This window comes from Coffea eugenioides, chromosome 2 (genome assembly GCF_003713205.1).
Source record: "Coffea eugenioides isolate CCC68of chromosome 2, Ceug_1.0, whole genome shotgun sequence".
In the NCBI taxonomy this organism is placed as follows: domain Eukaryota; kingdom Viridiplantae; phylum Streptophyta; class Magnoliopsida; order Gentianales; family Rubiaceae; genus Coffea; species Coffea eugenioides.
Window position 1 is genome coordinate 26,133,873 of NC_040036.1, and position 71,281 is coordinate 26,205,153.

Here is a 71,281-nt window from a genome sequence, read left to right on the forward strand (position 1 = left end):
CAGATGGATGTAAAGACCGCGTTCCTTAACGGGACATTGCATGAGGATGTGTATATGACACAACCTGAAGGCTTTACATCTCCAAATCCTAGTCAAATATGTAAGCTACAAAAGTCTATTTATGGACTTAAGCAAGCATCTAGGAGTTGGAATATCCGATTCGATGAGACGATCAAAGAGTTTGGATTTCTCAAGAATCCGGATGAACCTTGTGTGTATAAGAAAGTTAGTGGGAGTTCAATTGTTTTCCTTATTTTATATGTAGATGACATATTAATAATGGGAAACAATATACCGATGTTACAATCGGTAAAGGGTTGGTTGTCGAAGAACTTTTTCATGAAAGATTTAGGAGAAGCGGCCTATATATTAGGCATTAAGATCTATAGAGATAGATCTAAAAGGCTACTGGGTCTTTCACAATCTACATACATAGAGAAAGTGCTAAAAAGGTTTAGCATGGATCAGTCTAAGAGGGGTAATTTACCTATGACTCATGGTATAAGCCTTTCTAAAAACATGTGTCCAAAGACACAAGTTGAGACTGATAAGATGCACAATGTTCCATATGCTTCAGCAATTGGATCAATTATGTATGCTATGTTATGTACAAGACCTGATGTCTCATATGCTCTGAGTGTCACAAGCAGATTTCAAGCTAATCCAGGTGAGAGTCATTGGATAGCAGTTAAGAACATTTTTAAGTACTTAAGAAGGACCAAAGAATTGTTCTTAATATATGGAAAAGGTGAGTTAGAGCTCAAAGGCTATACTGATGCGAGTTTTCAATCAGATAAGGATGATTGTAAATCACAGTCAGGCTTCATTTTTACTCTTAATGGAGGTGCTGTCTGTTGGAAGAGTTCCAAACAAGACACCACAGCAGATTCTACAACAGAGGCCGAGTACATTGCGGCCGCGGAAGCAGCTAAGGAAGCAGTTTGGATCAAGAAGTTCGTAACTGAACTTGGTGTGGTTCCAACCATTGTTGATCCGGTCACTTTGTACTGTGATAACAATGGAGCTATAGCTCAAGCCAAGGAACCTAGGTCTCATCAGCGATCCAAACATGTGCTTAGGAGATTTCACTTGATTAGAGAAATCGTTGCTAGGAATGATATAAAGATAGAGAGAGTCTCCACAGAGGATAACATAGCTGATCCTCTTACTAAAGTTCTTCCTCAAAAGAAGCATGATAGTCATGTATTATCTTATGGGATGAAAAACATGGATAATGTGTTTTAGTGCAAGTGGGAGATTGTTGGAATGTATGCCCTAAAACAATGTATTTGTTTTTATTTTATACATTCCTTATTATATGTTTTGTATTTTAATAACTTCTTATTTATCTGTTAAATATTAGATACAACCGATAAGTCCTTATAATATTACTAATGTGATGATAGTCACAAGAGTTGGTGACTATGAGATATCAATCGCATTTATAGTAATATTATTAAAATTCCCTAGTTTTTGTACTAATGAAATAGGACATCTTTAGTACGGTAAAACTAGTACACAGTTAGCCTCTAATTAATGTAATTAGTGGTTGTTCTCATCAACTATGGTATGAAGATACTTAGGCTAATGTGTAGATGATTTGAAAAGTACAAATGCATTGGAGTGATCCGTTTAGAGATCCCGTTAGGATATCTATCTAGTGCCATTGGTGTATCTCTAGTGAAAAATTGTGTAAGTGATCCTACGACTTGAGATCACCATAGAATCTTGAGTGGGAATCACTACATTTTGACTCTAATTACTTGTTACTCTTTGAGAGTGGCTTAAAGTGTAGAAGTTGGATGTAGTGTGAAGCACGTAAAGAAAATGGGTGATCAAGATAGGATTTACCACTCTGATAGAAGGAGTTGATATCCGGATGGCCACTAGTGAGAAATTAACCCTAAAGTCATTGAAGAATGTCTTCAATTTAACCTAATTAAGGGTAAATTTCGGGAACTAGAAAATTTAATTAGTCATCAGGGAATTGGCACCTATTCCTTATTCCTGACTAATTGGATATCTTTGGTAAAAGGATAATAATTACACGGTAATTTTTCACGGAAAGGTTAGGTCAAGTTCCCTTGACTAATTCCGAATAATTGGGTAATCACGATGTGTTGCTAGACACCGCTCGTGATTTATAATTATGGATTAATTATTTATTATAAGTTATGACAAAATAAAGTCGTTTATTCTATCTAATTATTAAACCATAATTATTACCAATGCATTCGGGACCTATTGGGTCACACGCAATAGAGATTTAATCCTGGATTGAAACTATGTGAATTATCGGGGTTTAATTTTAAAAGAAAATTAATCCCAGGCCTTTTTTGCAGATAAGAGTAAATGGTTATCTCTTATCTATCAGATAATGATAGATAGAGTCTTGTGTGATGAGAAGTCTTGTGGTTTTGATTTTGAATTAGACAAGAAGACTTATCATTCTATATCATCATACATCTCGCTGATCATAGAGGTCTCTGGTTTTTTCCCAATGGTTTTTGGGGACTGAGAGAAAGATACTAAAGAAAAAGGGTTTTGTGATTGTCACGAAACAGAGTGAAAAATATACGTTTGAAAAGAGGAAAAAGGCTAGCACCTTTTTCTCTTCAATACATAGTTCGTGAGACGATCCGGGGTTGCTCTAGCGTGGATATCAGTAGAGGCAGGACGATTGGACTGCTCAAGGGCTGACCATCCTCAAACAGCGCTGCAGGGAGACGCCGCTTGGATTAAGGTAATCCTAAAACCCTACTTCTAGTACATCATACGTAAAATCTAGGGTGATTCCTGGATGGTTTTAGGGAAAAATTTTTATTTTTCCGCTGCGTAGTGTCCCTAAAACCCAACAGTGGTATCAGAGCCATCCCTAAGAATTTTACGTATGATTTAGGCAATTTTGGATTCATGGATTAATAGGATTAATATTCCTAATTGGATTTAATTGAATATGCGGAATTATTGGAGAATTGTTTTTCTTTTTGTTTTTTAAAAAAAAAAAAAAGAAAAAAAAGGAAAGGTTTTCTTACGAAGCTTTTGAAGCTACGTACGTCTGCTCTTATGGAAGCTCGGATGGAGCTATTATGTTTTTTTTTCCTTTCCGTGGATTTGCCTCGCTTGTGGATGTAAGTTTATCATCTGCAAAAGTTGCAAGATGATCATTGAAAAAAAAAAAAAAAAACGATATAGCAGGTTTGCATCTACAAACCTGCGGCTGCTGCGATGTTGCGGCTGCAAGGGCTGCCGCCAGTTGCAGCTGCCATGAGAGACCATGGTGGTTTTTCCATGGTGGCAGTAGGAGATGCACGCCTGGTGGTGGTTGCTGGGTAACAGAGCTATGAGCTCTCTGGGACAAAAGCGCAGCAGATTTGCTGCGGACATCGGCCAGGGCACAGCAGCCTCCTCACGGTTGCTGCCCATGACCTCCGATGGCTGCTACCAGGAGCCGCTGCCACTGGTGGTCAGTGGAGACTCCAGTGGTGGTGGCTGTTGCGGTGGTAGCTCCGCTGTCCAGCAAACAGGCGACCAAAAGCAGCAGCAGGCCATGGGAGCCGCAAGGTCATGCGAGTGATTGCTGCCAGCGATCTTCCAAGGGCTGCCGCTTGCTGCCGCTGCTATGTGAGGCCATGGGAGGCTTCCTTGGTGGTGGTGGAAAGTTGCTATAGCTCTTGGTGGTTGCTAGGTAAGCAAACCAAGAGCTTTTAAGGCATGAGAATGCATCAAAACTGCTGCAAATTGCAGCAGCAACCTATGCAAGGAAAAGTTGCAGCAGGTTGCTGCTGTAGCTGAGCTCCATTGTTGCGACCACCTGGGAGCTACTGCTGGGAGCCGTTGCCACTGGTGATAAGTGCAGAACCCAGTAATGGTGACAGTAGAAATGGTGGCCAGTGGTGGTAGCCAGTGATTCTAGAAAACGATTGCAAGAGTGGTTTAGGAAACTAAAATATTTTTTTCTAAAACTTGAAGTTTTGAACTTTTGGCAATCTTCTGAATTAAATCCCATTTTAATTGTTAAAATGTATTATGGAATCATTTATTTCATATATTATTAGGTTGGGAATTAATTTAGAACTAATCTGATTAATTTGAATTATTTTCCCATTCTTTCCTCAAATTAGTTGAGGATAAAGTTGACCTAATAAAATTTAATTGTACCAATATTTCTTGCGTATGCATGGACCCAAAATTTGTTTGGGACCTTAGGAATTAAATCCAATTAATCCATGAATTGAGATTGCTTATTTTACATGCTTTTCTTTTATTTAAAGTTGTTTAAATCGTGAAAATGCATGGTGGATGGTTGTGGATATAGTGCGCAATATGATTGTGGTTTTTTGGAAGGTTACAATCATTCTAGGTTTGAATGGTTGTAATTAATTTTAAAATAGGGCCTGCGTGTCCTGCCTTTCTTATTTTCTAATTGTAATTTCTTTTCTCATCTAAATTCCCCCCGAATGTAACTCGGGGTTTCTTCTATACTATTTGTAATGTACAATAGATAGGAATAGATGATAGGAATTTATATTATTTATATAGAAATTGTTACTTTGAAAAGAAGAAAGGAGGCATACTACAACGAAGGGGTTCGTCGCGGTATTAAAGATTTTTAGAATCATGCTAATTTCCCTGATGGCCGGGGAAATTAGTTTAGGAATATCCACAACCATCCACGATTTAAATTCATGTGTATAAGTTTGATATGGTTATATGCATGTTTATTGATGAGACCAAATGAGCAATTTTTCCAAATTTTTTAATTATAAAATACTTTTGGAAAAAGAGACAAATCCCTCAATGATAATATTAAATCAATAAAATGCCTTCCATCATTATAGTAAGAAACTAGAGTAGTTATTAAGTGCTAGCTTGTTGGGATTCACCCAAGGCTGCCTTACTTACTACGTGTTTTTACTATGAGAAATGTTCTCAAGAATGATGGGTTTGATTTAACTAAAATTATGATTTGTTGGGATTCACTCAAAATCATTAATTTTAGAGGCAAATGTTGGGTTGATCCATAGAGATTTAATGTCAAGAGTTGACACCCAACTGATCTAGGAATTACAATAAGTTGTAATTGGTAAAAGTACCTACCTTTCATAATTATTTTCGATTTGTTGGGACACACTCAAGGTCGAAATAAATTTAAGATAGGATCCTAGCCACTATGGAATTTTAGAAATTCCTGATTCAATTTTAGAGGGTAATTGATTTGAAAAATTAGTGGAAATAAAATCATAATTTTGAAGTTTTATGATTTTATTAAACAAAACATTTTTCTAACAAATTCTATCTTTCATTTTGTTGTAGAATGAGTAACAATTTGAGCCTTCGCACTATTCTTACTGATTGCAAACTCAACGACACGAACTTTCTTGATTGGCATCGTAACGTCCTTATCGTTCTCACTCATGAGAAAATTGAGTATGTACTTGATGGTCCAATGCCTCAAGAGCCTGAACCTACTGCACCTGCTGCTGTTAGAAATACTTATAAGAAACATAAGGATGACAATAGGGAAGCTTCATGTATCATGATAGCTTCCATGACTCCTCAGCTTCAGCAGCAGCACATGAACATGGGGGCGTATGATATTGTACAACACCTGAGAGAGTTGTTTGAACAACAATCAAGGACGGTTAGATATGATACCTCTAAAGAATTGTTCAGGTGCAAGATGGCAGAGGGAGCACCTGTTGCTCCGCATGTCTTAAAAATAATTGGGCTAATTGAAAAATTGGCCGAATTAGGTTTTAAGATGGATCAGGAGCTGAATGTTGATTTAGTGCTCCAATCTCTGCCAGATTCTTTCTCACAGTTTGTTATGAACTATCAGATGAACAATCTGCAGCACACTTTGCCTCAATTGTTGAATGTGCTGAAAACTGCTGAGAAAGAAATCAAAAAGGGAAAAGGCTCTAATGGTGTGCTTGTCGTTACTTCATCTAAGAAGAGGAAGATGCAAGAAAAGGGATTTAAGAAATCCAAGAACAAGCCCACCCAAAAGCCCAAAAAGGCAAAGGCGGACCAGTCCAAAGCAACTTGCTTCCATTGTAATCAAACTGGACATTGGAAAAGGAACTGCAAGTCATACTTGGAGAGCCTGAAGCAAAAGAAGCTTGCTGAAGCTTCATCATCAGGTACATATATGATTGAGATTAATGTGTCTACTTCCAAATCAGACTCTTGGGTATTAGATACCGGATGTGGTTCTCACATTTGCACATCTATGCAGGGTCTAAGGGACAGTAGAAAGCTGGGAAAAGGAGAAGTCATCCTACGTGTGGGCAATGGAGCAAAAGTTGTTGCTTTAGCTGTAGGGACTTATTATATCACTTTACCTAGTGGATTGATTTTAGAATTATCGAATTGTTATTGTGTTCCAGCACTTACTACAAACATCATTTCTATTTCTTGTTTGGATTTAAATGGGTGTCGGATAATCCAGGAGAATAAATGTTGTTCTTTTTCTAAAAATGGTGTGTTTTATGGTTCTGGAAGTTGGAATAACGGTTTATATATTCTAGATCTTGATCATCAAATTCTCAATGTGAGTGGAAAAAGAATGAAAACAGATAAACTAAATAAAACCTACCTCTGGCACTGTAGGCTTGGTCATGTAAATGAAAAACGCATCTCCAAGTTATACCAACACGGATACTTGGATTCATTTGATTATGAATCATATGATACATGCGAAGCTTGTTTACTTGGCAAAATGACCAAAATGCCCTTTACTGGAAAAGGGGAACGAGCCAGTGATTTACTTGGGCTAGTACACACTGATGTATGCGGCCCAATGTCGATCACTGCTAGAGGAGGTTTTTCATACTTCATCACCTTCACAGATGACCATTCAAGATATGGTTACGTGTATTTAATGAAATACAAATCTGAATCCTTTGAAAAGTTTAAGGAATTCAAGAATGAAGTAGAAAAACAAACCAATAAAAGTATTAAGATACTACGATCTGATCGTGGTGGAGAATACTTAAATGACGAGTTTGGAGTTTATTTAAAGGATAATGGAATAGTTCCACAATGGACTCCTCCAGGTACACCACAGTTAAATGGTGTATCTGAAAGGAGAAACCGAACCTTATTGGATATGGTTCGTTCTATGATGAGCCACTCAAGTGCCCCAAAATCGTTTTGGGGATTTGCATTAGATGCAGCCTCTTACACTCTTAATAGAGTACCCACTAAAGTTGTCGACTCCACACCATATGAGATATGGAAAGGAAAGAAACCAAATCTGTCTTATATGAAGGTTTGGGGCTGCCCAACTTATGTGAAGAGGGCAGAGTCAGACAAGCTTGAACCTAGATCTGACAAATGTTTGTTTGTAGGGTATCCAAGAGAGTCTATAGGATACTATTTCTACAATCCAATTGAGCAAAAAGTGTTTGTCTCAAAACATGCTATTTTTCTAGAGAAAGAATATATTCTAGAAAGAAGCAGTGGGAGTAGAATAGATCTTGAAGAAATTCAGGATCATCCAACAAACATTGAACGATCTCATGAAGAACAGCTTCAACCACATAATGATGGGGTAGATACTGAAGCTGTTAATACACAAGGGCTTCGTAGGTCAGTAAGAACACGCTCAACTCCCAAGAGATACCAATTTCTTGTGAGCCATAGCAATGATGTTCTAGTCATTCAAGATGACGAACCTACTACCTACCAAGAGGCAATGAGTAATCCAGACTCCTCTAAATGGTTAGAAGCCATGAATTCCGAAATAAATTCCATGTATGACAATAAGGTGTGGACCTTAGTTGATCCACCTGAAGGGATAAAACCTGTAGGGTGTAAATGGATCTTCAAGAAGAAGACTGACATGGATGGTAATGTGGTTACCTATAAAGCTAGACTGGTAGCCAAAGGCTACAAGCAGAAAGAGGGAATCGATTACGATGAAACTTTCTCACCAGTAGCTATGCTTAAATCCATTCGGATATTGCTTGCCATAGCAGCATATCATGACTATGAGATTTGGCAGATGGATGTAAAGACCGCGTTCCTTAACGGGACATTGCATGAGGATGTGTATATGACACAACCTGAAGGCTTTACATCTCCAAATCCTAGTCAAATATGTAAGCTACAAAAGTCTATTTATGGACTTAAGCAAGCATCTAGGAGTTGGAATATCCGATTCGATGAGACGATCAAAGAGTTTGGATTTCTCAAGAATCCGGATGAACCTTGTGTGTATAAGAAAGTTAGTGGGAGTTCAATTGTTTTCCTTATTTTATATGTAGATGACATATTAATAATGGGAAACAATATACCGATGTTACAATCGGTAAAGGGTTGGTTGTCGAAGAACTTTTCCATGAAAGATTTAGGAGAAGCGGCCTATATATTAGGCATTAAGATCTATAGAGATAGATCTAAAAGGCTACTGGGTCTTTCACAATCTACATACATAGAGAAAGTGCTAAAAAGATTTAGCATGGATCAGTCTAAGAGGGGTAATTTACCTATGACTAATGGTATAAGCCTTTCTAAAAACATGTGTCCAAAGACACAAGTTGAGACTGATAAGATGCACAATGTTCCATATGCTTCAGCAATTGGATCAATTATGTATGCTATGTTATGTACAAGACCTGATGTCTCCTATGCTCTGAGTGTCACAAGCAGATTTCAAGCTAATCCAGGTGAGGGTCATTGGATAGCCGTTAAGAACATTCTTAAGTACTTAAGAAGGACCAAAGATTTGTTCTTAATATATGGAAAGGGTGAGTTAGAGCTCAAAGGCTATACTGATGCGAGTTTTCAATCAGATAAGGATGATTGTAAATCACAGTCAGGCTTCATTTTTACTCTTAATGGAGGTGCTGTCTGTTGGAAGAGTTCCAAACAAGACACCACAGCAGATTCTACAACAGAGGCTGAGTACATTGCGGCCGCGGAAGCAGCTAAGGAAGCAGTTTGGATCAAGAAGTTCGTAACTGAACTTGGTGTGGTTCCAACCATTGTTGATCCGGTCACTTTGTACTGTGATAACAATGGAGCTATAGCTCAAGCCAAGGAACCTAGGTCTCATCAGCGATCCAAACATGTGCTTAGGAGATTTCACTTGATTAGAGAAATCGTTGCTAGGAATGATGTAAAGATAGAGAGAGTCTCCACAGAGGATAACATAGCTGATCCTCTTACTAAAGTTCTTCCTCAAAAGAAGCATGATAGTCATGTATTATCTTATGGGATGAAAAACATGGATAATGTGTTTTAGTGCAAGTGGGAGATTGTTGGAATGTATGCCCTAAAACAATGTATTTGTTTTTATTTTATACATTCCTTATTATATGTTTTGTATTTTAATAACTTCTTATTTATCTGTTAAATATTAGATACAACCGATAAGTCCTTATAATATTACTAATGTGATGATAGTCACAAGAGTTGGTGACTATGAGATATCAATCGCATTTATAGTAATATTATTAAAATTCCCTAGTTTTTGTACTAATGAAATAGGACATCTTTAGTACGGTAAAACTAGTACACAGTTAGCCTCTAATTAATGTAATTAGTGGTTGTTCTCATCAACTATGGTATGAAGATACTTAGGCTAATGTGTAGATGATTTGAAAAGTACAAATGCATTGGAGTGATCCGTTTAGAGATCCCGTTAGGATATCTATCTAGTGCCATTGGTGTATCTCTAGTGAAAAATTGTGTAAGTGATCCTACGACTTGAGATCACCATAGAATCTTGAGTGGGAATCACTACATTTTGACTCTAATTACTTGTTACTCTTTGAGAGTGGCTTAAAGTGTAGAAGTTGGATGTAGTGTGAAGCACGTAAAGAAAATGGGTGATCAAGATAGGATTTACCACTCTGATAGAAGGAGTTGATATCCGGATGGCCACTAGTGAGAAATTAACCCTAAAGTCGACTGTTAGGTAAATTGAAGAATGTCTTCAATTTAACCTAATTAAGGGTAAATTTCGGGAACTAGAAAATTTAATTAGTCATCAGGGAATTGGCACCTATTCCTTATTCCTGACTAATTGGATATCTTTGGTAAAAGGATAATAATTACACGGTAATTTTTCACGGAAAGGTTAGGTCAAGTTCCCTTGACTAATTCCGAATAATTGGGTAATCACGATGTGTTGCTAGACACCGCTCGTGATTTATAATTATGGATTAATTATTTATTATAAGTTATGACAAAATAAAGTCGTTTATTCTATCTAATTATTAAACCATAATTATTACCAATGCATTCGGGACCTATTGGGTCACACGCAATAGAGATTTAATCCTGGATTGAAACTATGTGAATTATCGGGGTTTAATTTTAAAAGAAAATTAATCCCAGGCCTTTTTTGCAGATAAGAGTAAATGGTTATCTCTTATCTATCAGATAATGATAGATAGAGTCTTGTGTGATGAGAAGTCTTGTGGTTTTGATTTTGAATTAGACAAGAAGACTTATCATTCTATATCATCATACATCTCGCTGATCATAGAGGTCTCTGGTTTTTTCCCAATGGTTTTTGGGGACTGAGAGAAAGATACTAAAGAAAAAGGGTTTTGTGATTGTCACGAAACAGAGTGAAAAATATACGTTTGAAAAGAGGAAAAAGGCTAGCACCTTTTTCTCTTCAATACATAGTTCGTGAGACGATCCGGGGTTGCTCTAGCGTGGATATCAGTAGAGGCAGGACGATTGGACTGCTCAAGGGCTGACCATCCTCAAACAGCGCTGCAGGGAGACGCCGCTTGGATTAAGGTAATCCTAAAACCCTACTTCTAGTACATCATACGTAAAATCTAGGGTGATTCCTGGATGGTTTTAGGGAAAAATTTTTATTTTTCCGCTGCGTAGTGTCCCTAAAACCCAACACTATCATCCCAAAATTGATCTCGAGTTAAAAATATTCCAAATCCCAATATCAAATGGGAAAAATCAAAATCTTCAACCTACGAAATAATTCAACAAAACATACACAGTAGACATCAGCAATCAATCTAGCCAATAGGCAAAGTACAGTTGTATCAAATCGCCAATTAATTATTGAGGATCAAAATTTACACGACTAAGAGGCATAGCGAATTGATATGCGAGCTAAACTTCAATATTTCTAATGCATGTTAAAATACACGGGTATGGTCAACTAATGTGATTTTAGGTTGGTATTTATATTAGTCGACTGGGGCCTTTTCTAATAGCGTGCACATATATATATGTATATATATATATATATTGCGTGCCCAGGCACTTAATTACTAATTGGTCCAGACAGTAACAGCAACCCAACAAGGGAGGTTTATCCCAGACAAAAGAAAAAGAAAGGATATTTATCCAAGAAAGAAGGGGGGAAAAACGGCTATGAGGGGAGAATTTCTTTTTCGCTAGTGCTAAGGGGACACAAGCGCACACACTGTATGTGCAATTTAGAGATGTATAATGGTTTGTGTGAATCAATTTTATACAACAAATTGATTTTTTTTTAAACAAAAGCAAGGACCAGACCTTAACCACTAACAAATCTAGACGTAGTTACTCCTAGAACATCCACTCCAATGATCTCTTGATATTCTTTGAACGAAATGATAACTATTGTCCTTGTGGTAATTACAATGGTTAAAATTGATTATATTGATGAATATGTAGTTAGATGTTTAAAGTAAAAATTGCTTATAGGTGTGTTATATAACTAAAGTAAAATTAGTTTTTGTAAAGATAACAAAAATAGAAATTTATGAAATGACAATAAATATCTATGCCAAATCTAAATGCTTAGTACCGATAACCACAAATTCTTATAGCACTTCGTTTGTACGTAGATTAGTTTCTAATGGTTCTTAGGATTTTCAATTCTTTAAAATCAGGCAGTTGTACAATTTTATTTTATTTTTTGGTCAAGATTCTGGTTGCAAATAAGATAGTTTGATTAAGTTTTTGTTGCTTTCGTACACCAATTTGGTTACAGTAACTATCATAAAAATCACATTTTAATGGGGTAAAGAAAATAATTTTATTTATGCCGCAAACCAAGATGTGATGATGATGGGAAGGAAAGGACAGTATGCTGTGGTGGACGGTGCTGATGATAGCATGCATTAATAAACTAAACAATCAGCATGTGTATAAACACTACAAGCCACCCCATGCAGTACATTTCATCGCCGTTTCCCGTCTCAAAATCGGCAAAACCAGCAGAAGTCCATAAGCATGACAGCCGCAAGACCCAGAACTAGACCGCCCGCAGAGAATCCGCCATACCCCTTTCAAGAATTTCCTGTTCCTCCCAATGCCACTCAGCCGACGTGTCTCTGCAAAACGACTTACATGTGGGAACTAGCTGCGATAACGATCCAACTGCAAAAGCTTGGAGACAAAATGACCAGAGGAGACGTGCAATTGAAAGAGATGATGGAATGGATATCACAGTAAGGAGGTTAGGTGCTTATAAAACCTTCTTTGTGAAGCATACAGAAAACAGCGCAACTAGAGTATTTGGAAATTCCATCCGAGCATAGCTGGAGGGTTTGGTGTCGATCATCCCGTCTTGGACGTCTAGACCTATAGAATCGGGCAGCTTGATGTTCTTGTCATCAGACGTGAAGCTAATCCTCCTCCTCCTGCTCAAGCTCAGTAGAGAGGTAATTTTTTCGAGAACATATGGTATCTTTAAGAATCATAAATCTAACTAGGATAGTTGCATTTTTTAAGAGAAGTGCCGAAAGTTCAGATCTTTTTCTGCATAAATCGATAAAGCTTCTACCTTTTAAGTTGAATACAAAATCATTTGTTTCCTGCGAGACCGAACGATGATGATGGAGTTCTCTTGTTTGCTATATAATAAGATAATGATGCCTAACTTAATTGGTATTAAAGCTAATGATGCCTGACTTCTATTGATATTTTTGCTGAGGATTTGATGTTAAAAAGAAGTGGTGCTATGGATATTATTCGACCACTATTTGTGGATGCATGCTGTTATTGAGTTTTGGTTCCTATCTTTTCAGTTCCTGTTTCTTTCTTGTTTTTCTGGGCTTCTGTGCATTGGTCTTAATGAATTTTTTCCTTGGAGGAGAGTCGGTCATTATTGAGATAGTGAAATTGATCCAACTTTTGCAAACTACTAGATTTATGATATTTGACATTTTTGGAAATAAATAATTACTTGCAAAATACTAGTCCAAGCATGGTTCACCATGGTGGATCGCGATCACGTCATGATAGTAGTTGTTCCACATTCGTCACGGCATATCAATTGGATATCAAGTGATACACACATTATAGCACATAAAAAATTTCAAAAGTTTTGAAAAAATTATTAAAAATAGAAAATATCATAAAAGGCACAATCTGAAAAAATATCTGAATTGACTTCGAGTGGACTCAGATATTTTAACCGATTCCATGCATCACGGATTCAAATCGGCAAATATATATCGAATCAGAGCGAGTCGTCGGAGATATAAAATTATCCATGATTCGGAGATCGGTATCATAACGGTCCCCTCCATTCTGTGACTCAGCTGAGTCGTATCGAACAAGGCCGAGATTGCTAATCATGAGTCCAAGCCAAATTTAGGTAATTAAGTAGGGCTTGTGTGGATTTTCTCCTCAATCTTGAGTGAATGGAGTTGAGCCATAACATCCCACTACATGCCTTCTCAGCTAGGCTGTGATGCTAAGGGGAATGGTCATTACAAGTACGCAATGGTCAGAATTAAGACGTACAGTACCAAGACACCTGGTTTCATTAGAGTTCATTGAATCTTGAAATACATTTCTGTAACAGGCTTGAAAATCATTATCCTGTTACTAGACTAGATTATAGAGTATGTGTTGCCTGGTTCATACTGTTTTACTAGAATGCTTTGACAGGCCAGTCTACACTTTACTTTGGAGTGCTCTGTTTCTTGGACAAATACAAAAATTAAGCTTTCTTTAGTGCATGTTCTAAGTAGGGCTGCAAACGAATCGAACCGCTCACGAGCGGCTCAAGTCAAATTCGATTCGAGCTCAATCAATATCAAGCTCAAGCTCGAGTCAAATTCGAGATCGAACTCGAGCTCAAAATATTAAACTCGTTACTTGCGAGCCGGCTCACGAGCTCAAGTGTGTGTGTGTGTGTATATATATAAATATATATATAATAGTAAAATTACATATATATCCTTGATATTTTATTATTTATTAAGAAAAATATTTATTTTATTTTTTTTTAAAATAATTATTTTTAATTTTTTCGAGCTCGAGTTTTAAATTGTCAACTCGTCGAGTTCGAACTCGAGTTCGAGTTTAATAAAACTAAGTCAAGACTCGACTCGATTAGGCCAAAACTCGACTCGACTCGGCTCATTTACGGCCCTAGTTCTAAGCAACTTAACTTTAGTTTGTCATTTGATGCTAGTCCTTTGATAAGTGAACCAGACAGTTTATACTCTTGAATTGCTATATAGGTTGGTTAATCTGAGCCTCTGTTTTACTTTTACGTCTTTAAGTCCTAAGCTGCAATGGTGGGTAGCGTGTTAGCCTCCTCATTGCTGGGCCGTGACATCTAAAAATAGCACGCTTCTGCCGATAGATTAGAGCAGGCCAATGCCCACTAATACAGATTTTTTGTTACCTGAACTGGATAGTGGATACTCATGTGGTCATATTGGGGCCCTGGATTGTTCATGTCTAAAAATAACAAAGATAAAAGATTGAGTCAAATGTCTTCGATATTCTTTTTTTTTGTTTTATTTTTATAGCAAAATCAATCCTTGCAATATTCTTTTTTTTTTTTTTGTAAGAAAAGGCAACAATAATAATCATAAGTTTGTTGGACTTGAATTTTATTCCATCAACTGTTATTGGGATAAAACCCAAGCTCAGCAAAGTTAACAAGAGTGTTCTTTTTTTTTTTTGCAGTATTCATGTTCTAGTGAGTCGTGTCCCAAATTGAATGCGTTACAGATTCTCAATAACTTGGCTTTCTAGTATATCGCAAATTAATATTTACTTCCCTTTATTTTTCTTTATACGTAATCTGTTATCGAGAAAAATATAAAGAGAGAACATGAGTAACTAGTGACAATTAATAGCAGTTATTCAAATTTTGTGAGTAATCAATTATTTTTCTACAAAATCCGATAAATTTTTCACAAGCCAAAAAATGGAGGAAAGTGCAGAAAAATGCAAAAAAAAAAAATCAACATTCCTCTAACAAAATATATATAAAGGAAAAAATGTCTGAGTTTCCTTCAATTGTTCATACTATTCCCTGCAAACAAACATTACCTTGGGTAATACTAAATTTTTCTTGGTGTTTTTTTCTTATATATCACCGTCATTCTATTCTATTGAGTTGTATTGCGATAGGTTCAGATTCCTTGTTGATCGAAGAGAATATGCGGTTGAACAAATGCCGAAGGAAGAGCTTAAACAGAGATCTCAATTGGTAAATGTTCTTCTTCTTCTTTTTTTCAGAAAGATATTTTATTAACATATATTATATTCTACAATCCCTTTGGGTTTAATATCCTCGAGTTAAATTCATCATTAAATGATGAAATGAATATTTTTTTGACCATTAAATTTTAACAATTTCAAACATTTAAAATACAAAAAAAAAAAATCTATTATCACGTAGCAATACAAATTGAAGGAACGGTTCCTACGAGGACCATAGAATTTCCCGATCATATGTAACTGAACTTCTACCCCCTTGTCATCCTCCTACATATTATGAAAATTCAACCATAAGAGTTGGTAAAATGTCAGCCATTTGCTCTCAGATATCCAAACCTGCAACCTTTAGTACAAGATAAACTATCTAATCAAATACCAGTCAAGAAGTTCAATCCTGCGAATTTATGCAGCATCAGAGAGTCGATCAGCTAAATACACTGCTGAGAGCGACCATCAATCCCATTAAAGAGAAAGCTCATAATCTCTGTCAACTTTTCATCTTCCAGGTTCCTATACGTTTGAAGTTTAATACTAGGTGTGAAAATAACTTGTGAATTGATGATGTAAAGTTAGATGGCAGGAAACAAAGCATTAGAAATTCCGGACGGACTAAAATACAAGAAAGAAAAATAAAGTACGAGGATTCAGAATTTGTTACACACAAAATAGATTCTCATGTATCCAAAAACTATCCAGCACGGGCACTTAGTCGGCAACAAATAAAATTGATAAGACACTGAATAAGATTTCGTTCAAAAGTTTCTTCCATAACATGATACCAGCTTTATGCTACGAAATATGTAGACTACAAAATTGGCCATAGAGATACAGTAACAGGACAACATTACTCCTAAAATACACTCGTGTTCTTATTTCCACCAGTAAGCTGACTGAAGAAAGGATCTTCTTTCTGTTCATCAACTTTGTCCGTCAGTTTGAAACCAGAATCAAGTTTGTTTGATGTTGATGGTGAAGGAGCTCGCACGGACATGAAGGCAACTTTTTCCTTCCCAGCCTTGCGTTTTAAAGGATTCGAATGTGGAGATGAGCTTGAAGTTGTGAGCAGGCCACCTTCTAGAGCCATATTACTGTTTGCAGTTGGTCCTGCACTAGAAGAACCATCTCTTAGATGCTTCTCTTCATTACTTTGTGAAACAGGATCAGCTAATGAACCATTGTCCTTGGTCATGCCATCAGGACCTTCTACAGCAGCTTCAGGATATGCCTTGCCGGTTTCGTAATCTAGAGGAGAACCAGAAGCATACTGTTAAGTTCTTTAAAGGTGATACCTTTAGTAACAAGATTAGCATGAAGTAGAGGTAAAGGTACTCTACCCTATAAAAGCAATATTGTGGAGGGTTGCTTCAAATTTCTTAAAGGTTGGTTACAGAAACGAAGAGAGAGAGCTGCAGTAATTTCCCCTTAGGCCTAATCTTTAATTACCTCCAAGCAAAACCTCAATGCTCTGATACTGCACTGGAGATGCCCCTTGGGAAACATCTTCCCTGCCATCCTTTCCTTGCGTTTTGGATTCACTTTCATTCATTTTTTCAACTAATATATACTTATCTGTCTGCCAAATGCATTCTAAGGAGATAAATTGCTCCTTTATAGGATAATATTCCCTAAATACCTGCACAGTGCCCAAATAAGAAAAGAGAATGTTTCAAATGAATTGGCAAAGGAAATCATCTCTTTAAGCTGAGGTCCATAAAACAGTAACTAATATAAACTAATGCAAAAGAATTCATTAGACTACAAACTCAGTGAAAATAACCTCGAAACCTTCTTCAGTAATTTTAATAGCCTGCTCCTTTCGAGATAGTGAAGAAACGGAGCCGTATACACAAACAACATCAAGGAGTATCTGTTTGAAAGGAACAGTAAACCAACTTAGACAAATTAAATTGTGAACTCTATTAATTATGAAATCAAATCTCTATCACCGATATGATTACATGGATTTTCATCACTAAGCTCATTGAAGAAGCAAACAGCACTTACTTGTTGAATCAAGACTCGAAGGCGTGCAAGCAGTGACAAAATGGTCAGTGAAAATCCCATGAAGAATGATTGAGCAAGCAGTTTAGATATATCTCTGTTGGTTGTTATGGAAAAAACAGATGACAACTATCCGCAAGGACCACGCAAGGCTGCACTAAAAAATCCTACACAACAATACCAACTGTGAAGAGGAATTTCCTACATGATTAACTGAACCATGAATGCTAAGACAAAGAAAGCAAAAAACTAATGGATCAAATCTTAATCTGAAACTACAAAGAAGAGTAAATTAGAGCAGTTATAATTGTATTCATATCCCATCTCTGATTACAATAGGATGCTTCTTATATATGACAGGAGGTCTTAAGTCATAGAACTAGTTTAGGACATAAAATACAAAGACAAAATTAGCTTGATTAAAGAAAGCTAACAGGAAACCACGTAAATAGCTCAAAATGTTACTCCACATTATTAGTTCACACACTTGAAATGTCACTTTGAAACTGGTACAAGCAGAAGCTCTTCAAGACTTTCAATTTCAAAAGATTAACATGAACCAATTGAAAAGAAAATAAAGGGTGTGAAATGAGTAGGGAATCTAGGATAAATGAACCCATTAATTTCCAGAAGTGAATCTTTAGTCAAAGCTACTGCATACAAAAACAAAAATTCAACCAAAGGATACACAGCTGCCTTCAACATTGGCTCAACCATCTGCAACAGAGATAGAGCACAATTGAGAAGATAGTTTCATGAATCAGAGCATACTGATCCCTTCTAATTATGTTTTCAACTAGTGGGAAAATTAGTACTTGTTGGATGTAAATAGACCAAAAGGAAACTAATCGCTTAAAAGCCCCATAAGAAATTGAAAATAACCACATCTTCACTCTAGTTCTCCCACTGGTTGTGGTGTAAGGTGGAGGAGCAGATACGCTTCCTTGGGAAAGAACGAAGATTCCAGCTAATTCTATTTCTCTTGTGGACAATGATACCAAAGAAGTAGATGCAAGAGGATGGTAAAGAAAGAAGGCAACAGTGATCTGTTAATGGTTTGCTGCTACAGGAAGATAACACAAGAACAATGGAAGAGACTGAAATCAACCAATTTTAATCCTCTAAGGTCCAAAGATTTTGATGGACAATGGCTTAGACTAATTTGGACATCAAAACAATGGGAAATTTTTTAAAAGCACAGATGTAAGATCATAGTTTATGGCATGCCTCACAACATACGCTCAACTGAGGCACGTAGAAAACTGAAGGTAGAATAACAATTTAAAGAAACAGCTGTGAGCAACAAATCACAAACAAATGTACTACCTTTGATAGTAAACGTGCAACTCCAAGAAGCCTTTCCAAAAAGTTATATTTGCCACCATCACACCTTCTCCGCTTCAAACTGAAACCCAATGTAAAACAGGCATGCAAACAGGATTACAAATTGAACAAATGAAAGGCCAAAAGTTTTGGTATGTGCAATTTGACGGAAAGTAACAGTCTAATCACTACTGATTGTACATTACATTCACAGACTGGTCACTTAATCAATTTTCCTTGGATATTAACTTTCAACTTCCAATTTAACTTTTCGAAGCCTCCACATCAAATTACTAAGAAAACGTTAAGAATTTATGGCTTTGCGATATACTGATGAAACCTCAATGAAATCTTGCTATTTCCTCCAGAAAAAAAAATGCATGAATCACTAATCAACGCATATGGTAAACAACAATGTTGGAAAATGTGCCCTTCTTTATGTTTATACCTTTCCAAAAGCTGCAGTTTTTGTTTAGGCCTTTTGCCATGGATTACCAGAAAGCAGGAATTCAAGATTTCCTCCAACTTTGCTGATTGCAGAAGCCTCAAATCCCTTCTAACCTGTCACAAAATCACAATTAATTTTAAACCAACAAACCCAATAAGCAAATGCTTGAAGGCATACAGGTTAGTGCTTTACACTGGGCAAGTAAAAACTGAAACTTTAGCCGAAAAAAAAAATACCAACCTTAAGCAGGTACTGAAAATAAGAGCACCTTCGATGCTGATTCTTATTTTTGTAGACAATTCTATCGAGAATTGCAAATTCTGTCTGCAGCTGACCCAAAAAAGTCTTCAATCTCTCCTCAACTAATTCAAATTCCGAACCCATTACCTTTAATAATGCTAATAACTACACTCGCTGCTCATCCTGTTACCACAAGAGAAGCTTAACTCGAATGTCAAATACACAATTTTCATGCACGAAGCTGTTTCGGGCAGAGATTCTTGAAAAGGCCAAGTGGTGGCGAGAGCCGGAGGGGAGTTATCGGAGGTTGTTCCTGGAAACAGGGTTCATTCAGAACTCGTCAAAGGTCACCAAAAATAAAGCGACGGGAAAACAGGATACCTAAAAAATCTTAATTTGTTCATCTAGTCCTTCATCTATCACAATCAAGTCGGTTTGATCCTCAAAGTTCCTTGAACAAATCAATTTGTCCTTAAATAAAAGCCATAAATGTAAATGGATCCCAAAAAAGTTTCTAGGTATGTACCAAATACAACTTATGACCGTTCAAACATTGCAAATATCGACTTTCACAAAGGCTATTTTAACAATAATGTACATAATTTAGTATTTAACGTTCTCAATCATACTTATATATAATATAAATATCAGTTTTTGAATACAAATTAGTCTTATTGTCTCAAATATTTTATTCAACCAACAAATAATTTATTTAATAAGTTTTTGAACAAGTACCTATAGGTAGTAGAATCTTCTATGTTTAAAATCTCTTATATTCTCATTAAGTTGTTACATGGTGGGAAGGCTTGAGGGTACTTGTGACTAAGGTTGCATTCGAATTTAGTCCAATTCAAGCTCGATCAAATAAAGATTATTAGCAAGTAGTATATGAGTTTGAGCTCGACTCAAATGAGTTTGAGGATCCTTGCAAGCCATTTGAGTAGCTCTAAATCGATTTTGTAGTGATAAATTGCACAACTTCCGTACCTATAAGTGTAATTTCACATATATATTATTTTTAGTAAAAAAAAGCGTAATTACTCCAACTAGCTCGTCGAGCACTCAGGTCTTCTTCTCTAAGACTCATGCCCGACTTGAACAAGTTAAGATTGGTTTTGACTGAATTCGAGTCGAACCGTTGACCGAACTGCTAGCTACTAGTGGCATAATATATAAGATTTAGGGTCAAAACCTGAAGACGTGTATCCTAACCCGCCATGTGGGATGGCTCATTGGCAGGTGAGGTGTCTATCTCGAAAAAACATAAAAGCAAAAAGTTACAACTTGGTATTTGTCACAAAATTCATCTCTATTATTTTATGTTTTTTTTAAACCATACAAATGATTTTTGTCATCATTTAACTAAAAGAAATAGAAATAAACATATCAAAAAATACGATGGAGACTTTATCATTTAGAATATAAATTTATTAATCATTGCTTTTCTTAAGTTTATTTTCAATTTAACGTTATTTTCTACAATATGAGCACAATTCTTTCTCCTTTTTTATGATAACTAGGAAGGAATTACAAATGAAATCTACTGGAATACTTTTCTCCATCGATTTATTCTTTTTTTTTTTCAAAAACAATTTCTGAGTATAAAAATTTCTGGAACTAAGATACTTGAAATTAAAAATACCACATACTAATGCTTTTAAAAGTTTTTCTAACAATTCAAATTCTCCAAAAAAAAAAAAATGAAAACATCGTTTATGAAACTAAAACATTTCCTATTCTAGCTAAATTAAAATATTGGGTAGGCCTACTCCTCTCCTCCAGTATAGGTATAGGTATCGAACATAGATTAGGTTTTTTATCCAATAATATACAGGTCCATATATCGTGCAAGAGTGAGTATCCATCTCGCCAAAATTATCGAGGGAGGAGAAGGAAACATGGGAGGAGGAGCCATGTCCCCCACGGTGTCTGGACAAGGTGGAGCCGCTGTTTATTGTTCATCCACCGTAGCAAAGCCATCAACAGCCGTTACAACCACCAATATTGAGTCACTTAATTCAGTCTCTGCCATTTCCAGTCAAGAACCCTTCAATAATAATCCATCAACAGGGATAAGCTGTATGCACCATGAAAACGTGGGTTCTCCAGTGGATGGTACAAGTGGAACAGAATATGGTGCTGCAGCAGCAGCAGCAGGAAAGTGTTGTTCTGGCTGTGTTTTTGGGCCGGCACCATCAAGATTGGAAGTAGAAAGGGCCATGACTGACCTACAGAGGTATACAACACCTGTTTCGCGTTAAAAGTACAGAGAATAGAATTCTTGTTTATTGTTGATCACATGATTAGAACTTGAAATTAAACAAAAATGAAATTATAATGATTCTTTGATAAACCAGGGTCAATGTATAATAGATACTCTCTATCAGCCCTGGCATCATACATTGCTGCAATCTGGTAGAATTGATTGGACTACCTTTTTCTGCAGCATTTGATGGTTTATGCATGTTAAAACCAAAAAGCATAAGCAATACTTGTTTGTATCTATCGGTCAAGGAGTTTCACCTCCAGATAAATTGGATCGTATGGTTAGTCTTTAGAAGCATCTAATGACTTCTAATTGATCTCTGGTTCAATTCCGCTTTTGTTTAGCTCAGGTTTCTGCATGGTGAAGAAGCTAAATCTAACTTCCACTGGCTTCAACCAATAGTTTATCCTAGCGACTCAAGGATGTTGCAATCTCCTGGATATAGAAGAATCCAAGATGCTTTTGGTATGCTTCAAAGAGAGCCATCAGTTCAGGTGAAGCAATGCACATGTAGTTGTCGTCTGTGTAATTCTCTAAAATCTCATTCTGCTGATGACTTAGTCATTTCTGCCCTTCTTGTTGCTCTTCTTCTCAGGATGGCATTTATTGTTAAAAGACATCAGCTTATAGTTTGAAAGTTTTTTAACTTCATTTCCACATGAATTTTTCTTTCAGTTCTGTCTCTAAAAGGTGCGTACTTAAATTGCAGAACCTGGTGGCCTCGATCTCCTGCGACAAAGCTGTTTGGGACGCCATCTTGAACAACAGGGCAGTTCAGGATCTCGGGGGCTCAATCTCTGCAGGTCATATGCAACAAATTTATTTGACAAAAATTTCAAAATATATACACGTTTATTCCCCTGCCTCCTCTGTATGATTAATCATACAGAGTCATTTACCTCAGCAACAATTCATCCTACTAGGAATCTTTTAGATAATTTGAAGAATTCAAGGGTGAAGTTTTATTATTCACATCTGTTCATTGCTTAAAACAAAAGCTTTCTAAACCTTGTTTGAACTTCTTGTATTGCCTGACAAAGACCAGAGACATGTTTAGCTGAAGTTTGCATGCACTTGTGGCTTTACAATGAAGAAACTTGAATGCTTCAACTGACTCTTCTTTCCAGCAGTTACCATGTCAAACAATATGAAGATCACAGCCTAGCAAACAAAAAACAGACCATTTGTTTTCTCGTTCTGCTCTTTTGTGGTTTGAAGTTTGTAGCTTAATTTAATGGCATATATGCTGTGGCAGTATTTTTGCAGCATACATATCCATTATATTATGTGCCTTGATTATTTTCGACGATGTTTATCCATTCCATGCATGTGTAGAACAAAGGACGCAGGCATCTAGTGAACAAGCAGACATAGCGAGCCTCATCTTTAAGTGGATTTTGGAATTTACCATATCAAAGATTATGGATGTGGTTGAGAAAATTGGATTGATGATGGCTGAATTATTTATACCCGGTGACAAGGAAAAACCAACCTCAGAACTCACTGATCTTGTCGAAGAAAAGATTAGATCTTCGTTGCTTCTTTCGGTTGTTATTCTTTTGATTGTGGTTGTCACCCGAAACATTGGCGCCTGATGAAGGCCTTCGTCTTCGGACAAATGCATAAACGGCGGCTACACAAGTTGGTCTTTAGTCTTTAGTCATTTTAGCATCTCATCTGATGTCTTTTGTCATTTCTTTGTTGTAGATTATCTGGATATCATTATCGTGTTTGTATGCTTTGTCTCAACATACACATGCAACAAAATAATCTCGGGAACTCAAAGCTTCCATAGCTGCTAGCCGCCCTTCAAGCAGAGCTAAGAAAGACACTGATGTATTTATTTCAGAAAAATGATGGTGGGAAAGAAAAAATGAAAGAAAGAAAGGAAAGGAAAGGCTTGTCCTTTTGAGTGTAAGCAAAGTCTAATATCCATCCTCTGGAATAGAATAGCAGCCTATCAATCATGCTCACTTGTAAACAAAGAACAACTTTTGCTCCGTTCACAATTCAACCACAACGCTGCTGCTTCTGTGGAGATGCCAGGTAAGGAACATTACCAGTACAAGAATTTGCTGGACTAATTACGCTTGCAAATCGACTTCTAGTAGGATCGCTTTTCAGTACATGGTGGTAATTGTTGGATTAGCAAACGAAGCAGCCACATCTTTGTGATTAAACCGTTTGCTGCATTTTTTTTGTTTTATTCTCCATCTTTAGTGGAGTATAAAAGTTGTACTTATTAATAACCTCTCGTTTCCCTAAACTGTCAGATATCCTCTACAGCTCCAACTTTGAGGGCCACAAATGACTTCGTCATAAAACATCGAAAAAGTTCTTCATGCTGGAGAATTTTAGAAAGCCCTTCTAATGAACAACTTGAGATGCCATCAAGACTTTAATCTGATAAAATCAGATCATAGCATATATTCCTACTTCCGTGATTAAAAATGGAACATGGTTTAGAAACAAGGAAGAAGATGCCCGTGCTTTAAGAACATGAATTCACTAAAAAATGTTCGTCAATGATATCACCGCAGAATACATATTCCAAGCCAATTTATGCTACAAGAGCACAGAAACTATACATCTCCCGAATCTTGGTACGCCTTAAGAAGTTAATTGTTCCTATCAAAGACAAGACTGAACTTCAAAAGAGGTACTAAATAAACTAATCACAAGGTCTCGTAGTTTAGAGAACAGCACTAGTGTGCAGTCCACTTATTCCTCCAGGTTATATATCGCACATATCTGAGAACTGTGACGAGCTTCTCTCACTAAGTCAACCAAAGCTTAGGGCCCATCATTTGCCGATCCACTGCAGGACCTTGGCTAGCAATCTTCTGAATGCGCGAAGAGAATTCTTCAGCCTAAGGAAGAGCAAAGAGCCAGCATATTAGCAAGAAATGGTCAGTCTATCTGTCCATCCTTGGCAAGGAGTATAATGTTATACAATAACCCTACTCAACTTCAGGTGGGAAGAAGAAGTTTCTGCAAAACAGGTATGTACAATGATCTCCACAAACACAATAACCATCAATACGTGAATTAACAGGAGTGACTTGCAGTCATGGAAAACTGGAGAACCAGATACCACAAAGGAATATTGCTCCAGATATTGAAAAGATAATATTAATGGGTATTTAGTGAGCTCATCCAACGAAAGACAAAGGAAAGCTGTTAGAGAGATGCAGATGGAGAACAATGAGTTAGGACAAAACATTTTTAGTTGCCATTTCATTTGCAGCAGGTAAAAGCAATCTCATCAGGGGAAAAGAGGAAGAAGAAAAGAAGGGACCTAGAAAAAAAAATTGAGATGCAACTTATAGTCTATTTTAGTCTCAACGAATTTGTTATGACTGGAGCATTACAGAATCTCAGTACCAGCAAGAGAGACGTTAGTTAGATTAGTGTAATTGTTAGGTGGGGGCCTCTAGTATTAGCAGTTAGCTAATTCAGTTATGGCAGTTAGCTAGTAGATGATCAGCTATTTTGAGCAGATATCTTGTATACGTAATAGCTCTCTATAACGAAATAATTACCTGATAATATTCAATTTGTACAGTCATTCTTCTCTCAATAAAATTCCCCCTCTTTCCCTCTCTCTACTCTCTCTCCTGTTTCTGTTCTCTTTTTTCTCCCTCCAATCCACTCAGATCATAACAGAAATACAATGGTTCAAGAGGAAGAAGATCTACAGGAAATTTAAAGATGGCTAAGCAATCTTCAGGTACTTTCATGAAGAACATTTCAACTAACTTAATCGGAAAGATCAAACCACTTAAATTTCATTATAATTTACTTCATTCATGCCACTGTTACAGAATGAGTTTGAAAGTCATAAGTGCACAATACTAACCCTACATCCATGAAAAATAGCGAACCAAGTTGCAAGGAATGTACTGACCTTTTCATCAATCCACATCAAGGAACTAAGTTGATTGTTTAAAATACGAACGACGACATCCAATGGAGACATTCCATCAGTCACCTCCAGTTCCCCACCCTAAATTAAGCACAGAAGATAAGTTCATGAAGTTTGCAATGCTTAACTACAATTTGGGAAACCAAAGGCGGTCAATCACCTGGCTTCTATTGAGAGTAGTAATAATTCCTTTGATCTGTTCCGTCATCTGTTCCAATTCCCTCTCTATAAACTCTGCTTGCCCGTACCTGATAATACCAAGAAAAATACCTATCAAAGACCAAGTGATGAGAACTTGTATTATAGTTTAGCTCCTTCATTTGTATGGTTATCTGATAGGCTCATGGAATATAAAAACATCACTTTGTTAATCTGTTTAGGAGATAACTTGAGACGAGCTCAAACTGTTTGATCAAAGCTCTCATGCACCAGCCAGCAGAAAGCTGTTTCGATATTCTGCTGTGAACTTTCTACAGGATATACTAGTGTCAAACCAGGAAAGATAAGATAGGACTTCAGTTCATCTCAATCTTTGAAAAATTGCTTTCCTAATACAAGGAGGGCAGATGTGATGCCGTAATTCTAGGTTAACTTGGAAAGAAAAGCAAAGCTTTGGAAGCCCAGGGTTTAGATTCTAGGAGGCCATGAGAAGCAAAAATAACTTCCTGCATTTTTACTAATTATAAAACCACCGGTGCAATTTCTCAAATTGCACTGACCTCTCCTGTAATTGATTTTATTGTCTAAAATGTGTTTTGACAAAAAGAGTACTCAGAATAACCTGCCTTCTTCATAGGTTTGTAACGGTACTTATGAAATAAATCAGGATTATTCAATTGCAGCATCAAATCTTAACTTGTTTAAGTGACCGTGGGAGAGGTTTAACCATGATACAATGTAATTTTGAGAACCCCAGAGGTCTATCTATCAACAACAAACCTAATGGGAGGTTTATATATATTGTGCTTGTTATCAACTGATTCTCATTTTTAAAATCAGAATCAAAATCCAAAAGCACCTAATTCTATGCTTCTGAATTTTTTATTTTTTTTTGCCTTGAAAAAGGCCAAAAGCAGGATTTGAAAAGCAGTTAAGAACAGAAAAAAAGTAGACTTCTTAAAATCAAAAGCTAAAATCAGGTTACAGAATCATTTGAGAACAAGCCCTTTACCTAAAATCTGTTTGCTCCAAAGGGAACCATGCTTGGTGATCAACAGAATTTTCACTTAGTATCCTACCAATACTCAGTTAATCCGACCATCTATAGTAAGAAATACATGTCAGTGATAGTTCTAGTCATTTGGCAATTGTCCACGAGTTATCACTAGGATAGATTAAACCAAACATTTGCTTTTCCGCACTAATGAACAGATGAGGGCAACTTTGGTCCTGCAATTAACTCAGTACAAAAACCACATTAAGATGCAAAGTAGAAATCGCCGCCAAATTCATTCAAAAAATTCATGCAACCCCTCCAACGTACACTAACATGACATTTCAATGGTAGGTGACATAAGGTAGTACGCAACCATATTTGTAAATGAAAAAAAAATTATATAGCATAAAAACAAAGATCAACCGTTACTTACATTGCATCTCTTGTAGATGCAGCTTCATCATCAAGAAGCAATGCACGCTCATCTTTGTATATCCGCTCAGCTTCTTCTTCCATACTTAGCAACGATTTGTCAACCTTAAAATGACATAATTAAGCGAATAATATAACAGACACAAAAAATACTTGTATAGCTAATCATGAAATTATATTTTTTAGGAGACCACAATTTTCGTCTTTGAAGAAGAAAGCAGGTTCGTGACTAACAACATTAAGCACTATTGTCATTGATATTCGATTACATTCATTGCAACAGACCTCCTCCTTTTTCTAAATTATATAAAATCAATAATAATAACCACAAAGTTGCGCAGAATGTGTAACTCCTTAAGAATTACATCCAACAACCAGAAAGCAAGTTTATGTGGTCTGTGTTATAAGCCACAAACCTCTTATAGAAGGCAGCCAAATCAAAAACTAACCATTGGATGTTTAAAGTCACCAAAAAGGAAAAGAGTTTAAAGGGAAATTATGAGGTGGGTTTCCTATAATTTCAGTGTGTTTAGGAAGATATGTACATTGTGTGCATTGAGAGCTTGTCAGAAAGTTGTTTGTAAAAGCTATTACACAGCCCATAGTTATTAACTCACATCATACCAACAAGTAACCAGACTGGAAGTGTCATAAAAATGCATGAACCTTAAAGAAGCACTACCTATCCAAGCATCAAGCACATACACCATGATGTGAGACTTAGCTAGGACAATGGAAGAGATTGGATACCTCTTCTTGATGAGTCTCAATCAGCTCCAAGTGTCGCTCTAAGTTAGCTTGTGTCTCAACGACTTTTGCAACTTCAGTCTGAGAAAAGGTTCAAGCACTTGAATTTAATGAGGCCAATGAGAAAATGCCAATTTAAAATAAACTCATATTTCATGATTATACAAGCCAGATAGAAAGATGATGCATCATCCTGACACGTGCAACAGAAAACAAATACAAACTATGAATAAAATGATCCTAAAGATAGATCTTGGGATACGCAATACCCAAAGTGCTATATGACATAGAAAAAACCAGACGTATCATGCCAGAAACAAATAAAAAGTAAATGTACACGAAAAATGTCACAGGCTGATAATCCATAACAGTATATTGCAGTCATATACCAGAGCAGAGTTATTCATCAACCTGGACAGAAAAAAACCATTATGTTCCCTAAGAGATTAATACCTCAAGCCTAACGAGGATGTCACGATTCTGCAAGATCCTTTTATCCCACTCAGCAATTGCACTAGCCTGCTTCTGAAACTTGCGCGTACGTTCCTGTAACTCTGTATTCCACTCCTTGATGATCTACAGAAAATGATATAAAATTATTTGTCAAACCGGAACATTCCCGCAAATGGACAGGCGAAAAAGGAAATAAGATGTAGCAAATCCACAATTGTCCAGGCAAAAGACATCATGGTTTCCTCCTGATGTACAAAAGAAAGAAACCCATCCTCATATTTACTAGAAGCATAAAACACCTCTTAAAAGGTTACATGCAATCAACCCTCAAATAAAGCAATAGGGGAGACATCCCAGTGTTTCCAAAAGTACATCATAGCAAAACTTTAGCAGATAAGACCTAAAAATAACATAAAGCACAGAATGAGCTACATCGTTGAAAGAAAGTACAATGGTAAAATGTATAACCTGTAAAAGAAATTAGAACACATAATTACCTCCTCGACAGATTTTCCAGTGATTTCAGATGGCAATTTTGGTTTGGCAGCTAGACCTGCTGTTGCAGTTGAAGTGGTACTACAGGACAATAAAATAGAACTTAGGCTCCAACATTGCAAATATTATGAACTGCTAGGAATCAAATATATATGATACATAAGATCAGAAATGAAATTCAGCAGACAATAATATCTCCTCATACCACTAACTATATCTGTTTTTTTCCTTTTCTTTTTCTTTTTCCATGGTGTAGAGTGCAAATAGAAGAGCAGGGACATTGAGAAATTTCACACCATGCTGAACTTGTTGGCCTTGTAACCATTTTATAACATAATTATCCAATTTTGTTGGACTAGTCCAATACTATACCTAACAAAGGTTTTAATAGGTGTATTCCAATACAAACCATGTTCAAAATGTGTGGTAATTACGTTGATGGTGTCACTTGCATCGAAAACAATTGACTTTTAAATGAGATATTCTTTATTACATGATACTTGTGTGTCTTGTACAAATTAGATTTAATGTCTCTTTAGCCACTAACTTTGTAGCCTAAAAGAACATTTAGTGCATGTCATCTTCACTATATATATGGATGGAAGTAACTTTGTATTTGCATTGGCATGTCCAATAATGAAGAATGCAAGAGATGTTTTGTTTCAGTTGTAGTGTATTTTGATACAATTCTGTAAGAGTTATACACAAAAAGATTCTTGTATAAAACTCTTAGTATCTGTTCCCATGCACATTAAGTAAGTTGAATTTCAAATTCATTTACAATATTTTGTTGCTTTGAGGCATTATCTTTGCCTTTTTTTATAGTCACACTTCTCAGAGAAAAAGTGAATCGAGCTATTTCTAAAATACAACACTGACTTTATGCATTTTTCTTATATCAGGGAAAGAAGCAGAAGCATATCTGGGTTTATACTGACCCACTACTAGAAGCTACAACCAATGCTGATGCTTGAGGAGCAGAACTGGTACTAGTAGTTGCTGCTGCTGTAGAAGTTGAAGCAGGCAGACCTAAACAAAGAATTTGGAAGACCACAAATCAAAAAGTTTAATGAATGTCATTCCAGCTGCATGAAAATGACCTGACTCTCAAATTAATATACATGCAAGGACAAGATGGAAATATGGGTGAAAAAGTGCAAACTGAAAGTATATATTGGTACATAAATGAGGCTTCTAGGCTATTTTAGAAAATGTTGGAAATGCTGAATTCAAGAACATATATGAGCTGAAGATGAGAACATAAATGTGCTGGAAATGCTGAAGTATAAGTTTGCTTAAGCAGGCAACATCATGGAGCACAATCACTACAACAGAAGTGGAAAAGTAATAGTAGGTTTCCAACCCTTTGCATCCTACCAACAATCCTCAAGTTTGCAACACAACAAATTCCCATAGGAGAAATAGTTATTGATGTCAACCCATATCAAGCAACTCTCAACATCCTAACAAGATTTGAGTGGCATAAGATCCAATTAAAGCATAATTAACAAATGGTGATAACTCCATCGAAGCCGACGAATTAAACACAAACATCCATAATTAACAAAATGAACAGAGGGAAAACAAATGGCAAAAGCAGACTAGTCATTGTATATAATATCAGAAAGAAACTGAAGAAAAAGAAACAAGACAAAAATCTGAGCACTTCAAAGCATCAGAAAACAGGTTTATAACTAACTTTTAACAAAATGTTCCGATACTTAATATGCCCTCACAAAAATAATGACCTTGCTTGCCATCTTGCACGGATGAGAAATATTATGACACCAATTTTCTTCACTTTCAACCAATCATACATTTGATGATTATGAGAAAAGCCAAAAAATAAACAAATTCACAATCTGATTCGTGTGTTTTCTCACTAAAAACTCAATCACTATACTATTGCAAAATGCATTTGTTCAATTTCAACCATATTTTTCCATTATTGATCTAAAAGTAACTACACCTTTATAATTTATCTGCTTAGTCAACTTTTTGTCCTCATTACAAGCATAACTGAGTTTCCAAGATAATACATGGGACATGGAGATGAGAACCAACGAAAAAAACAGCTGTAAAAGTCAGTAAGGTTCTTCCTCCACTATTAAATTCCTTGCACTCCTCCTTTTTGGGGTTATATAAGAAAAGATTCTATTGACCAAAAATGACCAATTTTGTGCTGCCCCTTGCACCAGTTTTCCACATGCACACACAAATCTACAGAGAAAAAGAAATCCACAAAATGGACATCATTATTAATCTTTTTTTACACACATGAATCACTAGTACACAACTTCTAAAACAGGATCGGTGGGGGAAAAGGAGGGATAGGAACACAGTAGGAAATAGAGTTAGAAGGGCATCCTATTCTAACACAGCTTCTTCTGCAATCAATCCAACACCCTCACTAGGCTGTTTCTTTCCCACATCTACCACAGCAGACTCTGTGTTTGATGCGTCTATGATAGTTAAAGTTGGCTCAGAAAATGATACATCCATGAAAACACTCACAGAAGGAACTGCAACTGCATTGGCTTCCACTCCATTGGTAAGATGCATGGTGCTAGCAGCAGTGGCAAAGGATTCACTGTCTTGCTTGCCAACCATAAGGTCATTCCCAGCCTCTCCTATATCACCATCATTAGACCCAACCCCAGAAAATTCTTTCTCATTGCATCTAACCTGCATCTCATCACCATATATGCCCTCCAATTCGTTACCTAAGTCTACCCTGAGAATGATAGTAGAACAACTGCTAGTAAAAGAAAGATTTCCTGAAATGAATTGAAGAGGAACTTCAACTCAATTTACCCCAAAATTGTCAACTTCAGAATCTAATGAAACTGATACCATAACAAGTATTTCTCTACCACACACATAACTCACCCTTCAACAAATAAATTCAACACCACAAGAGCACCAGATATAAGAAGTTATCTTAAAAATATGAACAAGAAGAGAACTGGTCGCTCATACTGTTCTCATTCAGCAGAAAATATATTATGACTAATGTCATTTTCAAGTTAAGTTTCCATGGCATAATCCACAAAAAGCATAGAAGACTAACATGTACAGAGCGGCAGATAAGCAAAAGTATCAAATTGCAGGCACCGCAATGACAATAATTCCTAAGACATACAAGAATTACTACAAAAGTCATAAAGGTGTAAATTGATCAGAAAAATACCAAAGGAAGTTGCAGCTGCAGTTGAAATTGTGTGCTGTTGTGACGATGTACCAGTTGCAGGTGTTTTTGTTGAGAGTGAAAATGATCCAGAGGTTGTGCCCGATCCAATAGAAGTGCTAGCACTAAAACCAGTAAAACCTCCTGATGATGAAGCAGCAGCTGAACCAGAAGTGAATGCTGTTGTAGCAGCAGAAGAGGCAGCCGGGCTTAAAACAGGGAAACTTAGACCAGACCCAGTTAAACTAGTACTGACAGCAGCAGTTGTAGTTGTTGCCGCAGTCATTGAGGCGCTGGTGGTGGTAGTAACTGTTGAAAACAAGGTCGTGGTAGAAGCAGTTCCAAAACCAGACTTGGAAGCCGGAGTAGAAAAAATAGATGCTGATGTGGACGCAGAGGGTTGAAATCCAGAAGTCCCAAATGAAAAACCCCCTGAGGACGAGACAGCTGCAGATGCTGCTGCTGATGACGATGTCAGTGATGGCGTTGCTGAGCTTCCGGTGCCTTTAGGGAATGAAAATGCAGATGCTGAAGAAGACTGGAATGGAGTAGATACCGCAGCAGCAGGAGAAGAAGAAGCAGTACGAAAGCTTACTCCCGCAGGAAAAGAGAATCCACTTGCTGATGTGGCTGGAAACGAAAATCCAGTGGCTGGTGAAGTGGAACTCACAGCTGATGTGGCTGGAAAGGTGAATGCAGACGCTGATGAAGCCAGACCTGTGGCTGCTGTGGCCGCAGAGCTAAAGCCGGATGCTGATGAAGCGAAAATGGACGCTGATGTGGCCGCGGGAAATGCAAATGACGGTGCGGAGGAAGCTGAGGAGGATGCAGTTGGTGCAACGGAGGCGACGGGGGAAGATGAAGATGACCCGAATGGCGAAGTGGAAGCACCAAAAGTAGTAGAAGAGAACGCAGGTGAACTAGTAGAGGCGGCTCCCAACAGGCCTGAACCAGGTTGCGTGGCGAAGGACCCAAATGCGCTTGAGCCGGATGACAAAGGTGAAGAACCGAATACGCTTGCCTGGCTTGAACCCGACCCGAAAATGCTAGTTTGTGATTGTGACTGGGCCGAGCTTGACGCGGAGGGAGTTCCGAACGGAGATGAGGAGGCCGCGGCTGATACAGACGGCGTCACTCCAAAAAGTGGGGAATTAGTAGAGCTTGTAGTTGAAGCAGTAGAACTTGATCCGAAAAGCCCCGAGGTGAAACCAGAACTGGATGCCGCGGACGAATTCCCGAAGCCAAATGGAGTGGTGGAAGGGGCAGAGGAAGCGGAATTCCCGCCCAAGCCTAAGGGAGAGGTGGAGGGAGCAGGAGATGACGTCACTGAAGTGGAGCTAGGAAAACCAGAACCCGGTACTCCGGTCGAATTCCCAAAGCCAAAAGGAAAGGTGTAGGGAGCAGGAGACGAAGTCGTCGTTGAAGTGGAGCTAGGGTTAGTGAATGAGAATGGTGAAGACGAGAAGGCTGTTGTGGGGGTGGAAGAAGCGGTAGGGTTTGTGGAGAAGGAGAAGGGAGGGGAAGGCGCGGAGGAAGAGAAGAAGGGCGAAGAGGAAGAGGAAGAGGAAGAGAATAATGAAGAGGCGGAAAAGCCGGTCCCAGCCATTGTGGTAGATTGAGAGCCGGGACTTGGGCATAAGACGGTGGCGAGAGGGAGGCGAACGGCGAGGAAGACTGCACAAATGCAAAGAGAAGTGGAGGGAGAGCAAAGGGGTTTTTGAGATTGTGGTTTAGAAAATTAGGAGGAGGTCACTCGTGAACCGCGAACCGGATTGACCCGTGACCCGCGATTTTTCATTTTTTCGCCTTTTTTGAAAAAAAAAAATATATCGGTTACAATTGTAATTCCGACCTCTTAAAGTTCTTGCCTTTTACTTCCATTTCACTTGAATACAGCCTTCTTTATTAATTTCTTTCTTTTCCCCTTTTAAGTCAAATGAATTAATTGAACAGCCGATGACCCTTTTCATCTTCTCTTCCGCTTCTATGTTCTTATACAATTATGTTTTGAAACTCGGAACGTTAATTGAATCGGTAGAGTGTTCAAGTCGAGATTTAATTGATCGGATTAATTTAATTCTGGTTCAATAAATTTTTAAAAAATAATTTATTTAAATATATATGCACAAAATAAGACATGCATTGGACTAATTTAAGATTTTATATGATGAAAAGTTTAATATTTTTCAAAGAACTTGGATATTCACAAATAAATTTTTTAAATTATAAATTGAAACAAATAAATTGCATCTTAATCTTAATTGAATTTACTAAAAAAATCTTAAATCCAACCCAAAAAACCACATATATTCTAAAATTATACAAAATTCACGTCTATGGGAATTAGATATTGTGAGTTTAAATTTTAATTCACATTTTTTATATTTAAAGATTGTAACTTAAAAAAAATATTGGAGTTTGGAGGAAGTCAAGAAAATAGAAAATAGAGATACAAACTTAATAAAAGGCAAAAAATGAGAAAAAAATGAGTGGATATGGCATTTAATAAATAGTTTTTAGGGTTAAAGAAAATCTATTCTTTTTTTATTTTTTTCAATTTAGTGGACAAAAAAACCGTCGGTTCAATTCGATTCACACGGTTTGAACGGTTCAATCCGATTTTTAAGTCTAATTAACCCAAAATATGAATCGAACCGAAGCTACAACTGATTTACGGTTCGATCGATCCGATCCGATTTTCAAAACATTATCTTCTACTTACCCTTCCTAAGTTTGTGTTGCTATCTATCATTTTTTTTTCACTCTTTTTACAGGATTTGAAAGGTATTGTAAGCTAGAATTTTTGAAGAGACATATTTCATCTTGTTATTAAGGTAATGAATTAGTTATTTTATATTATTTTTTGCTTGAAATCAAATCTATTTGCTTTTTTATTCAAAGTCTTTTGTACAAAAATTTTTCTATCTATTTTTGAAATTCACGTTGTTTTGTTGGTTAAATTTAAGAAATTTTGTTTAATTGGATATATCAACAATTAATTAGGCCTTCATATGACTTAATCTCTTTATTTTTTTTTCCTGAATTGATAAATTAAAATTACTTGCTCTACATGTTGTTAACTAAGATTTTGTCGAAGTGTTGTTTTGAATTCTTTGGTTAACATTCTTTTAGGTACATACTATTGGAACTGTGATTTCAATGATTAAATTTACTTGCTTACAACTTCCTTTTTATATGTAGATTTGTATTCCAAATTAAGTTTCTCAATATTTTATATTTCCTATCTTTAAAATTACTTGGATTAGATGGCATGTTAATTGTGTATGTCAATTAATGGTTTAAATGAGTGATCTACAATGTCTTACAATTGTATATATTTTTAGATTAATGATTTTTCATGCTTCTTTTTGTGTTATACCTTTTTGCTTTATGTATGGACTGGTAATCGTATCTTAACTAGCTATTGAATCCAAATATAAGAAGAGAAAGAAAGAAAATCCAAATACCCGTATTTACTTATTATTATGTTTTAAACTTGAAAAGCACATTCTTTATTTGGTTTTTTGTGACATGAATATTTGATGATCCAATTATTCAAGTTGCCAAAGAGGGTGGTGAGAAATGAAAGTCTAAAATTGAACAAAAATTGAGTGCACTTTTGATATGCTTGAATTTATTGTCTATTAATTATACGAAAATAGTTTATCAATTTCAAATGATTTTGATATTTCAAATGCTTTGGTTGGCTTGTTTGGACAAAGCTGTAGGATTCAAAGCAAAATAAAGGGAAAGCTACTTGGAATTTAATGATAAAAATAATGCTGAAAATGAAGATGTTAGTGTTTCATTTGCAAAAGCATTGGTAAGAACAGTGCTTACTCTCTAGCTCTTTGGCCTTATTAATTTTTTGATTTTCCTTATAGTGTCATTCTAAACTTGTTTTGCTTTTTCAAGATGAAGAAAAATCATCTTATAAAGAAGTCAAGGAAGAGATTATAATTTACACTGCCTTTAATATAGTACCATTTAATTATTTTTGGCAAAATTAAAGGTAAAGTTCTATTATTAAAGGTAAAGTTGTGGAATATGTAGATTTCAACTCGTTACCATATTATACATTTCCAATTTCTTTAAAAAAATTTTGAGAACAATGAAACTACAATTTTATTATTTACAAGTTTTCAAGACAGGTACTCACTCCCCTAGCATCTCAAGATAAAGTTTCTTTCCATGTAAGCTTAAAAATTCTTTATGTAGCTTTTTATATATATATATATATACTGAATTTGCAATTCAAATGGATTCCTGGCTATAAATTGGGCATACATCCATTTTTTTTTAATATAAACATCATATCATTCGTAAAATCTACACTAATGACAAAATATACATCAGACGTACCACAAATATATCAAATGTGAAGATGTGTGGGATAAATTGGGCATGGATTGGATCAATTTAATCCGTATCATTTTTTGCAAATTTAGTACATGAGAACCTAGTCAAGGTTTCATTTGGATTCAATCATTACCCGAGGTTTTTTTTGTTTTTTTGGGTTATCTAAGTAACCTTCAATCCGAAACCATCTCATGCTGGTGCCTAGTCAAGTATGAACACATTAGCTAAACTCCCATGAGAAAAGCTCCCTTGAGAAGAGGGTATTTAAACATTTTGCCATAAAGTACAATAGATTTCGTACACATTTTTCACATCCAAATAATTTGGAGCAGTTCAGTTTCAATTCAATAACAATTCCAAGAATGAACCAGAAGCAACCTTGAACGTGGCTAGATGGTTGAAATCTAAAATTTCCAGCTACTCTGTCTTTGTTAGCTAAATGCTCTCTCTCTCTCCTTATACCTGCCTGAATGTGGTCAAATTCTATCTGTACAAATATTTATGGACATATCTATTTATGCTAACAAAGAATGAGCCATGTCTCCCTCTCTGTTGCCTCGCATGATGGAGATTGTTGTTGGACAGTTGGACTTGGTTAATTACCAAAGCCACAATCCCCTGCAGACTCCCAAAATCCATGAAAGCCAAGAGGAAAGTTTAAGTGTCTTGGAACTTCAACTCTAGCAACCAGTGCATTGGTCTTCCCGATCAGTTTGGAGTCCAAAATAACAAGATAGCACCTTTGTGTCGAAACTGCATACTGCAAAATTTTACAAACAGAAAATCCCTCAGAAGTTTGAGCAGATGCAAGATCCTTGTCACAAGGTTATAATGAAACAAGTGCCTTATTTTTTTAGTGACAAGAGATATATGGTATCGTTTTTATTTCAAATAAGCTAATCCTTATGTGTTAGGCTAATAAAAATCGATATTCTATTGAGAACTGTTTGCAAGAGTCGGTCTAGGGAATCTATAACAAGAAAGAATGCGTCCAAAGTAGCATATGGGATCCCACGTTCAAGATAGGTAAGAATTTGGAAAAATACTCACTTCCACCACAAGGAGATAGCCATCATCTTCTCCTCCTCCTCCGGTTCCTTTCGGTACAAATATTGGCTCACCAATGAATCTCCGTCTGGTTGTAGACCAAGTGGAAATGGATTTATCTCTAACATTGAGTTTCACCACAGTGTCAAAGGGAAAATGTGGTAAAGCTTGACGGGAGCCAGACGAAGTTGCTGCATACACAAATGTGTTCTTGCAGCCTGAGAAATCCTGATTAATCGCAGGAAAATCTGATGGTTTCCTCCATTCGTTCAAATCGTTTACACTACAGTTTTGACAATCCCCACTTGCATCCAAACTTACTGATACCTGCATTAAAGCATTATAACTTGCTTTAGCAAAATTGTTCCACCTTGATGATAATTTAATTCCCTGATGGTGGAAAAAGAACTTACTGATTTACTTACATAATTAATGTTACTTAAATTTGGTATCACTTCCCTTTCACTTTTTCAAAAGAATATATTGCGTAAGCTAGAGAGAAAGATATCAAACCTGAACAAGATGAGGCAATAATTTATCTTGATCTGCATTCATCATGGAAGGGTCCAGTTTTCCACTTTGCCAGTCGTACCCTGGACGAAAATGGGCAAAGAATTTTAAGTTGCATCTCTTGCCACTCGTATGATAAAGCGAAATAATTTTCAAACATCACTTACCAAACATCTTTTGGAAATTGAACCAACGATAGGAGCAACCACTTGCTTGAATTTGAATCTTGGAACTTCCATTCTCATCCCTTTCTTCTTCAAAAGCATTTCCAACATGAAGCACCCACATTTGTGAAGGAGCTTCTATGGGAATTTTCCAGTCTCTTTCTCCATTTGATTCACTTGGAAATCGAGGGAGCATGTAAATGGGAGATGTGGGCTTGCTAGCATTTAGTGACAGTGCAGATATCATAGGAGATAGTCCACATACTGCTGTCATTGATCCTGAAAATTAATTAGATGCCAAAAATACTTGTGTGTTAGATTGATTAATTAGTGCGTTGAAGTTCTTGTGAGATTCAAAACTAGATGATTGGAGAAGGGGCAATAGTATATACCAGCAACATCCAGCTTGATGCGATTGCCAAATAATATGTAATAATTATCAGTGAAGGCCCAGTCATGAATCATCAGATGGTCTGGAATGTTGAATTCTTGGCTTTGCAGCAACGTGAAATTCGAGTCGAATTCTAGAGCAAATAACAAAAACGAATGAGTTAATTGCAGCTGTTCTTGTGACTTAATTCAATAAACTAAAAAATTGTGAATCCTTTTTTTTTTTTTTGGTGGTAAGTGGGAGGTCCTGACCAACATACATACTCAGGTGAATTAAACATGGAGTTGGAGAAGAAAAAAAGGGGAAAAAAAAAGGCGAAGTTGGAAATACCTTAAGATTCACAAACGTAACAAAATGCTTATGCCCAGGATTTTTCCGTATGTTTAGCTTGTTATCTACATATATACGATAACCATCATACTTCTCTTAGTTTCCATTGCAAACGTTGACATTGAAAAAGAAATGAATTGTCACCGAAATAAGTCTTATCCACTCTATAGTATTCTTCTTATCGTTACATCTTGTCAAATTCAGCATACAACGACATTCAGTAGTTGAAGTGAAGTCTTGATAATTATGTACACGCCAGAGACGATAGTCCTTGTCATTCTTACTTGTGAAGTTGCAACTTCTAGGTTCAGTTTATCAAGAGGGAAAAGAAATATATGATGAAGATGAGCTCGTTTTCAAAAATAATCCACAAAAACTTGAAATTACGAATCATACAGTCATTTATATTTTCACTACTCTTTTTCTTTTTTGCTGTGTACTTAATTTTCATTGACGTAATGAAACTATGATAGTTTTCACGGCAATATTCATCAGAAGAAGAAAAGTTTTTACGACAAGTTGTGGAGTTATTGGTGAACATTCTGAAAACAACATACATATCACTATCTGGTCGCTGTACCACTTCTCAGTACATACCGTAGAAGGTAAAATTACTTCGTGGCAGAAGCATGTCCTCTGCGTTGCATGACATGATGAGTAGCCTCTTCCTCCGGCCATCAATCTTGTAATGGGACAATAATCGTTTCGGCGGCATCTTGAATACTCCTGGACCAGCAGTTGATACCAAATTGGCAAAAGTCTAATGAAGTAGGTTATTATAGTCTAATACTAGTTTTGATTCCAAAATAGAGAAGGAAAGAAAAGAGAAGGCTAATGAGGAGATTGATTAATGTTGTTGGATAAAGTTGCTTGTTGTGTAGCTCTAGGTGCTTACCATATAGTATAGGTTTCAAGATTTCTGCAGCTACATCCCAAACGTCCACCTTTGGTGTTGCGTCTTCATCTTGCAGCAATTTGTGGCGGCCATTAATTATGTCAAATCTCCCAAGAGTATCAAGCGTAGTAGATTCAATCTCATAAGGATCACCACCTTCCCACAAACAAAACAGTCTTCCAGCCCATCTCAGCACACTTGTATTGGCGACATTTTTCATTACCTTGGTATTTCCAACCATGTTTCCACCTTTCAAGACCGAAAACGGACCACGATGAGTGAATCGCCACTGGCCGGTGATGCGGTCGCACTCCTCCACCTGAGCCTCGGTCTGGATGTACCTAGCCATGAACTCCACTTCTCCTCTAGCCCCATCAATCTTAAACGTTCTGAGGTACCCGTGACCGTCCAGAGGGTGCACCGTGGAGCCGTGATCATCGGTGAAGAGCCCCGGTCCGGTCAGATAATACGTTCCTAAAGGGAAGTCTTGTGGGATTTTGCCTTCAACAATGCGAAGGGTGATGGGCTCAGCTGTTTCTGAGCGTTGTGAAACAAAGAGGAATTGGTAGTCCCAGAAGGCAGCCACTTTGTCATCTACCAGTTGAGGATGATGATCGGGAGGTGCTGATGAAACTTCTGGACTCGGTGCAGTGATTGAGATGGCTTGTGGAACATTACTTGGCAATGAAATATTGGGAATTGGAGGTAGCTTTGCTGGTGAAATGAACTTTGGTGGGATGATATTCTGAGCCTTGGCCTGCATTTTGGCTTCGCTTGAAGAAGGGTGGCAGTTTATGAAGAAGAAGCCGTGATGCTCTCGATGCATATATACACTACAGGAAAAAAAAAAAAAAAATTTGGTCATGGGTGCAAATTGACGAATTTGTCCTACAACAAAACTAATTCAAAATCCTGGCAATTAATCTTTACAAATACAACTAACATAAGTATAATTAATTTTAGTATGCTATCAAAAGTGACAGGGCCTCACCTAACCACATAGAATGATAGAAATGTATGCAAGACATTTTCTCAATTTTTATCTCTTACTGAAAATAATAATTTAAATTTTTTAAATACTTAACAATATTTAATTTACTCTAAGGATCAATAATGCTTCGTGTTCACGTAGATTTACTTGTAAGTATGACGCTCAAAAATGACAGCAAAATCTCCCTCTCTTTTGTTACCTCCAAATGTCATGCAATCACAATTAGGGGTGTGTAAAATCGAAAAATTCCGATTTACCGACCGAATTCGAATTGAAAATGGGAATCGGAATTTTGACAGGCTCTAACTTTTGCTTGTCAAAATATGCTACTTTTCAATTCCTGCTTGAACTTAGTTTTAACAAATCATTCTGTAAAATGACACTTAGAGACTCAGGGCAAAAGACCATTCTGTAAAAATTTTGAGGATTTCTTGGACAATTTAGAGTCTAAAAATAAGTTTACGTGTCTTCCAATAAGGAAATTGCTGTGTGCTTTCTTAATTTGTGTGCACTTTAGATATGCATGGTGGGACTATATATGTTACCATATTGAAATTACATTGATTACGTCAATCATGTGTTGGGCCATTGGTGTTTCGTATTAGTCTAATTGTTAGAAGACAAAGGTTGCATTTGCATTTGCACATCAGAAAGGCATTCAAATAGTGGGAAATATGCCGCCTCACTTGCAAACACTCCAACAAAAGATTATGAGATGTAAGCCATCAATACTGCCAAGTTGTAGAATTATTGGCCATTTGATATTCCGAAAGCATAAGAACAAAATGGACGAACTAAAAGTAGGGAAAATATTTTTGAGGATTCGTTCTCCATAAACACACAACAAAAGTTGTTTTAGTTGCAGTTTCTAGACGCTAAGACCCTATTTGATAATCCAATTCAGTACTTAAATTTAATAGATTCAGATTTAATATGTTCAGATGCATTTGATAACCAAAAATTGAGCATCTGAATTAATTAAGTGGCACTGAATTTTCTGGGCAAAACTTGCTCTCAAAAATAAATGATAAGCTATTCACTTATTATTGAATGTGATATACACTCAAATGTATTTGATTTAATATTTAACGATTCAATCACTTAATGGATTCGGATTTCAGATTTCTGTTTTTAAATTTCAATTTTATCAAATGCACCCTAAATATGCTTATGTCTAATCATATTTGTTTGCTTAGTGATTTTACATAATTATCCATAAATATTTCTATTCTTCTATGGTGTGGAGTTTTCCTACATGCCATGCGATATTTGTTTCTTTATAGCAAATCTAAAATGGGTTAAATCATCTTTTGCAGCATATATATATATATATATATATATATATGGAAGGCTAAGAAAATGTAACCACGAAATATAAGAAAACACAGACAAAAATTGACCGTCGATGGTTGAGATATAAATTGACATAAAACATCAGAAAATGGTTAGCTCATTCAAATTAAAATAACCAAAAAATAGAAACATTGAAAAGCACCATCTTCTTGAACATAACAGTTTGCTAAAAATGTATGGAATAAGATTATTATTATTATTATCATATGTGAAAATTTATTAAAACAGACGTATACTAGTAGCAAACTTATAAATCAAATGTCTTGGACTTTGGTGGCACTAAGCGGGAGATGGCCAGCAAAACCAAGGCTCTTGCTAACTTTATCATCATCACTTTGTTGAATGGCTCTCCTCCAATGAAAAATTTTCAAATTCCATGACACATGAACACTTGTGTGACCATACAAATAGGTTTGCGGCATATTAATAATTCAACTAAATTAGTGGCACTAGTAAATCATCATTATTTTAGGTCTGATGCCTCTAGTGTTGTTGGTTTGATGCCAGGGGCATACAGACAAGAAAGGTCCACGTTCCCTACCTCGGCCGTTTAATGAGGGAATCTGATGATTTCATTTTCAACTCTTTCATAATTGATGCATTAGAAGTAACAGGAAAAAGCAGCCAAATGTGCGGGAGTTTCCAATTTGGGGTTATTTTGACCGCAGCCCAATCAGGGTTGTTCCCATTGTGTGGATCTCTAGCTAATGGTAGGACCAAAAGTTCAAGCTTTGAGAATCACCAAATAGGGAACAGACGATATTATGGTGTGCCAAAGTGCTAGAACTATAATAAACTTGCTGATTATGTGAAGCTAATGACCAACTAGTGTTAATCAGTAGTAATCCCCGAATCTTCCCGAATGACGTGATTATGACTTCTTGAGATTGTGTTTCATTGGTTAAGTAAATTGAGAAGCGGCAGTGCTAAGTGCCAGCCACTAACTTAGTTTGAGGATGTGGTATAAGAGCTTCGTCCGACAGGGTAGGGTTGTAAATCGAACCAAATAACTTGGTAGTCGATTTGAACTCATCTCGAATCTGACTCGTTCAAGTTTGTTCGTTTAGGAATCAATGCAAACCCGAACATGATTTTAAACTCGAAAATATTAACTAACCAATCACGATCTATATGTTATTTAGTTCGACATATTCAGAAACATAGAAGGCAAAGTAAATTTCATAAAAATATACATAGTTTGCTTCTTTAACTCTACTTCTTTCCTTCCTTCCTGGACATTGCTTATCTTATAAAATAGCAAGTATATAATACTCTTATCTCTTGAATAGTCATAATTGATTTTAATTGCATCCCTAATTTATCATAATAGATTTCTTCTTTTTTTTTTTGATAGAAAAGTGTAAAATTTTATTAAGATGGAATAAGATCCGCTTGAAGTGCGAATAATACAAAAGACGAAGGTGAATGTTTCCACAAAAAGTCATCCATGGCAGTACAAGCATTCCTAGCAAAGCTATGAGCTGCACCGTTCAACGAACGCAGTATCCATATGGCTTCCCACTTGGAGAAATTTTGTAGAAGTTGCAAGACATCATAATAAATTTCTTGAATAGCCATAATTGACTTTAATCACATCTATAGTTCATCGTAATAGATTTCTTGAATATCATAGAGCAAAAATTTAGGGAAAAAAAGTAACAAATTTGGGTGAAAATATATATATAATATAACATGAAATTTCAAGCCAAGCCATGTTTTGATTGTAGTTGTATGTGCTTGAGTTCGATACTTTAACAAGCCGTCCGCAGTCTGGTTATCTTTTGCAAAAATCAACTATTGATCATCTTCAAAAGCTTTCACATGATTTAGCTTTTCTTTGGGGAAGTTTCTTCTGTTAGATTTTTAATTCTTTGCTTGTGAAATGACATTGCATATGTGAATAAAAATTATTATGATGAATCCAAGCCAATTTATAAACATCTTTACACTGTTAATATAAAAAGATATATAGCTACTTTCAAGTAATCAATAATTTTGAATAGTTATGGCTTTAAAGCTGGCAATGGCGGAATCAATATTTATAGAGAGGTTGGTGGCGTCTCAGTAAGTTCAAACTATTATTATGGATAGGAAATTAGACTTAGACAATGTATTAATTTATACATTATGTTTTTAGCTTCAAACTGTCTACAATTATTTCTTATTCAAGTGGTATGTAATTTCGATTCTAATAGGTCCAAAACACTGTACCTTAGAAAATATATGTGGTTGTTTGTTTTGCCCGCAACGGGCAAATGGGCAAATGTCAATGGAGAATTCAAGGGGTGAATGTACAGGAAGGACGGAATTCTTCAAAATTTAGGGGGTGTAATTGTGAGAATAGCTCACAGATATGTCAAATTTTCAATCTATTATCCAGTTTTTGCAAATTTTAGGTGGGGAAGGGAGTGCAAATTTCAGTGACAATTGAACCTTGAAGCTTGGATACTAAAAAAAATAAATATAAACACTAAACCCAGCAACATATAAAAATACAATAAATTTTTTTACTTGTTAAAATTTGTATTAAAAAAATTGTTTTAGTGTCTACATATATTAGTTTAGTGTCTACATTTCATAGTTTAATTGCCATTAACAATTGTAAAGGAGACCTTGCTCTGTGTAATTACCTACCCTCAAGACAATTCAGGACATGCAAAGCCTCTGAAACTATTGGCTGATGATCATCTAATGGTTAAAACATTTTTATACTAGAACACATCTAGTACAATCCACTAAGAAAATTTTTAGTTATGCGAGTACCTCCATTCAACCAACAGCAAAAAAAATTAAACAAAAGATAGTAAGAAGAAAAGGCTAACGAAAAAGAGATGTCGACTTTTTTGAGCATTACAATGAACTCTTAACAGTTAATATGCTGAACTTGGACTTTAAGGTAAAAGTACAGAATTCCAACGTTTATGGCATTTATGTAAGCAGTGACATTGAAGAAGGATAATATGATACTAGTATTTAGGGTGTGTTTAATAAAACTGAAGTTTGAAAACTAAAATCTGAAATTTGAATTAAGTTATTGAATTGTTAAGTATTAAATCTAATATATTTGAATGCATATCACATTCAGTGATAAGTGAATAGCTTATTACTTAATTTTGGGAGCAGGTTTTGATTAGGAAATTCAGTACCACTTAATTAATTCAAATGTTTAATTTTTGATTTATCAAATGGTCTGAATATGTTAAGATCTAAATCCATTAAGTTTAAGTGCTAAATTGAGTTATCAAACAGGACATTAGTATAACTTCCTCCAAATAATTAGAGTTGAAAGATAAATCAAGTTATTTGATATTCGAATCGATCTTAACTTGTGAGATTTTGTATGAGATTGATTCGCCAACTAGTCAAACGAAGGATGAACAGCGTTTTATATTCGACGACATTCAAACTCAATAAAAAAGCACATTGAAAATCGGTTTGACAAATAAACAAACTAAGTTTGAACAAGATTTCAATCTTGTTAAAATAATCAAACAAACTTAAACACTAAGGCATTCAATTTGATTAATTTCGTTCATACCCTTACAAACAATCATTAACCCATGACACTCATATAATACTTAAAAAAAATGATAACTATAAGTTGCACGAAGCTTTTTCACCTTTTGTTTCTCTAATTAATTAGGTATTCTTTATCCTTTTAAAATTTATTTATTCATTCATTTCTTTTACAATATGCACATATAGCATGTGCCTTACTCATTACTTATTTACTAGCGTAAATACCCGTGCCACGCACGGTGCTGACATTATTGAAAAAATAAAAATAAAAGGGTGAATTAAAGAAGGTTAAAAAATTATACCAACATAATTAAAATATAATATCTGTCTAACAATAATTTGAAATATGATAGAATGTATATATTATTCAAAAATTACCTTTTTCGGAAAATAGATCCTGAAAAAATAATAGAAATTTATATTAGAAAATGAATGATATGTGAATAAAAATGAATGTAATTAAATGTTGTTAAAATAAAATACTTACAAATATTATGCATTCGATGTGACAATCTTGCATGAAGGTGCGAACACTCTTCACACTAATCAACTTTTAGTACGAAAGCCAAAATTGGTGATTTAATTAATTCTATTGAATTTTGTGGAATGCGTACTACAAATAAAAATGTACGATCTTTGCATGAATTGATTCGTTGGTTGAACAACCTATCACCATTGTCCTGAGAATTAAGTACGTGCGAAATTCAAAATTAGTGTATTTTTTTTACATAGTTTATAAATAGCATTATAAAAAATAAACATATATCAAGAAATTCTGCCTTCCTTTGTAATTCTCTGAGATAAGAAGCATTACAATCAAATATGAATTGTGCATGTATGTCCTGTAGATTAAGATGCCTGTTATCACTGGAATCTTTGATTTATATATTAACATTGTACCTATTTAACAACTAAAATATTATATACAATACAGAAAATTTTGTTGAAATTAAAGGTACATGAAATTAATTACCTAACAACAGTGTCGACCACGTCATTACAATTTACAATGCATACACACTATTTTTGAAAAACGATCTTCACATAGTTATCTATAATTTTTGCATAGCTCATAGAATATGTTTTCTATGTTAATGCTCTGAATATAAGCAAGTATTCGAAAATATTTAATCTAATAAAAATGAAAGAAGGTATAGGTTATGATTATAAATTTAAAAATTTGTACAGTAATTAAATTAAATAGAGTAAGTTTACCATACACATGATTGTATATTCGGATATCCATATTCTATTTTAATTTATTGTTAGTCTGTGTCCCCTCAAATTTGTACTAATAGACATTAGACACTAATAATCGTATGTAATGTGCATCAAAAAGACATATTGAGCCAATAAACTGGCTCTTCAAGAATGAATAAAATTGATTTAGCTAAAACTCAACCGTTGGTAAGTCATGAACATCCATCACTAGGTAATTTTTAACTTTTCCTTGTGATCACATAACTACTTGTCTGTTTACTCTATAACTTAAAATTAAGTATTATGAGTTATTTATTATGACTTTTGAGATGATTAAATGAATTATTTAAAGTGAACAATAGCAATGAAACTCTCTACACTATATTTTCATTAATACACCTAGGTTAAAATATATCATATATAATATTGTTTACCTATATTGTGCTATAGAATTAGGATGTACTATCTGAAATTAGAGGGAGAAATTGTCAAGTAGTTCAAATACTGGCTCTGTTTGGATTGATCATTTTTTCAAAAATAAGTTTTTTAAATATAATATTATAATAATACATCAAAAAATATATCATCCATACAATATATCAAATATTTCAAAAAAAAATTTTAATAAAATTTTTTTTTTCAAATAAGTTTTAATAAGTTTTAATAAAATGTTACAGTAAAATTTTTTAAAAATATCCTAAAAAATAGTTAATTCAAATGGAGCTACAAAATATGCCTTTTTTTTTTTTTTTCCCAAAAACAGCCGCGCCCCCACTGTAACTTCTAGTCTATTATTGGATTTTCAAATTGGGGAGGTTTTGGTTCGGTCCACCGCCATTCCATTTTTGCTACTCTTACCTCCAAATCCAACGATGAACTACCAGCAAAGACTGATGGCAGCGGCCAAGTATGTCTACGCCGGCGACTCCCCCGCCAGAGATGATCCGGTGGTCAATCCCGTTGACTTCGGAATCACTGCCACTCTCAAACCTCACCAAGTAGAAGGCCTCTCCTGGCTAATTAAACGCTACCTTCTCGGCGTCAACGTTATTCTAGGTACGACTTCTGTGACAAGCCAAAGAATGAAGAATAACGATTGAGATTATACAAGTTTGGCAATTAATTTTTTTGAGAAGAGTAATTGAGTAGAACTATCGGACTATTTGCTACAAAGTAGAGGAATTAGCGAAAATGAGAAGAAAACTAGCTGTTGTTTCTGGAAATTTCCTATTTTTTTCACTTGAACTTTCTCGTATTCATACATGTTTAATATTAACAGTAATTGCAACTCTTTTTTTTTTTTTCCTTTTTGCAGGGGATGAGGTACTGTTTTAATTGCCTGAATTGCACTGTCTTAGCTTGAATTGGTAATTTTAGCTAAGGTTTAAACTTATGCAAACGTAAGCAAATTTTTGTGATTATTCGTTTACCAAGGCAAAGTTTTTAACCATGTTGGATGATTTTGAATTCTAGCTGAATTTTAGAAGTGAAGTTGCTATTTGAGTAATAGTTAGTTTCAAGTTATTTAAGTGTAGTAGGATAAGTTTTGATTTCAGAAATCTATAAATATATATATATATATATATATTTGTTTAAGTCGTCATTTTTATTTGCAATGTGTTTCTTAAGTTGATGTCAAATGGCTTATGGTAGTTGGCTTTTCAAGTGATTTACTATTTGGCCTCATTTGGAACTTAAGATTTGGTAAGGATAGGAAATGAAAGTTCAGGAAAGTATTTTTATCTTGTGCTTTCTTGTGGAAAGAAAAAAAAAATAGAAAATAAGCTGTAATCAGTATCAAATGGGAAGTTCTTAACACTATAAAAAAGGAGAAATTTTTAAGGTCGTAAATGATGATGATTTTTAAGGGTAAAAAGAGCTTTTTACATGTTGTAGATCATGATTTTGTCTCGAAAATATCAAATGTTTAGCCATTTCCATTCTTTGACCGCCTCCTCTCATTCCTTATATTATTGACTAGATTACGTGGTGTCTCCATGTGATTCTTGTAACCTTGGAGTGGATGTGCACTGATTATAATGCTTTATTGGCAGATGGGGTTGGGAAAGACTTTACAAGCAATATCTTTTTTGAGTTATTTGAAGGTTCATTGGAGGTCTTCTGGGCCATTCTGTAAGTAGGTGTGCTCTTATGTTGGGCACTTTGATGTGCTGGTTCTATGTTCTATATGTTTCTTTCAAAATGTTTTGAGTTCTGACTATATTCCTTTATAGTGGTATTATGTCCACTGAGTGTGACTGATAGTTGGGTATCCGAAGTAGCCAATTTTGCTCCCAAGATAAGAGTCCTCTGTTATGTTGGAGAAAAGGAACATAGATGCACCTTGCGCAAGAAGATGTATGAGCATGTCAAAGGCCAGCTTTTATTGTCTAATGTAAGAGCTTCACCCTTTTGCATTGCTTTTAACATGACTCAATGTATCTCTATTAGTGTTAGAAGTTTTTGGGTGTAGTTATTGAAGATTGAAAACAGTATTGCATTTTGTTAAATTACCACATAAAGTTGCTGTCATTTTCTAATAGCCTTCTTCTTTTATGGATGCTACAGGTACCATCATTAGCTTTTGATATGCTACTGACTACATATGACATAGCATTAATTGATCAGGATTTTCTGTCGCAATTTCCATGGCATTATGCAATCATTGATGAAGCACAGAGACTTAAAAATCCTTCAAGTGTATGTCTAAAAGTTTCTCTATCTTTTAAATTTATCTTCCTGTTGCTTGTTTGTGAACAGTGTTAATGCAAGTGGCCATGTGAAGTCAATACCCCTCCAAATTCTTAAAAATTTTGAAAATCCTTCAGAACTTTTGCAGATGTAGACTATAGACTTATTATTACTTTGCAGCCCAGAAAAAACCAAAAAAAGGGTCTATTTATGTACATTATAGAGCTATTTACTTTCCAGCCCTTTCAGAACTTTTGCAGATGTAGACTATAGATCCATTATTACTTTGCAGTCCTTAAAAACAGAAAAAACCAAAAAAAAAAAAAAAAAGAAGGTCTATTTATGGATTTCTCCAGCCCGCTTAAAGAAGAAAATACTTGATTTATGTGTTCTGCCCCTTTTGCTAAATATGTTATTTTTTGAGATATAATAATCTTATCTGTTGGGATTGCTGAATGTTGTTGAGTATTCTTCAGCTTAATATCATTGCAACTGAGTAGTCTATTGTTATAAAAGTATTTGAGGAAGAATGCAGTATTTTTTCTTCCCTGGGAGGAACTAAAATTTCTAGTATTTAAGGAAAAGATGCGGCATTGTAAAAGTAACTTGTGATGTGGCCCTTACTTTTGGAAGGAGTAAACTGCTTTTTCCTTCAATTTTCTTATTTCAAGTTTTTTGGTTGTTATATTCAATAGGTTTTGTATCATGTCCTCAAAGAAAGGTTCATTATGCCGAGAAAGTTGCTGATGACTGGCACTCCTATCCAGAACAATCTAACTGAACTTTGGGCTTTGATGCACTTCTGTATGCCCTTAGTATTTGGAAGATTGGAGGAGTTCCTTTCAGCATTCAAAGAAGCTGGAGATCCTTCATGTAATTTCTCACTTCCTATTAATCTGCGGCATGGATTTTCCTATAGTATATGATTATAGCTTGTAGTATGAGTACATAATTTATATTTGAAGTTTTCTTTTACAAAGTTAAGACCAAGTGATTCATTGCTTTTCCTCCAGAGTGTTTTTGGAACTTTAGCCTTTAGGTGGGCAGAAATTGTTCATTGCTTTTGAGTCCTTAGGAATAATATGACGTGTCTTCCCTTGCAAATCGTAAATTGGGTTGACTGTAATGGGTTAGTAAACCTCAAAATCTACTTTCTTGCTCCTACTAATGATCTAGGTTAGTCTAGTTTTTTAATTAGTAAATTTGGTTGTGCAGATAATTGCCCAAATTTGTTTTCTATTTTTCAAGATACTAATCAAGATGGAAATTTGGACTTTCAAGACTTTGATGGACTGTCAAACATGTTTCTGAGGATCTTCTTGTCTTGTGGTCTTGTTGAATGACTTTGCCCTTTTAGTTGACTCCATTTTTTCTTCATCTTACACCGAGCATTGCTCAAGTATAGTGGATAGGTTCCTAGAAATCTATGATACTCATGGGTTTCCTTTCATTGTCTTGATGAAAAACTCAAGATTACATGAGATAGCAAAGGTTATTGATATGTGTCCCAAGTGTTCTAGATTGCTACTTGGATTTAAGAGTAGTATGTAAAACAAGAAAACAGAAGTTTCTATATTCTGGAAAGGGAAATGTTATTAGCACTCCCATTTTTGTTAATCACACTCCCACTATCATTCTAATCATATAGCTTTCACTTTATTAGATTATATGATGAAACAAATGGCGGGAGTGCAAATAACAAATATTGGAGCGCAAATCACATTTCCCTTCTGGAAAATGACCCTTAAAATTTTTAGAACTGAAAATGAAGGAATATGGAACTTGGATACATGATTTTGGGTTTGTTACATGAGCTAACTCTTCTTCCTTCTTTTTATTGTCAGACTCTCATTTATTTTTTTGGAAAAAAATTCTCTGACCTATTAAATAAGTAATGACCATGTTTTATGCTTTTGGTAAGCAGGTTGCAATTCAGAGATAGCTCGAAATCAGTTTATTAAACTGAAATATGTACTTGGAGCATTCATGCTTCGAAGAACCAAATCAAAGCTTATTGAGTCTGGGAACCTTGTGCTGCCGCCTCTCACTGAGATCACTGTGTTAGTTCTCATTATATCTACGTGGAGGTCTTTATAAGCTAAGCTATTAGTTTGAACTTTCAAGTTGTCAAACATTTAGCTATGTAATCTGTTCATACAAACTTGGCCGTAAATCTTTGTATTTGTCTTCTTTGCGATTCTCATGTGACACACTTCTATGATGCATTTCAACTTGTCTTAATAGGATGGCACCCTTGGTTCCTCTGCAGAAGAAAGTCTATGTGTCCATATTGCGCAAAGAGCTTCCTAAGCTGCTGGCATTTGCTTCAGGAGCCTTAAATGCTCCTTCCTTGCGGAACATTGTATGTGAACGCCTTGCACTTATTCTAAGTCTTCGGTATTCAGTTCTTTTAGACAACTTCATTTGGAAAGTTGAAAATCTTTTTGGATCATGGCATCATAGTGTGGGTAAGATCAGAAAGAACAGTCTTACCTACCTGATTTATTGTGAGTGTGTTTGTCCTGTTCATTGAGACATATATTAATGTTTGCTACTTTAACAGGTAGTTCAGCTACGCAAGGCATGTAGTCATCCTTACCTTTTTCCTGGTATTGAGCCTGAACCATATCAAGAGGGTGAACACCTAGTTCAGGTATCTGCATTCTAAAACCTATATGTTTGTTTATTTCAACTTATTTAGACAAATTTTTTGGATGGTATATTATTTTATGGGATCAAATCTTCTCCTTGTTATATTTGTAGTAGTTGATTTTTTTTTTTTGGGTGTGTAGAATGGAAGGGTGAGAGAAAGTAGAAGACAATTCCATGACAAGTAGTTGTGCATTAAAAGATTTAGCCTAAACTATCATTTTTTTACTTTGGAAAATTTTGCTTTTTTACATCTCAGTGAGTTTCCTGCTATTTTTATGCAATTAGATCTTAGCAGCTTTTCTGATTTTGTAATCAGGCTAGCGGGAAACTCGTAATTCTAGATCATATACTGCAGAAGCTGCATAATTCTGGACATCGTGTTCTTCTTTTTGCTCAGATGACCAAAACACTTGATATATTACAGGTAGATTTATTGTAATGTGCTATCAAAACAGTTGGAAATTATCATGTAGGCTAATTGGACGCTAACTCTTCATTATATGTTTCTTAATTGCAGGATTTTCTAGAATGGAGGAAATACTCTTATGAGCGTCTTGATGGTTCAGTTCGTGCCGAGGAGCGGTTTGTGGCAATAAGAAGTTTCAGCCAACAATCCCAAAAAGGAAGCTCAACTTCTAAAGCAGATGAAAGCAGTGAATTTGTCTTCATGATTTCTACTAGAGCTGGGGGAGTCGGACTGAATCTGGTGGCTGCTGATACTGTGAGTTTATCAGCTTCTTCTCATAAATCCTATCATTCTAGGTTTATAAGAAATTTTCATGCACTTCCTGAAGCTCAACAATTATTGGTGAATTCTTTGTGACATGAATATTGGGTGTGATTGAAAGCACATGTATTTCTCCTCTTCAAAGGGATTAATTGAGTTCATCTTAACATACAAAGGTGGGTATCTATTGGGCATTAAGTAGATTGGAGTATCCATTCTTGACGGTTGGTATTAATTTTGGTTGTGTAGGGACAAAAGAGAACAGTATGGAGAATCGAAACATCTTATGCAGGCTTGGGTCAATTTTATTTCAACAATAAAAGTTGTTCTTTTATTTTAGAGTAAATCTTTCCTACACTGACGGTGTATACACTATCATCATTGGATTCATGACATGTGTGCAAAAGTTGAATTTCAAATTCAAATTTTGCATAGTTGTCAATTATCCAACCCTGATAGTGTATACACTGTCAGTGTAGGAAAGATTAATTCTTTATTTTATTATAGAAAACATTTTATATTGTGAATTCTAGAAGGATATGTACCTCATTCCATGGAGCATGTGATATGACGAAGATTCTGGCATGTCGCTAGCTTATATTAGTTAGTGAGTTAAAATGTTCGAACAGTTAATTCCATAATAATTGAAAAATGTGCATAAAGAATGGCATTGTAGTAAAAACCTATGAGATGTTACATTTTAGTGTATTTTAACTAGTTAATCGGTTAGAACTTCTGTAGTTTTTATGTTTGACATTTATTAAAATTTGTTTATGTTAGAAGCTTTTTGATGTCTTGTTCTTGGGATAGACAATTCTGATGCGATTTTGGTTAGACAGAATTAGAGAGGTAGCTTCAACCCCAAAAAAAAAAAGGGTGGGCTGCAAATAATCGACGCTTGAAAGATGCAAATGAATGGAAGTTAAGCGCTTAACTTTTGGTTACATTGCCCAGCTTCTTCCATGGTAGAATAAAAATGACAGTCAAGATGGCTCTACCAAATTTAAAAAAATTGAATGGTGGGGAAACTTTTATATCTATATTTTGCTAAGATGCCAATTACTCTATCCTCCCTTGATTTCATGAGAGTAATTTAGTGATATTATCTTCTTTTGGCTAATTTTTGCATTAGAATTGCAGGGTGGGATTATTTATCCCGTAGCTGTGTATGTTGATTTGTAAAAAGTTGCTCACAATGGCTATCATGCAGGTCATATTTTACGAACAAGATTGGAATCCCCAGGTCGACAATCAAGCTCTCCAACGTGCTCACAGGATTGGTCAAAAGAATCATGTTTTATCCATAAATTTAGTGACATCAAAAACAGTAGAGGAGGTAATTTCAAGAACCAACTTTTGCTGTTCCTCTGTCTCATAGTTATTGCTGAGTTTAAAAGAAATGCAGGTTATTATGCGTCGGGCAGAACACAAATTGCAACTTAGCCATAATGTTATAGGAGATGATATTGTTGATCAGGAAGGGAAAGAGATGTCAGGACCTGAAGACGGTGACTTGCGGTCTGTCATGCTTGGTTTGCATAAATTTGACCCTCTAGAGATGAGCAATGAAAATTCCAATCAAATTGACAAAAATGAATTGACTGCAATAGCAGAGAGGGTTGTTGCATTTCGCTACAAGCTACAATCGGAAATAGATGACAGAAAGTTTGAGGTCAATCCAGTAGATATGTTGCATGGGACAGACATTTTAACTCGAGGAGGTCCAGAGTCCATTAAGTATGACCCTGACTTAGATGAGGCAACTTACCGTGAGTGGGTGGAAAAGTTTAAGGTAACATCACCATCAAACCATGATAGTATTATAGGGGTAGGAAATAGGAGAGGCATACTGGAGGACAAGCACCTCAAAGCCCAGGCTGCTAGGGAAAAAGCAGAGCAGAAGAAATTGTCCAAGTGGGAAGCTCTTGGATATGTTTCATTAGCTGTTGTTGATCCTGTGATCCCTACAGAGGACAACATTTTGTCAGATTCTGGTTCTGTTAATTTTGTTTATGGGGATTGCACAGATCCTTCACGATTTTCTGCATCAGAACCTACAGTTATATTCAGGTAAGCGTGCTTTATGCAGTAAGCATATTTGTTTATTGCCTCTTTTATGTTTCTCTTTTAATCTCTTTTACTGATTGGATGATTATAACTGTAAGTACCTCTACAACTTTTGTGAGTGTTAACAATCATTTTTTCACAAATTTATGTGTTTGTTTTTCTCTTTTGAACTAAAGGATCTTTATAATACCAAAGGAAAGCAGTATAGAGGATATTAGTGACTCGTCAAACCATAAAGTTATTGCTCTTCATATGAAAATCCTTCCAAAGCAGTTGGCCATTACATTTGCACCCAAAGAGACTTACACACTTAAGATGTATTTCTTATTGTCAGCTGCATAGATAACTCTGGAAATTGGGGTCATGGTGGTCTGTTTGATGCGCTTCAAAAACTTTCAGCTTCCATTCCGGCTGCATACCAACGAGCTCATGAGTTTGGCGATCTTCATCTGGGTGATCTGCATGTCGTTGAAATTACAAGTAGGTTATGTGTGTTTTCTTTGATTTATTTTTAAAAATAAGCTCCAATCAGCTTGTAGTCTCCTGATGTGAGAACTAGAGCTTGTATTGAAGCATGCATGTGACGTGGAATTTTACAAGAGGAATCATTGTTGGTCTAAAACAAGATGAATTGCTAAACTAATAATTAATGCAAAGGCTGTGGCTAGTGCATGTCCTGGGCTTTCTGTTTTAATGGGTGGTGCTTAACTTCTGTAATCTTGATACAGGAATTGAGAAAATAGTTTGTATTTTTTTTGAAATGATGGGAGGTTTTTCTCCTGTTGATACCTTTGTTTGTTTCCTGTTTTGCTTTTAAATCTGAGTATTAGCTTTAGCTATGCTCTGTTGTTCTTTCGTTATCAGATTTATAATGGATTTGTTACTCTGCAGAGGATTCTGGTGAAGTAGCTAGTGGCAGTCCTGTTCGTCAATGGGTAGCTTTAGCTGTTGTACAATCATATAATCCTAGGCATAAGGTCCCTCGGAGCAATATTTCTATTCCTGATTTGGAATGTTGTCTAGCTAAAGCATCATTTTTTGCATCTCAAAATTCAGGTATATATGATTCTACACCATTTTAATGAAATCAAATTCCAATTTTCACTCTTTTGGTCTAATGCATTCAATATGGCATTTTGAGCTCATTCGGTTTATTGTCTTGGATGGGCAACTTATATTGTTTTCATCTAATTCTTTTACTTCATCTCCATCTGTTCCATTTAAAATCGGGTCTACCGTGAGGTCTCTTACTAGTGTTTTGTTGAAGTCATTGTTATCTTTTTACTCATTCATGTGAGTGGGTTGAAGATGTGGCATATATTCTGTAGCTTTAATTCTTAAATCGCCTCCTGACAGATCTAATGTTTAATCTGTCATTTATGTTCAGTAAAATTGCAATCATGTTTTTTATCTGCCCTTTTGTCTCCATATACCTTGCAATTATCTGAAGCAGTTTTTCAATATTTTCAAAAGCTTCAATCCATATGCCAAGGATTGGTTACCAGGATGCATCATATCGGTCAGAATGGTATACTGTTGAACGTCTTCTAAGGAAATATGCTGCCGTATATGGAACAAATATTTTTGTGTAAGTTTCTCTCTTTCCATCTCCATCTGTTACTATGTGTATAACCAGCTTAAATATTCATGTGCAAGTATGCCTGGGTGTGCATATGTCTGAAGTTGAATATTAAGATTTCACCTTATGGAAGAATGATCCCTGGGATTTCATGATTCTTCACTAAACTAAGTCCGATAGTATCAAATAAACTCTCAGGCTAGACATTCCTTCATTTTTAACTTGGCAGCATCCTTCAGAGGAAACATAGAGGTCAGAGGTCATAGGTCACTAATCACATCTTATGGGGGAGTTTTAGACATACTCGGTTCATTCACTTGGGTTTAAAAGCACCAAAGTCATCTGATATGATGTGAAATTGCATAGGGATAATTTATTTGTGCTTGTTGGTTCCTTAATTTGTTTCAGTATGTTTGTCGGAAATGATAACCTAGTAACAACTGTACATGCAGGTACTACTATCGGCGTTCTGGTTGAGCAAGGTTTGTGTGATGCTCATTTCATCTATGAAATGTAACTGTCCGTGTATTCTAGGTTGCAGTGTTTAGTTATTATCTTGTTTTGGATTTCCTTGATGTCAGTCTTAGGAAAACCAGAGTGAAAATAGAGTGTTTTTTTCGGAAGACTTGTTCATCATTCTTGCAGTGAATGATATCTTTGTAATGTAAATAGTTGTATTAGTATTGTGGCTTGTATCTTTTTCGCTTCTCTTCGTGGGCTGTATAAAGTTAGTATTTGCAAAACTGGTCACGGGTAAGAAACTCAGGTCTCTCTCTCTCTCTCTCTGTTTTTTTTTTGGGGGGGAAATGTGATCAGTTTGCTTATTGTGCATACTTGGATTTGGCTTGTAAATTTCTCCACATTCTAATTTGCTTTTTAATCTTATGATCGTCTTTAATTGGCATTCATACAATTTCATCAAGTTACCTTTGGATTTTATCATTATACATTTCTCTGTTGGTTATACTACAGCCGCCATAAAATATAATTGATGATGAGGTATTTCATGTCAATTTCTCTGTTGTTCAGTATGCACTCTAAAGTCTCTAGTCTCAGAAGCGAGTGAGCGTCAATCACCGCTGGACAATTTTATAATAGGAGATTACTTGTTGTGTCTAGCATATTACAGTTTCTTGGAAAGGGTGGAGCTTCTTGGAGCTTAAGAAGCGGGGAGGGAGTAAGGGGTACTCGAATCTAGGACCTTTAAATCTTGGGATCTCTAGCGTATTAAAGCTTCAATCATGGCAAGTCTGTAAAGCCATGATAGGGGTAAAATTCGTTTCTTTTTTTTTTTTTCATTTTTTCTGCTGTATTTTAGTTTTTTCACTTTTAAATTCTTCTTGTCACGAGAACAAGAAAGAAATGGAATTGGAAAATCCGCGTAAGCAGGATAAAAAGAAAAATAAAAGTTGAAGTAGGGAAAATGATGAAAGTAGCTTATCACGATACAACCTGTGATTAATTTATATAACTGAGTCGTCACCAGAAGGGTACATATTTGCACTTTTTTATAACACATGCGCATGCAAGGACACACCCGCATGCATGAGTAGTTATTTGCACAAGTTTGACGCTCTTTTGTTCGAAATTACTTCAGTAGGGGAATAGTAGGATTCAAGAAATGGTAAAGAGAGAGAGAGAGGTATTTGAATTCAGAACTTCTAGTTTTCGGATTTCAATCTTAACCATGATTTATTTATTTATCTTACAAGCGACGATTTGCCTTTGTCAGGATCAAGCGCTTACCATTGCACCAAAAGCTATAGCTTTTAGCGAAGGCGCAACTTTATTTCCTTAACCACAATGGCAGCGCAAAGCACCGTACCACGCTCGGCCAGCATGAGGGGCTGCACCCCTGGGTGCCACGGGCTGGGCGGTTAGTCCCTTCGAGCCGGGATCTGAGGGATGTTGCTGATTAGGCCAACAATCCCTCCCCCAGCAACAGCCAGGGAGACTCGAACCCGCGACCTCGCTCTGATACCACTTGTCAGGATCAAGCGCTTACCATTGCACCAAAAGCTATAGCTTTTAGCGAAGGCGCAACTTTATTTCCTTAACCACAATGGCAGCGCAAAGCACCGTACCACGCTCGGCCAGCATGAGGGGCTGCACCCCTGGGTGCCACGGGCTGGGCGGTTAGTCCCTTCGAGCCGGGATCTGAGGGATGTTGCTGATTAGGCCAACAGCCTTTCTCTTCTCCTTTCTCCTTTCATTATGAGGAATTTAATCAGGCGTTAATGCCACAATAGGCTTTAGCAGTACTGGAGGACATGTCAGTCGTACGTGATAAGAAGCACCGGAGTAAATCAAAATTATCAAATGGCTTAAATGCCAAAGGGTGCTTTTCATCAATTAGTATCTCCGGTACATTCACCATCCCGTAGTTGTAAGCAAACAGGGCAATGCAGTACCTTTCCTTGTTTTCTTTCATGATCACTTGGTGCCTTGGAGGGTGAATTCTGTCATTGCTCCATGCCTATACCAAAAAAACAAAAGAAAGAGAAAAATTAAGGACGTTAAATTTGATTGAAGAGATTATAATATTTAATACACAATGTTTGTCTAGTTGATGTGTGTATGCTTTTGCATAGTTTAAGACTACATATATTTGTCACTCGATCACCTATCTCTCTTCTGTTAATTATAAGATAGCAAGGTTACATACTTTACAGGGAGAAAAATGGAAAAGACACAAGGAACAGGAAGATGAAGAAGATAATAACCTGGTAGGCGTCGCCTGCTAGGACGAGAAACGATGCTGGTGAGAAGTCCACATCAATCCATTCCCCATTCCTTGCTTGTACCTTCAAGGCATTCACTTGGTTCTGATGAAGCATGGTGATGAAGCCCTTGTCAGTATGAACATCAGCGCCAACATCAACGTTGTTGTGCATTTCTGGTGGGGTGTACTTTAGTGGTCGAAGGATATATGTGGAAGACTCAATATGTGATTCCAAGTGGTCCATTGTACCGTAGCTTGCGAATACCACCCTGTCCACTGTTTGTTCCACTTCAGCCACCGACTTTGCATAAGTTAGCATAGTTTCACTGGGAAAAAGATAGATAATCACGAACACAGAAATTAAGCAAGCAGAAGCATATATTGGAAAAGAGAAGGATTTAGTGTTAAAAGGGAAGCACAAAAAACTATATGCACCCCAATCTTTCCGTCATTCGTACCAAAATCTCTTGTTTCCTGAAGGCCACATGAGATCTGTGAAAGCTTGAACTCCATCAATCGTTGTTGCATTGGGAATTTCCATGCTTTCGTGGAGAGGAGCATGAGGAAGTTGACCAACATAGCCTACGAACATGTCGAGGTTATGTTGGGATTTTGTTTCAGTAGGAAGATCAAACAATTCCCTCACCACATCAAAGACTTCCTTTTCAAATTGTGCAGAAACATGATCCTGCACTACCAAAAAACAGCCATATTCTTCGAGAGCATGGCGGACTGAGTCACAAGTCGCTGTCCATGAACTTGTACCTGGTTTCAAGTTGTCTTTTGTGAGATCTATGATGGGGAGTTTGCAGGGTGACTGCGAAGCGGCCATGATGGACCTCGTAGCTTTTTGGCCTGCTTGCAACTCTACAAGGCAAAAGAGAGCTAGGATGCCGCAGGTTGTAAAGAGAAGCGTTCCCTTTATATGGAGTGATCCCAACACGTGTTGAGCTCTTCTCTTTTACTATACACAGTAGTAAAATTTATAAACAGTCACATAATTATGTGACCATTTTCACTTTAGAGGATAGAGGGTGCATTATGATCGCATTTGCATGAAACACTTGAATGGGTGACGGAGGGCAAAAATCATGACAAAATCATACTCCCTCCATCCAAGTATAAAAGTTGGAAAAATTACACTTTTCTGAATGGCAAAGTTGAAAAGGAGTCAACATTTTGTGTTGATTTCACAATATTGATGCTTATTCAAGAACATCAAGAAAAAGTGAATACACCACCACATTCATTAAGAGTTGGATAGAGAGAGAAATATAAGACTAAATCAATTTTTTGGTGTAATTGAATCAGATTATGAACGGTTTTAGACTTCAAACAATTAATTTTAAAACTTAATTTATGCAGATGTATTTGAGGGAATTCTCTCCAATCAATTGGAGAATAGCCCAATCTGAGGTTTAGTGGCTGGGCAAGTTCACTTGAGCATGCCATAGTCGGAAAAAGAGGATTCAACGCTTACAATTACAAGATAACATCTCTCGTTCAGAACCTCCCTTACATGAAGCGGAAGTATTAGGGAGGCCCGTGCACTGAAAGCTACTTCCATGGATCGGACATTTAAAATTTAAATAATTGCCCTGTTCTTTCAAAAGAGCAACTTCGTATAGGGGGCCTGTGGACAAGTCAAATTACTCCATCGGTCCCTTAATTATTATCAAAGTTGGATTTATTCCCTATGTAATAAAAATTGTGCGTTGGTGGGAACAAGAGAGTTTTATCGCTAATCAAGGGGGCTAGACTAGAAACTTCTTTATTATGAATCTTAGCACGTCTGGGGTGCCTTTCCCAAGGTCAGTGAATGTCTGTGATGATTACACAAGGTTTGCCAAACCTAGCTATGCTGTTCCCATGGGACTGACTAATCCGTGTGTGTGTTATAAGAACCTTTCCGCTGCCCTCTGAAATAATCAAATTGGGTTAAAGAGGGAAGGATAAAGAAGAAGCACTATTAATATATCCGTCAATCCAAGATTTCTCGGATTTTTAACTTGTATCAAATAGTTAAGCAGTTTTCAAGAAAACCACTTCAAACGAATTTTACTAAAAAAAAAATTGGTATTTTTTAGAGTAAAAAGTTTAATTAGAATTGTTGTTACTTTTTTTTTTTACTCTTCTCTCTCCATCATACGCTTGTGATCTTCTGTAGATAACTTAAAATTGTAAAAAAAAAAAAGTGAATTCCTTTTTAGGTGAAAGACAATGAAGAAAAAAAAGAAAGAAAAATTTTGCTCAAGAAAAAGTTAGGTACTTGGCTTATTGTTTCCTTGTATATTTTGGTTTTGGTATCAATACCAACTTCAATTAGTACCTAAAGTCTACCTAGTCATGGGGCTTTATGATTTTTTTTTTCTTTCATCTTTGATTGGTAGACTAAAAAAATCAATATCAAATGGCTATTATATTTAATTGACGTATTCAACTCCCTGTGCTTGAGACTTGGGAGATGATTTAACCTATGTAATAAACTAGTAAAAGCAGATAGAAAATCAGAGAGTAAATAATTAGGAGGTAAAAGTCAACTAGTTGGGTGCATGCCTGTGGTGATCAGCAGCTATGACATGCACCTGGATTGTTTTGCAATATTATCGAAATAGTACTGTCCTTGCCTTAAAAATTTTTCTCATGAATAACTATACGTAGTACATGCGTGAGTACTCATGTGTTTGTTCTCATAAACAAATATAGTTTTGCTGACAAATAAATGGATATTAAATCAAACATGACATACGTTAGATTTGCACATCCCATTGAGGTCCGCTTTGAATTTTCCGCTCTCAAATTAGTCTCTACCCTCTCTGTCTTTTTTTTCGTATAGCTGTCACGTCGCCTCTAACTTTTTGATAACTCAAATTCAAATAAATCGATAATAATCGGTTGACAAGTTTATTCAAAACGAATTCATCCAATAACTCAAAACTGTTTTTTTTCTTTAGATAAATCAAGCGGCGGTTCCCTAATCAGAATTCCTTCAACTCTAGTTTACATGAAGAAGAAGACTGCAAGCCTGCAACATTATGTCAATCAATTAATCCTCGAACTAATTATTTTACATTAAGAAGAAGACTGCAAGCCGGCAACATTATGTCAATCAATTAATCCTCGAACTAATTATTCTTTTGTTTCAATTGCTCACCAAATCCCTACGATATCGTTGTCTTTAACTGTGTCTACCATGTTAGATTATGTCGTTTACACCTGCAATTGCTCACGGAAACTATGAGGGCCCGTTATTTTTGTTGCAAGATTAAAGATATAATGAGTGAATCAAAATCCTTGTTAGGGTTTAAGAAAAAGATGATTTGAGGTAAAAAATAAAAAAGAGTATTAGTTGATTTTTATGTTTACGACCAACAAGACTTTTTTTTTAAAAAAAAAAAGAAAATAAAAAAAAAAAGTTTAGAGTTATTTGTTTTAATTGGTTTTAAGTAAACTTGTCAACCGATTATTATCGATTTTTTTAAATTTGGATTATGAAAAAGTTAGAAACGATGTGACAGCTATACAAAGAAGAGACAAAGGACTAGTTTGGCGCAACGGATCCTCTGTACCACAACCCTGTCTCGCACCCTATCTCACCCCTCATAAACTTGCCAAGTATCCTTTTATTAACCCAATCCTGAAACAACCCAACTCGAACTATGTTTAATTATTTAACCGATTAATCGGGGTGAGAAACTTAATCACACAAAACCAAAATCCATTAAACTAAAAACCCAAAAAACAAAATTAAAGATTAAACAAGGCACAAAAAAAAACCCCACAAGGCCACGATTCTGGTTTCCCATCAGATTTCACTCCTCAAAAGCTTCCGTCACAAAATTCGGGCAGGACAACAAAGTGCAATTCAACGCAGCAGGCCACGATTCCCACCTGTTCGATCAAAGGCTTCAGTTTAGGAAACGTGGCCTTGTGGATTTTGAGGAGTGAAATCTGATGGGAAACCAGAATCGTGGCCTTGTGGGGTTTTTTTTTGTGCCTTGTTTAATCTTTAATTTTGTTTTTTGGGTTTTTAGTTTAATGGATTTTGGTTTTGTGTGATTAAGTTTCTCACCCCGATTAATCGGTTAAATAATTAAACATGGTTCGAGTTGGGTTGTTTCAGGATTGGGTTAATAAAAGGACACTTGGCAAGTTTATGAGGGGTGGGATAGGGTGCGAGACAGGGTTGTGGTACAGAGGATCCGTTGCGCTAATTTGGGGACAAAAGATTCGAAACAGTTGACGTCATATTCATGATAATACGTCTCTAGTTGTGAAACATCATTTGAGTATAGCAAAATCTAAACTACAACCTCGGCAGGAAACAGCACAGTAAAGTTGACATCAATTCAATTGGATTTTTCTATTAATGCCTAATTTCTCGACGTATGTAAACACTTTATACTCTTTCCTGCATTTGGATACTCGATTTATTTAACTTTCCTTTTTCAGTATAGTAGGATTAGGAACTTCTCATAACTGGTGCCTGTTGAACACATGTCAAGCAAAACCCATTAAGCTTTAATAGCAACAACATATATAGTCATGTTGGCATTTATATGCAATTACGTTGATCTATTGTTCAAGCCGAACCAGTCATGCAATGCACAGGCATAGAAAAATAGTAAACATGGTATCCAGATGTTCCTACATATAATCAATTTTATTAGTTTGTCGAGTCTAAACTTTATTAGATTTAACCCTAGTATAGCTTGACAGTCTGTAACTCATCCCTAAGTTACGGACACATTTAAGCCATTAGATGATTTCAAGTATCACATGTGAAATCTTTTACCGAGCTAACCGATAAGTGCAATTGTTTTATGTTTTGTTGGCGATATCTCTCCTCGCCCTCCTTTTCCATGCCCGCATCAGCCACCATCTCTATCTTCTCTTCCGTCGTTGCATTTCTCTCTCATCCCTTCCTCTCACCATCATACTACTTTCAGAGTTTTCAATTCTTCTATAACTTCTTCAAACGGCTTGCTCCAATCGGGCACTTCCTGTAAAATCCACGATTTTTGGGCTCATTCTAATTATCTTGCCCAATTAAATTAAATGGTAGTTTACCCGTGGTAAAAGCAAAAATAATTGAAGGATAAGAGATAATATGAGATAAGAAAGGGTAAAAGTTTATAATAGTTAAAACTCCTATATAAGCCACCTACTAGTGGATGGTTATTAGGGTTTAGCACAGTTATCAAACAAAAAATATATATATATTTCCTACCTTTCATTGTCTGTCTCCCCTTAGAACAAGAGCCGTCAAAGGGTAGAGAAGGAGAAGCAGGCGTCGTCAATCAATCAGACGACTAGGCCCCTAAACCTGTAAGTCCCAAATTCACGTGAAACTTCTCTTTTAAATTCTATTAGTTGGATTAATTATTTTAAAGTTTTTACGAATATGTATTATATTATATATAGAGAGATATGTGCTTGTATATGAGATTTAGGAGGATTCGTATCTGGATTAGTAGGAATAGGGTATTAGATTTTAATCATGGGATGAATAGGGTTTACCCAAATCTATCGAAAAGTTATAAAAAAAAAAGAAAAAAAAAGAGGAGGAATGGGAGAGTAGCGGCTTGCCGCCGCTGCTGATTGTGCGCCATTAAAGCTTCAGCAAAAAAAAAAGGGGGAGGAGAAAGCTGGCGACATTTGACTTGATTGGAAGGTTGGCCGAAGGAAACCAAAAAAAAAAAAAAAAGAATTGTCCCTAGCAAGTGCTGGCGACAGAGGGCCAATTAGAAAGGTTGGCCGAAATGTTTCGACCAACCAAAACAAAAAAAAAAAAAAGAGAAGGAAAGAAAAACAAAATATTAGTAGTTTAATGGTTGCCCAATAGTTCAATTGTAGGTATTACTAGCCCATCTTTTTATGGACTAGCATGAGAATAAAATTTCAAGTTCCAACCTAAAATAAGTGTGGATTTTAAAAGACTTGCGCTTGTTTAATTAGATCTAAAGTATTTAACTGGAAGCCTAAAACATTTTATTCTACTATTAGCAGATTAAGCTATATGATATAAGATAGGTTTTAGATTTCTTTTAAATGCATAAATTAATAACAATATAGATATAGACAAAGTAAATTAAAGATATAAATGAAAATAAAATATAAATATAAATACAAGTGAAATAAACTAAGATAATAATAATAAGTCAATATATATATGTACATATATACATAAATAATAATAACACCTACACACGCATAAAAGAGGAAATAAAGGGAAAGGTAATAGTAACTATTTAACATATATATAAGTGGTAATAAAATAAGTTAGCGACAACGAGGACGATAATAATAATAATGAATAATTATAAATTATAAATTATAAATTATAAGTAAATACAGTATGATAGTAGACAAGATAATAAACATGATTACGAATAATTACTTTCTTTTAAATTAGAGAACTTTACAAAAAGGGAAACTTTTCAAATTAAGAAACTTTCAAAAAATGGAAACTTTCTAAAAATAGACACTTTCCAAATTAGAAAACTTTACAAAATGAAACACGTTCCAAATTAAGAAACTTTCTAAAAATAGAAACTTTCCAAAAATAGAAATCATCCAATTTAAGAGAAATGCTATTAGGGTCTGTATAATGGTCGAGATACAAATAGTTTACTTACTTAGAGGTGGTATATTTATGCATCTATAGGAAGTAATAACTAATTAGGGAACCTATGCGTTTGATAGATACGATACAAGGATCTAAGGTAGTTCCACTCGAGCAGCCAACAGAGGTAGGTGGTACTTACCCTTCTGAGATTTCAAAGGTGCAAAAAATGAAATTTTTGTTTTCTGTCCTATGTTGTTGTGTTGAATCGAAATGTATTTGGTTAAATGCTTTACTTGGATATTTATGAAAGTTATATTTCTTTTTATACAAAAACGGACCATGTGACTACTTTGAAATGTTTCGATACGTTATTATATACCAAATGAACGGAATCTTTTATGAAATCAAAGATTTATATATGTGGCGTGTGGAATGAATTTTTGACAAGTAAAACTCAAAACAGTCATGGGATAGACGGTAAGGGCTATAGTCCTGTCTAACCGCCACGGTAGTCTGGTATAAAGTCCGGCCGATTGGCGAGATCATGGCAGCCTGGTATAAAGCTCAACCGATTGACAAGGTCAGGGTAGCCTAGTATAAAGTCCGGCCGATTGACCCATGTATGAAATGAGATCAATCGGTAGTCATGAAACCTATTGATCGCCCACCTAGAAGGGGTAAAATCTCTAGGTTGAGTACTCAGTAGCCGGTCATTGCATGTACTTGTTATGAGTTGAACTGAAAGAAGGTTTATGAACGGATATGAAATGATTTATGAACTGCTTTGAAATGATCTATGAACGGATATGCGATGTTTTATGGGATGATTCATGAATGGATATGAAGAGACTAATGAATTGTTACAAAGTGATTTATGACAATGCGATTTCTCATGTATGGTTATCAATAAAGTGCTTTTAAATTCCTTGTCATGCTTTATTACTGACTGTTTTATAAATGTCGTTACTTTCAAAATTATAGAGGTGATTTAAGTGCAAAGGATTTGATATATATTTATAAAGTTACGAGTACATGGTCCAACAGAGGGGTAGATATTACCTACTGGACGATTTGTCGCTCAACCCACTTTTTACCATTTTGCAGATTCTGAGGAGTATGAATTGGTTTATGTAGAAGACCCTGAGGATGACTTCTATTAATTTGCAAGTTGGCAGGCTAGCTACTCTAGTTGTTAGCTTCATTTACTTTTGTTTCCGTGGTTTCAATTAGAGAATAAATGTACGAACGTCTTGGGTTTTCGTAGACTACCTTTTATATGAGATGTGTACCGCACTTTGTTTAATTATATTATACTGTTTTAGTACTTGTATAGCCCTGTATTCTTGAGTGGGACTTGAAAATACGGCGGATGTCACGTGACGGACGCGTGCGGGCTCGGGGTGTGACACTTCCTGCCTTTTTATCAAACACTATCTACCTCAATTTCCTTCGAACCCTGAATTGAGATTGACAATTGTGCAACGACTCAATATTCATATCCAACTTCAAACTAAATTACTCTGTTCCGTAACCAATGACCAATTAGAAGGAATTGAAAGTTTTCTTGAAAGTGAAGATTCTGTAACGACTAAATTGAGTATTGGTAGTTGTGTGAGGTAGAGTTTTTTTACTGTGGTTTGTGGTTTGTGTGTTGAAATTTTTGTAAATCTGACTGTAGAATTATATTCAATAACTTGAATAGATTTCCAATTGGGTTATCCATTTTTCAAGATTCATTGTAGTCTGCCAGTTTGTGATTATTTTTAATGAATGGCAGATGATCATAACCAATCTCTAGCATGGCATATTTCTTGTTCAAGCTAGGAAAAACAAAGGAATTTTACCACCAAAAATTAAGTAAAATAAAAATAAAAAAATAAAACTTAAACTAGATAACTGGTAGATATAGCGTATGTAAGTTTAAAACTTACACACATTTGTGATGCTACCGTTATGTGTGTGTATAGACACGCATGTTAAATGATTGGATAGTTTAGCTAAGATATGCTTTATTATGATAAATCATTCCTACACTCATGTTGAATATGTTAGCATATCTAAATGTATGTTATATGGGTAAAACATAGAGTTCACATATGCACTTGATAAATTGAAATTTGAATGAAGCTATTGAATTGTTATATACTGAAATCTTAACATTTGAGTGTATTCTACATTAAGTGATAAATGAACAGCTTACCACTTATTTTTTTGATTAAGTTTTGCCTAAACAAATTAGAACCTCTTAATTAATTAAGATTCTATTTTTGGTTATCAAATATGTTTATACACACTAAGGCTTCAACCTATTAAGTTTAGTACTGAATTGTGTTATCGAATAGTGCCCAAATTCAAATTTTAGCTTTATTCCATCCATTGCTGCTTCCCTTCATGCATATATGTTATTCATCCAGGTTTACGAATGTAAACACTGTCAATGAAAAAAAGATTAATTCATTTTAGCATAATGGTGTTGGTAAGCTCATGAAAATTGATTAATTTGATTAGGAAGAGTTCAAGGGCCTACAGTTTTGTTGGGGGGGGGGGGGGGAGAGGAGGAGAAGGGAGAGGGAGGGTGGGTTTGGGTGGTTCAAAGGAAGAGAGTATAAGTGAGAAATTTTAGATTTATGTCTTCCCACTTACACTGTATATAAAAGTTGGGTTGAGGTTATGTCTAAATTTGGTAGTTGAAAATTAGTTAGGTCTAATTCAAAAATTAGATAAAATCGGTTGAAAAGCAAAACCAAACTGCCAAATTTTGGCAATAGTACCAACATAAGCATTGCAAAATCCATATCTCTAATGTAAATTGTGGCTTCATTTGCATCACCTCATTCTGCAACTACTTCGATTCTCATGAACAAGGATTATATGGCATAAGGAGATTATAGGGACAAGATTGTACAAAACCATAACTTCAATGAACTTTTCTACAATTTTTGCGCTTTAATGAAGGGATATTAAACACCATAATGTATAGGACTCATGAGCATGTCTTTAGCTTGCTGACCTTCAGCCGCCATAAAGAATTTGTTTTTGTGCTGACCTTCTCAATCCTTTGCCAAAAATAAGTTGATTAAGCCGACAGCATCAAATGGCTTGTATACCATAGGTTGTTCTTTGTCCACTAGCTCTTCTGCTGTTTGTATCATTCCGTTGCAAAATGAAAATAATGCAGCATTGAATTTGCTTTCGTTTTCTCTCTTTACCACTTTATGTATTGGAGGATTTATTCTACCATTGCTCCATAGCTGAGCCAAAGAAACAAGGATGATAATACCGAGCCTCCAAAGCAAAAACAATCAAACAAAAGAAGAACAATGAGAATACCGATTACTGAAATTGTAGTCAAATTTGACTTATCTATCATCCAATGAATTCAAATCAGCTCTTAATGAGTCGAGATTAAGTAACTTAAACTTTTTACATTTAAATTTCAAATTTTATGTAGATGTGCCACATTGGATCGAGAATGAAACTTCAAGAAACGTAAAATGCTGTTCATGTATATTTTGCTTTAGTGATTGGCAAACCAAATTCAAACAAGTTTTTATTAAGATTAATTCATATATCAAGTCACTTGGCTTGTCTTTTAACCCTCGATAAGTAAAGCTAAATAAAAAAACTGTCTATGTGCAAGGTACTGAACAAATATGAGCATGCATTTAATTGGTAAATATGGAATAATTTAGAAAAATGATAAAGTACGCCCAATTGTTTATTGTTTTTCAGTCCTCTATTACAAAATCTCGTGTAGGAGAATAGAAGGAAGCTAAGCGATAGGGAATCCCCGCGAAAACAACCAGGCAAGGAGGAGGAATATGGATAATAATCCATTTTCCGTCCTTGGTTTTCACCTCCAAGCCATTCACTTGATTTTGATGAAAGGATAGATGTCAAGTGCTTGTCTGTACAAGACGCACAACCAACGGAGGAGAGGCAGGAACGGTTGCAGGTTCATGGCCAGCAATAAAGGAGGGGAAGCAATAATTCCTGAAGGTTCATTATGAAGATTTGGCTAAAAAAAAATGTAAGGTTCAAATTTCATTTTGTACATCGTTTAGCACATTATATGTGGGGTTCATAAAAATTTGTTATATAGTTACATGTTGTTGAAAATGAGTTACACTGTGTGCATACAAAGTTATATGTTGTGTACTTTGCACAAAATCGCTCCGAATAATTTTCCTGATGACTGTTTAGACCCCTTGTCCACAACGAACATTTCTGTCATCATTTGACCAAAAAAAAAAATTTCTGTCATCATTGGATTGAGGTACCATACGAATCATAAGCCGCAACACATGTACAAGAGATCCCTCTAAAGAATCATATGATACTTCTTCCCCACAACCCACATAGTTTGGTAAATCATTCATTCTGCTAACAAATCTAACGAATATCTGATACTTTCTTCCTAGAGTAGCCCAAAATTTTGCTATTCATTATTGAACACAAGAATGAAACCGTCAAGATAAGTTTTCAACATTAAAGCAAAGGGATAATTTCAAAAACCTCCCTTGACATTTTTCATAATTTCACCTAATACCCTTGAGATTTTCAATATTATACTTACCTCCTTTGATCCTATAAAATGATCATAATAACCTTAATATATTAATATTGTTCATGCAATTAAACAATTTGCTCCTAATACACATATGAATACATTTTACACATTTAGACATTAAATGGAAGATTATTGACAGGTGTCGAGCCCGTGCAATAATAAAAATCTATTCAACAAAAATATAAATTTTATATACAGCGGTGAGTAGGGTCGAATTCACAGGGATTGGGGATTATTTGTTCTTTTTCAAGTTAAAGAGGAGCGGGGGAGTTTCAAGAATTAAAGACTACGAAATATCACCAAGGTAATAAAATGTGAAAAGAAAAAAGAGATTGAGAAAGACAAATAGTGAGAAAGACTCTAGCTAAGGTTACACTTCAGATATGGTTCAGGTAACTGATCATTGATGTAGTTATAATTCCCACATTCATTAATAAACAGGTTTTTAACTGCCGATACGATCAGACAATCAATTTCTCCTTACTGTTTTGATAGTTAATGTACGACCACTGACTATTTTCCTAATTTAAAAATATCTCTAGGTACGACCGTAGGATTTAATTCCTCAATTGCATTAGAAATTAGAGAAACCCAGTTTTAATTAATAAACATGCTACGAGAGTTTATTTATATTAGATTGTACGTTCTCCCGACACAAACCCAATTATACCGGTTGCTACTGGGATTAGAATAGTCAAACAATTACGGATTTAACTACTCCAATTAGCAACTAGATTATGTGGATAATTAAATATTACACACCTATTCAATCATACACAATAATCATAACCTATAAAGCAGAAAACTTACAAATACCAATAAATAG

General features: G+C 35.6%; 6 protein-coding genes across 7 annotated transcripts; 2 read left to right on the forward strand and 4 right to left on the reverse strand.

Moving 5' to 3' along the window:
• Nucleotides 1-16,038: 16,038 nt before the first annotated feature.
• LOC113763930 lies at nt 16,039-20,041 on the reverse strand. The gene is made up of 8 exons (XM_027307926.1): nt 19,460-20,041; nt 19,220-19,332; nt 18,775-18,853; nt 18,137-18,165; nt 17,452-17,545; nt 17,225-17,314; nt 16,891-17,080; nt 16,039-16,689 (listed from the first exon to the last, which is right to left on the reverse strand). Exons 1-8 carry the CDS (start codon nt 19,601-19,603, stop codon nt 16,298-16,300), a joined length of 1,131 nt encoding a protein of 376 aa, XP_027163727.1. The 5' UTR covers nt 19,604-20,041; the 3' UTR covers nt 16,039-16,297.
• A 1,249-nt stretch (nt 20,042-21,290) lies between these two features.
• LOC113764176 lies at nt 21,291-24,063 on the forward strand. 2 transcript variants are annotated; one of them, XM_027308258.1, is made up of 4 exons: nt 21,291-21,695; nt 22,075-22,219; nt 22,435-22,528; nt 23,433-24,063. In XM_027308258.1, exons 1-4 carry the CDS (start codon nt 21,358-21,360, stop codon nt 23,525-23,527), a joined length of 672 nt encoding a protein of 223 aa, XP_027164059.1. In that variant the 5' UTR covers nt 21,291-21,357; the 3' UTR covers nt 23,528-24,063. The 2 variants fall into 2 exon arrangements, with proteins under 2 accessions (XP_027164059.1, XP_027164058.1); XM_027308257.1 differs by having other exon boundaries at nt 23,061-24,059.
• Nucleotides 24,064-24,215: 152 nt separating this feature from the next.
• Nucleotides 24,216-33,809, reverse strand: LOC113761784 (nuclear pore complex protein NUP62). Its single transcript, XM_027304915.1, has 9 exons — nt 32,124-33,809; nt 29,872-29,962; nt 28,936-29,014; nt 28,439-28,561; nt 27,989-28,066; nt 27,240-27,343; nt 25,811-25,898; nt 25,633-25,731; nt 24,216-24,595 (listed from the first exon to the last, which is right to left on the reverse strand). The coding sequence occupies exons 1-9, from the start codon at nt 33,724-33,726 to the stop codon at nt 24,503-24,505; spliced, it is 2,358 nt and encodes a 785-aa protein (XP_027160716.1). The 5' UTR covers nt 33,727-33,809; the 3' UTR covers nt 24,216-24,502.
• A 3,265-nt stretch (nt 33,810-37,074) lies between these two features.
• On the reverse strand, nt 37,075-40,609 carry LOC113759338 (carotenoid cleavage dioxygenase 7, chloroplastic). The gene is made up of 7 exons (XM_027301904.1): nt 39,817-40,609; nt 39,519-39,647; nt 38,593-38,724; nt 38,204-38,479; nt 38,040-38,119; nt 37,530-37,853; nt 37,075-37,239 (listed from the first exon to the last, which is right to left on the reverse strand). The coding sequence occupies exons 1-7, from the start codon at nt 40,577-40,579 to the stop codon at nt 37,075-37,077; spliced, it is 1,869 nt and encodes a 622-aa protein (XP_027157705.1). The 5' UTR covers nt 40,580-40,609.
• Nucleotides 40,610-47,726: 7,117 nt separating this feature from the next.
• Nucleotides 47,727-57,275, forward strand: LOC113762533 (probable helicase CHR10). The gene is made up of 17 exons (XM_027306020.1): nt 47,727-47,935; nt 48,195-48,202; nt 48,934-49,012; nt 49,114-49,274; nt 49,448-49,579; nt 50,266-50,443; nt 51,495-51,630; nt 51,815-51,932; nt 52,134-52,223; nt 52,539-52,646; nt 52,740-52,943; nt 54,160-54,285; nt 54,355-55,019; nt 55,351-55,496; nt 55,908-56,072; nt 56,490-56,604; nt 57,048-57,275. The coding sequence occupies exons 1-17, from the start codon at nt 47,752-47,754 to the stop codon at nt 57,070-57,072; spliced, it is 2,640 nt and encodes an 879-aa protein (XP_027161821.1). The 5' UTR covers nt 47,727-47,751; the 3' UTR covers nt 57,073-57,275.
• Nucleotides 57,276-58,822: 1,547 nt separating this feature from the next.
• Nucleotides 58,823-60,149, reverse strand: LOC113759339 (2-oxoglutarate-dependent dioxygenase AOP2-like). The gene is made up of 3 exons (XM_027301905.1): nt 59,776-60,149; nt 59,319-59,643; nt 58,823-59,071 (listed from the first exon to the last, which is right to left on the reverse strand). The coding sequence occupies exons 1-3, from the start codon at nt 60,147-60,149 to the stop codon at nt 58,823-58,825; spliced, it is 948 nt and encodes a 315-aa protein (XP_027157706.1).
• Between the last annotated feature and the right edge of the window lie 11,132 nt (nt 60,150-71,281).

Coding starts and splice junctions, on each gene's coding strand:
- LOC113759339 (XM_027301905.1), bottom strand. CDS start 60,149: ATGGCCGCTTCGCAGTCACCCTGCAAACTCCCCATCATAGATCTCACA. Junction 59,644..59,775: donor TCAGGAAACAAGAGATTTTG/GTACGAATGACG, acceptor TCTTTTTCCCAG/TGAAACTATGCTAACTTATG. Junction 59,072..59,318: donor TAGCAGGCGACGCCTACCAG/GTTATTATCTTC, acceptor TTTTTGGTATAG/GCATGGAGCAATGACAGAAT.
- LOC113761784 (XM_027304915.1), bottom strand. CDS start 33,726: ATGGCTGGGACCGGCTTTTCCGCCTCTTCATTATTCTCTTCCTCTTCC. Junction 25,732..25,810: donor CTACTCTCAATAGAAGCCAG/GTGATTGACCGC, acceptor TGCTTAATTTAG/GGTGGGGAACTGGAGGTGAC. Junction 24,596..25,632: donor TGATGTGGATTGATGAAAAG/GTCAGTACATTC, acceptor GCTCTTCCTTAG/GCTGAAGAATTCTCTTCGCG.
- LOC113759338 (XM_027301904.1), bottom strand. CDS start 40,579: ATGCAGGCCAAGGCTCAGAATATCATCCCACCAAAGTTCATTTCACCA. Junction 39,648..39,816: donor CTTGAAACCTATACTATATG/GTAAGCACCTAG, acceptor CTGCTGGTCCAG/GAGTATTCAAGATGCCGCCG. Junction 37,854..38,039: donor TATTGCCTCATCTTGTTCAG/GTTTGATATCTT, acceptor GCTTTAATGCAG/GTATCAGTAAGTTTGGATGC.
- LOC113764176 (XM_027308257.1), top strand. CDS start 21,358: ATGGGAGGAGGAGCCATGTCCCCCACGGTGTCTGGACAAGGTGGAGCC. Junction 22,220..22,434: donor AAAGAGAGCCATCAGTTCAG/GTGAAGCAATGC, acceptor CTTAAATTGCAG/AACCTGGTGGCCTCGATCTC. Junction 22,529..23,060: donor CGGGGGCTCAATCTCTGCAG/GTCATATGCAAC, acceptor ATGCATGTGTAG/AACAAAGGACGCAGGCATCT.
- LOC113763930 (XM_027307926.1), bottom strand. CDS start 19,603: ATGGGTTCGGAATTTGAATTAGTTGAGGAGAGATTGAAGACTTTTTTG. Junction 17,546..18,136: donor CCAATGTTGAAGGCAGCTGT/GTATCCTTTGGT, acceptor AACAACCAACAG/AGATATATCTAAACTGCTTG. Junction 17,315..17,451: donor TTCGAGTCTTGATTCAACAA/GTAAGTGCTGTT, acceptor CCTTTCAAACAG/ATACTCCTTGATGTTGTTTG.
- LOC113762533 (XM_027306020.1), top strand. CDS start 47,752: ATGAACTACCAGCAAAGACTGATGGCAGCGGCCAAGTATGTCTACGCC. Junction 49,580..50,265: donor GACTTAAAAATCCTTCAAGT/GTATGTCTAAAA, acceptor TATATTCAATAG/GTTTTGTATCATGTCCTCAA. Junction 51,933..52,133: donor CTCCTTCCTTGCGGAACATT/GTATGTGAACGC, acceptor CTACTTTAACAG/GTAGTTCAGCTACGCAAGGC.